At 40.3% G+C, this 60,948-nt stretch overlaps 1 protein-coding gene and 1 pseudogene across 1 annotated transcript; one reads left to right on the top strand and one right to left on the bottom strand.

Moving 5' to 3' along the window:
- Positions 1 to 11,133: 11,133 nt before the first annotated feature.
- Positions 11,134 to 32,261, top strand: LOC140822994 (dihydrolipoyllysine-residue acetyltransferase component 2 of pyruvate dehydrogenase complex, mitochondrial-like; annotated as a pseudogene).
- LOC140822992 (uncharacterized) lies at positions 19,893 to 23,843 on the bottom strand. Its single transcript, XM_073184040.1, has 4 exons — positions 21,927 to 23,843; positions 21,005 to 21,829; positions 20,805 to 20,923; positions 19,893 to 20,715 (listed from the first exon to the last, which is right to left on the bottom strand). The coding sequence occupies exons 1-4, from the start codon at positions 22,345 to 22,347 to the stop codon at positions 20,200 to 20,202; spliced, it is 1,881 nt and encodes a 626-aa protein (XP_073040141.1). The 5' UTR covers positions 22,348 to 23,843; the 3' UTR covers positions 19,893 to 20,199.
- Positions 32,262 to 60,948: the final 28,687 nt, after the last annotated feature.

Below are 60,948 nucleotides of genomic sequence, written 5' to 3'. Positions count from 1 at the left end.
TTATGTAATGGAAATTTTATCGACTTCTATTGCTTTATTCTTCTGCAAATAAATCTTGTGCGAATTTATGCGGACCGAATCAATAGACTTACAGTTATTTGTAATAACCCGATCCCCCTGAACTTAAAATATAATCCCGGGCTATCGAACCTTTTGACTGTAACAAGATACCGGGGTCTCGGATTATTCGGACTTAGAAATCTCCATCCTGGGTCTCTAGGTTCCCGAGCTATGAAACAAACTTGTCGGGTTCTCCCAAACCTCCCGGCCTATCCACACGGCATTATAACGACACGTGTTCATCTATCCCAACGGCTAGTAATGTTTCGTATTCCGAGGAGATAAGCCATCATGACATCTCAATCTGTGTAACTTTCTTTTCGTTCTGCCTGTCGCGACTTTCGAGGCACATCGAAACCGCACACGTGTTCACTCAATCGACGGTCCCGATCATTCCCCATCTCCTATATATAGCGACCCTAGGTTTTCCAAAAATCACTTTCAAATCACCATTCTCGGCGAAGCCCTTGCAAATTCTTTTCTCGCAGTTCTGGCATTCAAAGTTTCCTTGCTCCGACGATCTTCCACCGCATTTGTAAGTTCTCTCTTTCCATCATGTCTAACTCTACTTCCTCCACCTCCGGGGCCAATGCACGAGGCTCGGCGGGGTATGAATCTACTGCTCTTCGTTCTGATTCGTCTCCTTCTCCCACTTCTCGCCGCCCTTCTACCCATGCCGCCAGCAAACCTATAAGCTTGAAACCCCCATCTTCTTCGAGACCTTCTAAACCTTCTTCTTCGGGCATATCCCGGATCCCCAAAAAAGATAAGGGTAAGGGTAAAGCCCGGGTACCTGACCAACCTTCAGCCGACCTCCCAGAGATTCCCTGGTTTTCTTCTCTGCCAAGCTCCTTGCGTCCAGGAGCAGAGGAAGAACTTCGAACCCTGGGGGTCATTCCTTCTTCACACACTATTCTCATACCCAAGCCCTCTGACCGGGCTGATCAACCTCCCTCGGGTTATATTACTTTCTTCCGGGACCAGCTTCGAAATGGTCTCCGATTTCATATTCCCTCATTTTATATCGAGGTTGCCAAATTCTTTGGTGTACCTCTTAATCAATTCCATCCCAACTCTTTCCGGATTATGGCTTCGGTTTTTGTCCTCTTCTGAATGCATGACCTAGTAATAAATTCCAAAGTTCTTCATTACTTTTTTATTTGTAGATTAGGTGATAATGCTTTTTCCCTTTCCGCTCGGTTTAATGCCCGCTTCCTTGATGATATCCCCTCCTCTCAAAAGGGATGGAAAGGCAGATATTTTTTTATCAAACTCCCGGCTAGTCTCGATTGTCCGACCGGGTTCATTCCTTCTCTTCCTCGTCAGCCAGAGCTTCCCCAAGCATATAAGTTTGAGGAGTTTTATACCCGAAGCCTAGCCTTGGTGGAGGGTCAAAAGTTTTCTTCCTCCACCCTTATAACCCAAGAGCATCTGGCCACCTATCACCTAAGTAACCGGGCTGAAGATCCGATTAACCGAGTAGTCGACGAAGTTGCTGGCTCGGGCCTTCAGCCCGGTAATTCTCATTTACCTGTTATGCCATCATCTCCTTTATTGATATTTGCACTTGGATTCTAACCTCCTTTGCCTTATATGCAGATTTAATGGAGGAGGCTTTTGCTAGGAAATGGGCAGCCGAAAAGGCAGCCAAAGAAAGGAGGATGGCGGCTCGGAAGGCTGCAGCAGAAAAAAGGGCTGAGGAGGTGGCAGCTCGGACAAAGAAGGTGGCTCGGGTAGAAGTTGAACAGAAGAGAGCGGCGCCCGCCTCTCGGGAAGAAGAAGAGGGCCTCCTGCCCCTCCGCCAGAGACAGAAAAGAGTTGCGACCACCCCGGTTTTGACTCTTAGCGAAGATGAGCAAGTGGGAGACCAGGCTTTCTCCCAAGCGAATCAAGCGTTTTCTCTTCCACCTACTGATCAGGCGCCCCTCCATAAGCCCTCCCAGGAGTCCTCCCAGGAGCTTCTTCCAGAATCTTTCCAAGGGCCCTTGCCAGGGCCCCTCCTCCCTTCGCAGCCCAGCGGGTCTGTCTTCTCCACCGAAGGAGCCTCCCGGGTCGGGGCAGACTTCCTCAAGCAAATGCTCCTTCCTACTGATCAGGCCTTCTTGAAGAGCATGCCGCCAACCCCTCGTTGCCTGGATGGCTTGAACAAGCTTCTGGCTGTAAGCTTCTTTCTTCCCCTCTCTTTTTTTTTTTTTTTATTATTACCTTGCCAACCCTGCCTTGTCTTTGAAAAATAGGGTGCACATATGTTAATGTCAGCCTATGAAGAGGTGTCCTCCTTAGCCAACCACCAGGCTCCCCAACTCCGGGTCTTCCAAGAGACGCACGAGCTTATTCAAGCGGAGCTTGCTCAATTGAAGGGATTCCATTCAGAGACAGTGGCAACCCTTCAGGGTTCTGTGGAGTCTGCTCAGGCGGAGCTGGCCAAAGCCCGGGAGGAATTAAATGAAAGTCATATCAGGGAGGAAACTCTTCAAAAGCATCAATAGATTCTTGATCGCAAGAACGCCTCCCTGATGGATGCCGTAGAAGAACAAATGTCCCGGGCTGAAAGAGCAGAGAAGGCTCTAGCCGAGTCTGAGCGCCAAAAAGAGCAACTGCGGACTTCCTTCCTGGAATCCTCAGAATTCAAGGCGGCCGTTGAGGATCGAGCCTATCCTTTCTTTAAGACCGGCTTCAAAAGATGCCTTCAATAATTCCAGGAAGCCGAGCTTATCCCCAAGGATAGAGCCAACTTTCCAGATTTCGGGCTAGCCATTGCATCCCTTGCAGGAGCCGTGGTGGGAGACAATGAAGGTACATCCGAAGAGGAGGAAGGAGAGGAACCTGTAGAGGAGGAAAAGCAGGAGAAGTCTGTAGAGGGGGAGGAAGAAGAAAAACCTGGAGAGGGAGAAGCAGAGCAAATAGAGAAGCTGACAGAGGAGGAGAAAGAGCCAGAAACCAGCCCTGTTGATATAGAATAGGCTTGTAATCTTTTTATTTTTAAGTTCACTCTCTGTCTTCGGGCTTCGTAGTAATGCGATATTTTCTTTCCTTTTATCCTTCTTTGCAATATTTATAAAAATTCAGCATTCGATCCTTATATGATCAAGATATTCTTGTTCTAACAAATCTAACAATTTTCCAAGCGTTGAGAACTAACTAAGATACCAAATTACGTGAACGGGTATTAGCCTTCCGCACTTTAAATGGATATCTGTGATGTAAATGCCTGGAACGAACGGACACTTAACAGGATGTAGTGCCCTGGGTTTATGAAGAGCTAAGGTGCGGAACCTTAGGCCGGGGAGCAGGTCCCGGGACTTTGGAATGGTCGAGGTACGGAGCCCCGAGCCAGGGAGTAGTACCCTGGGCTTATGTAACACTAAGGTGCGGAACCTTAGGCCGGGGAACAGGTCCCGGGACTTTGGAATGGTCGAGGTACGGAGCCCCAAGCCAGGGAGTAGTACCCTGGGCTTATGTAACACTAAGGTACGGAACCTTAGGTCGGGGAACAGGTCCCGGGACTTTGGAATGGTCGAGGTACGGAGCCCCGAGCCAGGGAGTAGTACCCTGGGCTTATGGAATACTAAGGTGCGGAACCTTAGGCCGGGGAACAGGTCCCGGGACTTTGGAATGGTCGAGGTACGGAGCCCTGAGCCAGAGAGTAGTACCCTGGGCTTATGTAACACTAAGGTGCGGAACCTTAGGCCGGGGAACAGGTCCCGGGACTTTGAAATGGTCGAGGTACGGAGCCCCGAGCCAGGGAGTAGTACCCTGGGCTTATGTAACACTAAGGTGCGGAACCTTAGGCCGGGGAACAGGTCCCGGGACTTTGGAATGGTCGAGGTACGGAGCCCCGAGCCAGGGAGTAGTACCCTGGGCTTATGGAATACTAAGGTGCGGAACCTTAGGCCGGGGAACAGGTCCCGGGACTTTGGAATGGTCGAGGTACGGAGCCCCGAGCCAGGGAGTAGTACCCTGGGCTTATGTCTTCTCGGTTTGATGTATTGCTAAGTTTAAAGTAGACAAAAATATGAGAAAAGCGGTCCTTTATTGTTTCTTGAAAAGCGAGAATTACATCTGTGCCTCGGCTAAGTGTAATATTTCTTTAAATGAATTACATTCCAAGGTCTCTTAAGGAGTTTGCCCTGAGCATCTTCCAGATAAAAAGATCCTGAACTGACTCTCCTAATGATTTTGTAAGGCCCCTCCCACCGAACTTCAAGTTTGCCCACGTCCCCAGCTGGATTAACCTTCTTCATCACCAAGTCCCCTATCTGCAAGTCTCGAACTCGGACCCTTTTGTTGTAGGATTTCATGACCCGGTTTCGATATGCCTCCATCCGGATCATGGCTTGGTCCCTCTTTTCTTCTAATAGATCCAGTTCCAATGCACGGCTATCCTCATTGTTGCTCGGGTAAGATTATACCCGGGCAGATATTTGACCGATCTCAACAGGAAGGATGGCCTCAGATCCATATACCAGGCTGAACGGAGTTTCTTGAGTAGGTGCCCGGGGAGTAGTCCTGTATGCCCATAGTACACTAGACAATTCTTCTACCCAATCCTTTCCTTTGCCTTGTAGTCTGGTCTTTAAAGCCTGCACAATGATTCTGTTTACAACTTCTGTCTGCCCATTGGCCTGAGGGTATGCAACAGAAGTGAAGGACTGGGTGATCTTCATTTCCCGGCACCAAGACGTTATTTCTTTTCCTTGAAACTGTCTCCCATTATCCGAGATCAATCGCCGGGGTATGCCGAAGCGACATACTATATTCTTCCATAAGAATTTCAAAACCTCTTGCTCGGTGATTTTAGCCAAGGGCTCAGGCTTCCACCCATTTAGAGAAATAATCCACAGCCACCAACAAGAATTTTTTTTGAACCCGAGCAACCGGAAATGGGCCGACTATATCCATACCCCATTGATCAAAAGAACAAGATGCCCAAATAGGCTTCATAGGAGTGGCTGGGCTGTGTTGAAAGTTTGAATGATGTTGACAGCCTTCACAAGTCCGGACCACTCGAGCTGAATCATGGTGAAGAGTTGGCCACCAGAACCCGGCTAGCATCGCTTTTCGAGCTAAAGATGTTCCCCCCAAATGCTCACCACAGCATCCTTCATGAATCTCTTGAAGAACATAAATCACTTCCTTTCCGCTCAAACACTTCAATAATGGTCCCTGGAATGATCTCCTATATAAGATATTATTTAAGAGAACAAACCTGGGGGCTTGTCTTTTTATTTTCTGTGCTCGAGCTTTCTCCTCGGGCAATTCATTGTCCCGGATGAATTTGATCAGAGGGGTCATCCAAGAATCCTCGGGTATTGTCAACATTTCTTCTTCTTCAATAGTTAAAACTACTCGGGAAACAAACAAAACCTCCCGGGTGCTGTCTTCCGACAAAGAAGCAACCATTTTTGCTAGGGCATCAGCCTCTCCATTTTCTTCTCGGGGTATCTGTTCGATGCTCCAATCCATAAATACGACTGTCTGGGCTTTGACGAGATGAAAATATTTGAGCATTTTGTCGTCCTTGACCTCATACACGCCCTTGATCTGCTGAGTAATCAACTGTGAATCGGAATTTAATATAATCCTGGCCGCTCCAATTTCTCGGGCAGCTCGGATGCCGGCTAGAACGGCCTCATATTCTGCTTCATTATTTGTTACCCGGGAATCAATTTTGACTGCCAATTTAATCTTCTCTCCCGATATGGAGATGATCACGACTCCGACTCCACATCCCTCCAGGCAAGAAGCCCCATCTACAAACACCCTCCATCTCTCTTCCTCAGCAGGTTGAATCATCTCTGATAGGAAATCGGATAAAGCCTGCGCTTTTATGGCCACCCGGGGCTTATACTCAATATCGTATTCCCCTAATTCCACATTCCATTTGATCATCCTCCCGGATACTTCAGAGTGAGTCATAATTCTTCCAAGCGGGCTGTTAGTAAGAACGATAATAGGATGTGATAGAAAATAAGGCCGCAATTTCCGGGCAGTCACAACTAAAGCCAGGGCCATCTTCTCCACTTCACTATACCGCAGGTCGGGGCCTCTTAGAGCGTGACTGACATAATAGACATGCTTTTGATCCGAGCCTTCTTCCTTTATTAAGACAGAACTGACAGCATATTCAGTAGTGGATAAATAGACAAACAACTTATCCCCGGGCTCAGGCTTTACCAGAACTGGAAGCTCGGCTAGATGCTTTTTAAGATCTTGGAAAGCCTGCTCGCACTTGTCATCCCATCCGAACTTTTGGGCTTTTCTGAGAACCTGAAAGAAAGGATAACTTCTGTGGGCTGACCGAGATATAAACCGAGATAGAGAGGCAATCCTCCCGGTCAGCTTCTGCACTTCTTTGACAGATCGGGGAGAAGGCATACATAAGACGGACTTCACTTTTTCTTGGTTGACCTCGATTCCCCGCTCTGTCACTATAAAGCCCAAGAACTTACCACTCTTGACTCCGAAAATACATTTAGCAGGATTGAGCTTGACCCCATAAGATGTCAAAGTGGTAAAGGTTTCTTCCAAATCAGCAATAAAATCCATCACCCCCTTTGACTTTCCCAGAATATCATCCACATAAACTTCCAGATTCCTTCCCAGCTGCTTCTCAAAGACTTTATCCATTAAACGCTGATATGTGGCCCCTGCATTTTTTAACCCGAAAGGCATCACAACATAACAAAATGTACCTCCCGAGGTGATAAAGCTGGCCTTCTCTTGATCATTTTTTGTCAAAGGAATTTGATGATATCCCTGATAGGCATCCATGAAACTGAGCAGTTCGAAGCCTGAAGTGGAATCCACCAACTGATCAATCCGGGGCAATGGGTAATGATCTTTTGGACAGGCTTTATTGAGGTCCCGGAAATCAACACACATCCTCCATTTCCCGGCGGCTTTGGGTACCAGCACCACATTCGAGAGCCAGGTAGGAAATTGTATCTCCCGGATGTGGCCGGCTTGCAGCAACTCTTTCACCTGTTCATCAATAACTTTGTCTTTCTCGGGACCAAAGTGTCTCTTCTTCTGTTTGATCGGGTGAGCTCCCGGGAGAATGTTTAATTGATGCTCAGATATCAGGGGTGAAATCCCTGTTAGTTCCTGCTGGGACCAGGCAAACACATGAATATTAGTCTTTAAACATTTAAGTAAACTGACCCGGGTGGATATATCGAGGTCTCGGGCCACCCGGATCTGTCGGCCTAGTCCTATCTCCACAGCTTCCTGCTCTTCCTCTGCCACAAAGTGGACTTCTCCTTTCTCCACTCCGTCCTTCCAAATTTCCTCCACCCTGGGTTTCTTCCCCTCCTTTTTCGACTTGCCCTGATCTGCCCGGATACCTTCCACATAACATTTTCGGGACGAAGGTTGATCTCCACGAACTTCTCCCACCTGGCTTCCCACTGGAAATTTGATCTTTTGATGATAAGTAGATGCTACTGCCCTCAACTCATTCATGGCCGGCCTCCCCAGAATGATATTGTAAGATGATGGGGAGTCCACCACTGTGAAGGTGGTCATGACCGTTTTCTTGATGTCCCGGGAGCCTAGAGTGAGCGGCAGAACAATTTCTCCCTCCGGATAAACCACATGTCCAGCAAAACCAAAAAGGGCAGTCTCCACAGCTTCCAACTTAAACCCTTGCAAATCCATCTGCACTAAGGCATCTTTGAAAATCACATTGACTGAACTGCCGGAATCCACAAAGACTCTCAGAATGTCGTAATTGGCCACCCGGGCTTGGATAACCAAAGCGTCATTGTGGGGCATATTTATTCCCTTTAGGTCTTCCGGGCCAAAGCTGATCACGGCCTCGTTCCTCCTAGATCCTTCCACCTCCAGACACTCCCGCCTACTTCTTGATTTCCTGGCCCGATTTGAATCTCCATCGGTAGATCCTCCCGATATCATCTTAATCAGTCCAGCAGCAGGGGACGAAGGGCTCCTCTTTTCAGGTTCTGGCTCCCTCTTTCTACCCATATGGTTTCTCGGGTTGTTTCTTGAGTCTACTCGAGCATTAGGTACTGGTGGCCGGGGGGTCTAAGGTGGACCTCTCGACCTTTTGGTGTACTGGTCGTGCCCCTGATTGGTGGGTGGGACATAATTTCTTTTCAAAACTTTACAATTCTCGGTGCTATGCTGACACACACCATGCCTGGTGCAAAATCCACTTTTCTCGGGTTGGGACAGCTGATGACTGGGAACCGGATCCCTACTGCATTCCTGCACTTCTCTTTCACGGATAATTTTCAGAGGCACATGCGGGGAAAAGTGCCCTGGATTACCCCGCCGTGGTCCTCTCTCCTCGGGCTTAGGTGCCCGGTCCCCTCTTTCCTTCCTGATGGCTTCCCTCTTTTGTTTCTGGGCTTCCTCCATATTGATATACTTCTCTGCCCGAGACAGCAAATCCTCAAAATCTTCAGGCACTTTTTTCGTTAATGACTTGAAAAACTCACTCTCTTTTAAGCCTTGAGTGAAGGCAGTAGTTTTTGTCTCTGCAGCACAAGTTGGCACATCCAAAGCCACTTTGTTAAACCTCTTGATATACATCCTCAAACTTTCCTCCGGCCCCTGTCTCACATCGAACAAACTGAAAGCAGTTTTCTTATACTTCTTACTGCTGCTGAAATGGTGTAAGAAGGCTTTCTGAAAATCCTCAAATGATTTAATACTCAATGGAGCCAACCCATCAAACCATCTCTGAGCTGAGTCCACCAGCGTAGTCAAAAACACTTTACACTTGATCCTATCGGTGTAACAGTGCAGCATAGCCATATTCTCGAACCTGGCCAAGTGTTCTTCCGGGTCCTTGTTTCCATCATACGCCCTTACTTTAGCAGATTTAAAGTTTCCAGGAAGAGGTTCCCGGATGATAGCCTCAGCAAACGGGCGTCCCTTGACAGACGCTCGAGAAGTTCCACGATTTTCCAGCTGTCCTTCCAAGACTTTCATTTTATGTTTTAACTCCAACATCTCCTCGACCATCGTTGGTGACTTAGATCCAGCAGAGGATTCCTCCACTTCTCCCCTCTTCTCCTCCTCCCTCAATTCCTGCTGCTGCTCCTGCTCTTTTTCTGGTTCCTTCTCGAGTGGTATATCATGGTGGGAAGCTTCCCGCCTAGCCATAGCTTTCTCTACGGCTTCATTAATACGCTTATCCAACTCCGCTGGAGTCATAGTAATAAGATCAGGGGGAGCATCCTCTTGTCTCGAATGATTTGCGTCGGCTCCTTGAACCCGGGAATTATTCTGGTTAGTCTTCCTCGTGTGAGCCATATCAACGCCTTAGTCTCAATTTCCCACAGACGGCTCCAATGATGCGACCTCGATGAAATAGGTGAGCCGGGTCAGAAGCTCCAACGGGTCGAATCAATAATTTATAATGTTTGAGAATCTGAGTATGGGCAATGACTTCTCTTAACGCCTGCAAACAAGAAGAGAACTCGTGAATGGGCGCCGGAAGGGTGTCCGGCGTGACCACTCCGATGCTTAAGTCAGCAGGTTTGTCGAGGAAGAAACTTAAAGCAATATGTATGGATGCTTGAGAATGAAGAAATTTCAGACCTGTAAAATGTCAACGATACCTGCTATTTGAAGAGAAGCTAGGGTTACCTTGATGCGCGTGCTCACCTACTACTTGTACCCTCGGACGTTGACGGCCTGTCGGGTCCCTTTCTTCCCGATAGCTTCGTGGGTACTCCAAGAATAAGGGACGTTGACTGCATGTCCAGTCCCTTTCTTCTCAATATTTTCGGGGATACGTTCAGGCGAAAGACGTTGACTTCCCGCCCAGTCGCTTTCTTCCCTATAATCTATAAGATCCTCTAAGTAAGTTACTCGAGTACTGAGCCCTCGGCTTTAGCATGAAAGCCCGGTCCCTAGTTGCCCGGGAGGTAAGTAAATACCCGGCCATGCATGAAGTGCCCAGTCATGTAGGCAATAATCGCCTTCCTGTTTTTATACGGGCTACCCAATGAAACTTCCCGGGTCATCCATGACCCGGGCCCTTATAGGGGTATCACCAACCAGTATTTTTTATTGCCTCAAAATCTTCTAAAAACTGGTTGTGGCATAAGAGATTGAACCACCTAAATTTCAAATCTATTGCATATTTGAGTAACCACGATCTTGTTACTGGATTGCCCAAAATGGATTTTATCAAAGACAAAATTTGTTCAGCATGTCAGTTTGGTAAACAAATCAAATCCTCTTTTAAGAACAAGGGTCGTAAATCTTCTTCCCGATGCTTAGAACTGTTACATATGGATCTATTGTTAGAGTAGGTGCCCGTCGAGCCAAGTGTTGGCCGAGTGTTCACAATGAAACTCTATGTATAAACGATCTTTATTTTAATAATATTTGAAATTATTATTTTGGCACTTCTTTATCTGTATACCCATGCTAGTTGCATCGATGTTTAAGTCAGCAGGTTGAAGATCAACACAAGCAATATTTTAGCGAAAATATGTGTAATGCTTAGAGTTCAAAGATTTCAGCGTCATTAAATGACATTAATACCTGCTATTTATTGTAGAGGAATGGGTAGTTACCTCGATTTCCGTGCCATCTACTAAGTCGGTTTACCAAACTAGCTTCTGATGACTTCTCGGACACTCCAATCCCAAGTTGTCTGGCAGATTGGATTGCCTGTATCAATCACACTCGAGTATGGTTCATTGCTCGAGGTGGTGCAGTTCTCGAGGTTGCCCAAGTGGTAATGTACCCGGAAACTCTGCCTGAGAAGGTGAGAAGCGCTCGGATGGCTCCGTGAGGGCCCGAGCTGTTTGGCAGAGAGCTCGGGTAAAGCCATAATACCCGGGAAGAGAAGACTTGCCCGAGTCTTTAGGAAACTTATCATGCATATAGGTCATAATCTCGACTATCCAAGTAATAAACCAGATTAATATTAACCCGGATTCTAATAGGAGTATCTTATAATTATTTTGCAAATGATTGTGTTACTTTTGTCATTTAGCTCAATCTGAAACATCATCGTTCCCTTTTTATTTATATCTTTAAATCTTTCCTTTTGGCCTGCTTTTAATTTGAACTTCTGCAGCATAAACTGGTATTGTTGTAGTACCCAATCCTCAAGTTGTAAATTCAGGAATCGACTTTTATGTATTGGTTGCGGGAAGGGTAATACTAATACCCCTTAGCAAGTTTAGTTTATAAGATAATTTCTTGACCCCCAAATTTCTTGTTTTCTAAGCAAATTCTAATCCTGTGAACAAAATTACACAATTTTAAAAGTGGGATACTGGGATTCTACATCAACATTAGCATTCGAGATTTCTTGGTTCAACTTAGGTTCATTGTAAAAGGATTATCGATTTCTATCTAATAATAATAGTGGCTTATGTTCTCGTATCGATGTGGGTATAGTAATGTCATTAAATGGGCTCTTTAGTCATTTAAATAGTTGTAAAACGAGAGTGGCGTACATTAAATAATTTTGAATTGATTCCATTCCTTACCAAAATATTATCTTCACTCCATGGCTGTTGCTCATCACACAGACACTGGATCCGCATTTCTCCCTGTTGTTGCTTGATGATCTAATGCTTTCACTTTTTCCAATTTGTATTTTGAATTACTCCCTTGCCATTTTGGTTTGCTTTACAGTTCAGACATGCCCAAAATGTTTTGCGAAAGGATCGTGCAATCGTGATGCGCTGCTATACCAATAATGCCAAACCATCAGTCGATAACATAGATGGTAAGTGTTTGATCATTCTATTTGAAGTTTCTTTCATACAAGCGCCACCTCTCTTCTCAATTGGATGGCCGAGAGGATATGTAAGTGAGGTGGTCGATCCCACACTCCACCAATGAAGGTTATGCTTTCAATTTGAGTGAATTTATGGAGGTTATATTTCACCTAAAAATAGTTCCAAGAGATGTTTACGAGATTTGGTTCTTAGAACCTGCTAAATAGGTTCTATGTTACCCCTTCTCTGTCAGTGGACTTCTTACATTGGTTTCCTGCTGCTTGAGCATCCAAACTTTTTCGAACTTATAATGAAACACTGATCTCAGTTGATGTGCTTTTTGGCCAAAATCATTACTCTATTATCCATTTAATCAGCATCAAATGTTTGTTTCTAAAGATTGCAGGTACCTATATGACATTACTGTGTTCTTTATTATGTTTTTGCATTTGGTTTATACATTCAATGTGATGTGTGTTGTTCTACAGAAGTTTCAAGGTCCAGACAACCTGGTCTTGGACCTGGAGACAAGTGTGACTGTTGGATCTCGGTTTTCTACGCGCCCAAACGCAGCGGAAGTTTTAAAATTTTTATTTTGTTTTGACAATCAAAATATGATTTGCTTTTGGGCGCTCATATGATTTTAGATAAAAACATTCATAGGATGTCAGAAAATTATACCTTCGGTGAAATTTTCACTTGGCTCCAACTACTCCGGTATTAGCGGACGTAGCTCTTGTTGTAAATCCCTACGAATATTCTTCGATCTCCTAATCCGGTCCACGACTGGAATATTTGTTCCTCTTCTAAATTGCACTAGAAATTAGAAGAACTTTTCGTAGAGAGAGAACACGAAGAAAAATTCGACTCAATAATATAAGCCAAATTTTTCTTATTTTGGAAGAGATTTTCGAGAGACCCTTTTTGATTGCTGGAGAGCTTTTTTTTATTTTTGAGAAACCCTACCGTCATACCTTTTTCAAAGTATGATGTATATATATCATTAATATAATTAACTAATTATTGTTACCTTAATTAATCATATTAATTAAGCAACTAGATTTCAACAAATCTATTTGATTCTCAAAAATCTCACAATCCAAATTAGTGGAGGCTATGATTTTAGGTCAAAAAATTTCATGACCTAATTACCATAATTAACATTAATGGGCTTGATTAATTAATTGAGCTAGTCCAACTAGTTTAATTAATTAATCAAAGTCCATTAAACACTTTAATTATTTAGTATGTTGGACTTGTACTCCTACAAGCTCATTAAACATACTTCCCACTATATTTAATTTAATATTTAATAAACTCAACTTTTGAGCTTAATAAATTAAATACATTATAAATTCAACATTTGAATTTAATATTTAAATTATAAATTCAACTCCTTGAATTTTATCACCTCCATAATTTAATATTTAATAAACCCAACTTTTGAGTTTAATAAATTAAATTATCAAATTTTATAAATTCAACTCATTGAATTTATTCTCTCCAAATTTCATAAATTCAACTTCTTGAATTTACTATATCATAAATTCAACTCCTTGAATTTATTTTCTCAAAATTTAATTATCATAAATTCAACTCCTTGAATTTACTATATTATAATATAAATTCAACTCCTTGAATTTATTCTCTCAACGGGAACAAACAATCCAGTACTTGTGTGACCCTCAATGGTTCAGGGATACAGCTAGCCGTGGGTTCACAACTCTTTGTGATTCAGGACATAATCCTTTATTCGGGCTTACTATAGTTAGCCCCATTCTTTTCATCAACACCTTGATCAAGAATGTCAGAACTAATTTCTGATTGCACCCATCGGATCATGGTAAGAGCGTCTAGTAGCATCGCCCCATGATCCCCTAGGTATCACTGATAGTGCCTGCAAGAACCAGTCGATTATGATTAACGTACAGTACGGTCCCTTCATCTCATATATCCCGATCGAATCTGCAACCATTGGTTCATCGAGGGTTGCATATTAATTCGATAACTATGTGATAACTATAATAGTGGCATCGCGTGTACTATTTGGAGAACTCCTTCTCCAACGTACATCTCGTACTCTGGCCAGAGATTCCATGCACTATTATTTCATTAGATCACATAGGATATCCACACCCGTAGGTGAGCGGTGAATCCCCGACTACAATGCACTGGCTCCTATATGTGTCCCAACTGTACCCAACCTCGCCACCTGATGACTCTCCTGGAGCCGGTAAACGAGTCAAAGCACAGCCCTAGCATATAGAGCCTCAGTGTTATCCCGGGTCGTAAGGACTAATGGTGTACAATCATAACCACGAACTTATCCTCTCGATGAATGATAACCACTTGGAAAGTCCGAGGGAGGGTTGTTCGGTATAATCATCATATGACTACCCATCTGTATGTTTGGACATCTCTATGCCCTTACCAAGAAACGCAGTCCACAACATCACAGATGCTAGTCTCGAGCTCAAGCGACCTTTATCCATGTTTTAGGCGGCTGAATCGACTAGGAACGAATTTAGAATATGCAGTGTTTACAAATGAGTTTCAACATCGAATTACGATTCATTTGTATTAAAGCATAATCAAGGACTTTATCTATGCTGCTTGCATGGGTATACAGATAAAGTATAACGAAACCATTAAAAAGTAAATTATATTAAAATAAAGATTGTTTATTACACTTGAATCAATAAATTCCCTAGCCAACCGTTGGCTTGCAGGGCATCTACTCTAACAATCTCCCACTTGCCCTAGAGCCAACTACCCTTAATTCCATTGCTTCGCAATGCTTTTCAAACAATGGTCCTGGCAAGGGCTTTGTAAGTGGATCAACAACATTATCTGCAGAAGGGAGTCTTTCGACTAATATGTCTCCTCTTCCCACTTCTCCTGTATGATGTGGAACTTCCTCAGTACATGTTTGGATCGCTGATGAGACCTTGGTTCCTTTGCTTGCGCAATGGCACCAGTGTTGTCACAGTACGACGGGACTGGATCAACTCTATTAGGAATAACGACCAACCCTTGGACAAAATTCCCCATCCAAACTACCTCTTTGACTGCATCAGATGCAACAATATATTCAGATTCAGTGGTGGAATCCGCAACGGTGTCTTACTTGGAACTTTTCCAAGAAACAGCCGCACCATTAAGCATGAAGACAAAGCCAGAGGTCGATTTCGAATCATCTATGTCACATTGGAAGCTAGAATCCGTGTAGCCTTCCCATTTCAATTCTCCACCCCATAAACCATAAACAAGTTCTTAGTCCTTCTCAAGTACTTCAGAATATCTTTCACGGCCTAACAATGCATTGGACCAGGGTTTGCCTGATATCTGCTTGTAACACTCAAAGCGTAAGCAACATCATGACGTGTCGATATCATACCATACATGATACTACCAATAGTTGACGCATATGGAAATACGTGTCATCATCTCTATCTCTTCATCATTTTTGGGACACAAAGCTTTAGATAGAGTAATACCATGACACATTGGTAAGTATCCTCTCTTGGACTCTTCCATAGAGAATCGTTTTATAATGGTATAGATATAGGTGGATTGGGTGAGTCCGAGCATCCTCTTTGATCTATCTCTATAGATTTGTATTCCCAATACGTAGGATGCTTCACCTATGTCTTTCATGGAGAATTTACAGGCCAACCATACTTTAGTTGATTGCAATAATCCTACATCATTCCCAATGAGCATGATATCATCAACATAAAGTACTAGGAATGTCACTACACTCCCACTAACCTTCTTGTACATGCACGGTTCCTCAGGATTATTAGCAAAACCAAACTCTTTGATAGTGCTATCAAATCTGAGGTTCCAACTCCTTGACGCCTGCTTGAGACCATATATTGATCTCTGAAGTTTGCATACCTTATGCTCACTTCCTACTGATGTGTATCCCTCAGGTTGAGACATATAAGTTTCTTCTTTGATGTCTCCATTGAGGATTGCAGTCTTTACATCCATTTTCCATATCTCATAGTCATACCATGATGCTATGGCTAGTAGTAATCTAATGGACTTAAACATAGCAACTGGTGAAAAAATTTCCTCATAGTCAACTTTTGCCTTTGAGTATAATCTTTTGCAACGAGCTTTGCTTTGAAGGTCACTACCTTCTCATTCACCCCAAGCTTTCTTTTGTAGATCCATTTGCACCCTATAGGAAAGATTCCCTCAGGTTGATCCACCAATGTCCAGACTTGGTTTGAATACATAGAATCCATTTCTGAGTGCATGGATTCAAGCCATTTGGTTGAATCAGTATCAGATATTGCTTCTTTGAAATTTATTGGATCACATCCAACACAAGACTCAACATGGCCTTGTTCATGAAGAAGCGTATATCTTGCAGGTGGTCTAATAAGCCTATCAGACCTTCTAGGAGCTTGTACTTCAACTACTGGTTCTTGGGAAAAGGGTTAAACTTCTATAGTTGAGGGAGTATCTTGAATTTCTTCAAGTTCTATCATCTTGCCTTTTCTATCTAATAGAAATTCCCTTTCCAAAAAGGCGGCATTTCTTGAAACAAACACTTTTTGCTTCATTGGGATGATAGAAATAATATCCAACAGAATTCTTTGGATATCTTACAAAGTAGCACAAAGTGGATCTACTATCCAATTTGTCTCCCACTGTCTGCTTCACGTAAGCAGGACATCCCCATATTCTCATGTAAGAATATTTGGGAGTTTTTCCCATCCATATCTCATATGGTGTTTTATCCACTGCTTTAGTATGGACATTATTCAACAACATTGCCGCAGTTTCAAGCGCAAAGCCCCAAAACGATGTAGGCAATTCAGTGAATCCCATCATTGATCGAACCATGTCCAACAAGGTTTGCTTACAATGTTCAGAAACACCATTCAATTGTGGTGTTTGCTGGTGGAGTCACTGTGAGAGAATCTCATTCTCTTTTAGATAACCCAAAAATTCAGCACTTAAGTATTCTCCACATCGATCAAATCGAAGTGCCTTAATACTTCTTTCTTGCTGATTTTCTACTTCAGATATGAATTCTTTGAACTTTTCAAATGCTTCAGATTTGTGTTTTATCAAATAAACACACCTATACCTCAAATGGTCATCAGTAAAGGTAATGAAGTAGGATTGCCCATATCCTGTGCTAACACTTAGCGGGCCACAAATGTCTGTGTGGATCAAATCCAATAGACCATGCGCACGTTCCACGTTTCCGTCGAATGGAGTCTTGGTCATTTTCTTTTCAGACAGGACTCACGGGTAAGTATAGAATTTATGTCTGACAAGTCAAACATGCATTCTCCCACTAGCTTGTGCATCATTCTTTGAGAAATGTGACCTAGTCTAGCATGCCATATTTGTGCGGGATTTGGATCATCTAACTTTATTTTGTTTGTCGTGAAATCCTGTTTACTTGGACATTCATTCATCATTTCCAGAACATTTCTGGCTCATATAACTTCTTATGTCCGGACTTCTTGCAGTGAAATATGTTCTGACTTATCGGGCTTTGTAGGCCTTTTAAGTATCTTTCGGAGTTTGCCTCTTATTGGGTTTTTTCTTGTGAGGGGCATAACATTTCTTTCCCTTACATAGCGGGCCACTTTTGTTCCTGACAACAAGCCCAACTAGGAAACAACATTTTCCTATTTTATGATGACTTCATAAGTCATAAGCATGTTGAATAGCTCTTCAAGGCTATCATCAATTTTATTCAAATTGAAGTTCAACATAAACCCGTCAAATGAGAAAGAGAATGACAACGATAGCCAATTTTATTCAAATTGAAGTTCAACATAAACCCGTCAAATGAGAAAGAGAATGACAACAAATTGATTGTCATGAAGTAACTTGTTATGAATCACCTATTCCAGGCCCACCACTTTCTCGTTAAACCCAATCATATATACACCACGCTCATGGACCAAAGCCACATCTTGCATTCGTGTAGTCATGAGCTTTTAAAAGTGGTGTGCATCACTGTACGAGTTTCATGCACTATGCAACTCTTGCATGTGTCTTCGAATGTCAGCAGCATTCAACATTTTCTCAAACTGTCCCTACAGTTCATTTGACATAGAAGCGAGCACATCACACTTTAGCTTGCACAATATGGTCCCACCATCTTGCATGCATTGTCAGTTCATCAAGACTGACATTAGTGTGTATGTCATTTTCTCCGAATTCAGAACAATTTTCCCAACCAATCTTGAAAATTAGATTCGGTTAGCTTGTTAATAACAAAATTGAATTATGTGACGAAATCGAAAAATATACTGATATGGAAACAGAATAATTGTTGCCGATTATTTTAAAATAATTTTAAGATATAAAATATGAATTTTTATTTTATAAATTCCCTCCCACTATTTTGACATTTCCACCACCCTCTGATGAAAAAGGGAAATCGTATTTCCTTAGTAGGCACGTAGAGTCCAATTAGCCAATTATAATCCCGAATAATATCAGCCAATTATAATTTCTAAAAGGTAAAGTCCAATTGCATCCCTATGCAACCTCCGCGTGTTTTGCCTCACGTTTAATAAGGACCCAATAATATGACGTCGTTTATTTTCGCGTGCCAAACCAACCCATCAATATTGAATTGTAGTAGACGGTCGCCATGAGTTCCCCCAATAATATGAGCCGAAGTCATGGGAGTTCCACTCAATTCACATCATATGTCCGGTGGAAGTCACAGCTTTCCGGCGTACAGGCCTCCCCAATAATATGAGCCAGACACTGTCCGCGGGTAGCGATCAACATGCAACCACGGTTGATGGAAGGCAAGGAAAAATTAAACTCCTTTAATTTTTACTTTTTCGGTTTGATATAAATTTTGAATCTTATTCAAAATGAGGGATTTTAATTTTAAAATTGTCTCATCATTTTAATTTAAAAATCGCGTGCCACGAGTTTGTATGTTTGCCGGATTCATACAACTATATTATCTAATAATATACATACATGCATACTACTATATATCACATATATCATAATATGACATTCAACAATAAATAAGGATGATCGATCGCCAACACTATTAGATCCATGTGAGCCATACATGGATCCAGGTCCAAACCTAGGTGAATGCAGGGATGCAAATGCAACTTATTACAAAAGCTTCCAATATTTTACATGTCTTCATCTTGATCATCGGGCCCACCATCTTCCAGTCTTGATCTCCCACTATTTCTAATTAAACGGGCCATAAACCAGGCCCACTTTAATAATATCAAATATTATAAAAATGAATAAAGAACAGTAAAATATCCTAACATACACCTAACACATTGGTCAAGGCTCTCGATCATCCTTCATGCATTTAATATCAAATATTAACATCAATTTAATTAAACAATTTAATTAATTGATAAATAATATATCTAATAATTTATAACAAACCACCACAATTATTAAAGAATTTAATAAATTAAATAAACCCCTTTATTTAATTTCCAATTAAATCAATAATAATTGATTTCTTGTAAAAAACTCATTTTTACCATAAATAATTAAAATCATATTCTAATTATTTATTTCACAAGAAAATTATTAATTTTACAAAAATTAATTTCCAAAATAAAAATTGAACCAATTTTCAAAAATATCAATTTTACCCAAAAATTTGAAAAATCAGAAAAGTCGCACCCTAGGCCCAAACAATTCAAGCCCATTATTCAGCGCGCTTCCCGAGACGCTCCCGGACAGCCGCCCGCCCACTGCCCGCCCGCTGCCCGAACGTTTCGGGCAGCGGCAGTGGCCGTGTGCGCGCAGAACGCGCCGACACCGCGCGCAGGCGTCCGACGCCTGCGCTAGCGCGGGGCGCGCAGGCGTCCGACGCCTGCGCGTGAGCTGTGCGCGTTGCCGTGCGCGGCCCTGCGCGCACGGACTGCCCGGAACAGTTCCGGGCAGATTTTTAAATTTTTTTTTTTGTTTTCTGGAAAAATAAAATTTTCTTGGTGCTAAATTTTCTTGTGTGGTTAGAATTAAATTATTCTATATGATTTAAAATCATACGATATAGAGAACCTGGCTCTGATACCACTGTTGGATCTCGGTTTTCTACGCGCCCAAACGCAGCGGAAGTTTTAAAATTTTTATTTTGTTTTGACCATAGTTGTCAAGGCGCTAGGCGACGTCAAGGCGATGAGCCACTGCCTAGCGCCCGAACGCCTAGGCGACAAAAGGCGATCGCCTAGCCACGAGGCGATAATATAGAGAGAATGTATTATATATTTATGTTATACTAAAAATCAACTATTAATAATAATGAACTATATGGAAACCTAAATATATAAAGCTTCAAGTAACAAAAACCAAAAATATCTCAATATTGTCGATAAATCAACACATTCAAATCTTATGCTAGACAATTTAATTTTTCCCAAAACAATCTAGACTCAGATCAATCACTTTCTAATTCAATCATTTCATCCACATCACCATCCTCCACATTTTCATCAATGTCTGAATAATCATCTTTCAACACATCATCATCAAACTCTCCCTCGTCAGTAGACTCTTCATCTACATCCATTGGTGATTGTAGAGCACGAGTAGTTTGGCTTGTCATCCTACCTCTTCGTCCTCCCCTACCTTTGCCTCTAGAAGTTGAAGCTCCCCTATAAATAGGGTTCGAGGTCCGTTGTTGTCTAGTATATCTGGTTTCCTCTTCTACTCCAGCAGCCTCTGCTACAACGTTCCATGTCAAAGTATCATCATCATCATCAAAAACAGGTTCCTCTCCAGCTTCCATCATTCCAATCAACCACTCATTATTACAATCATCAATATTCCTCAAAACTATAGGATCTCTTTTATCCTTCTTAGCCGCACGAGCCTTGAGTGTTTGATTGTACTTCACATATACCAAATCTCTTAGTTTCTTGTGATCGAGTCTATTCCTTTTCTTTGAATGTATCTGTGACACGAAACCATCATAAACTATAAATTGAAAAAAAAAGTGAAAGAAGTCATGTAATACCGTAATAGTATTTAGTATTTACTCACATGCTCAAATATGCTCCAATTCCTTTCACAACCCGAAGCACTACATGTGAGGCTAAGAACTTTGATAGCAAATTCTTTCAAATTTGGAGTACCATTGCCAAACATTTTCCACCAATCCGCTGAAAAAAAAATGTACCTCATCATTTTCATTTGATATTTAAGTATTTAACTATTTAACTTCTTGCAAAAAAAACACATACCAGGCGCCATTGGTTGTTCTTTATTATTCCTTGCTCTGATGGCAAATTCGTTGCCGAACAATGACTCCGAGTTCTTATATACCGGCAACTCCTCCATAATAATCTTATCCCTCACGTCATGGCTTGGAATCAATCTTTGTACGCATGCAAACAACCCATTTGTGACTTCTGCATCCGTCTCAACTTTCGGATTGTGATAGTAAAAATATGGGTTTAAGTAGTATCCTACCGCGTGCAAAGGATGATGAAGCTGATTATCCCATCTAGCATCAATAAATTCTAACACTTTTTTACATTTCTCTCTGTTGTTATCAAAGGACTTGAGAATTGTTTCTTTTGCTCTGTCCATAGCTTCATAGATATAACCCATTGCTGGCCTTGTTTCATTGTCGGCAATGCGAAGAACCATCACTAGAGGACACATCACTTTAAGGGTGTATGTCACATTATTCCAAAATGAAGGCTTGAAAACAGTATCATTTGACTTCTTACCCTTTATATCATTTGACCATTTACTTTCTATCCACTGTGTTGATATGAACATTCTCTTCAAAGCCTTTTGTCGTTTGTGGAGGCTTTGCAAAGTGAGAAATGTAGTAGCAAAACGGGTGACTCCATGTCTTGCCAGCTCTTTGTTTCCATTAAATTCTCTCATCATGTGCAAAACACCTCCATGATTGTAAATGTAACCAACAAGAGCAATTGCTCTAGAAATAGTCTTCCGAACCACCTCAATTTTGCCAATATCCTCTAACATCAAATCAATGCAATGAGCAGCACATGGAGTCCAAAACAAATTCGGTCTTTTTGCTTGTAGAAGTTTACCTACAAAAAAAAGTACAAAACAAAAAAGAATCAAATTATGTTATAACTTATATGTAATATAATATCCAAGGAAATAAAATTTCAATACTTCACTTACCAGCTAAAACATAATTGCTGGCATTGTCTGTAATCACTTGCACGACATTTTTCTCTCCCACACGCTCTACAAATCTATCAAGCAACTCAAATAACAGGGTTCCAGTCTTGACATGGGCGGATGAATCCACAGATTCCAAGAACATTGTTCCTTTGGGTGAATTAACCAAAAAGTTGATCAATGTTCTATGATTCCTATCAGTCCACCCATCAGACATAATTGAGCAACCATATTTCTCACATTCATCTCTGTTTTCTTTCAACAACTCATTTGTGTAGGCAATTTCTTTCTGTAAAAATGGTACCCTCAATTCATGATAACTTGGTGGTTTTAAATTCGGCCCGTACTGACCTATGGCTTCAATCATTTCCTTGAAGCTATCTAAATGGGCAGCATTGAAAGAAATCGCAGCTTGATACATGAAACGAGCTATCTTTTGAACTGTTCGATCTCTAAGCTCTTTATCACAAGCATCGTTTATGTTTGTTTGCCTCAATTTCCCCCCTTTGGTTTTCTTCTTCGTGATAAAGAATCCATCGGCCCTTTAACACTGCCACTGCCACTTCCACTTCCAGTTCCAGTCTCGTGTATGGAAGTCAAACTTCTCTTTTTGCTTGGTTGTACATCTTCTTCATCGTCTTCATCTTCATCGATATCAAGAAAGCAAAAATCTTGCTTCATTCCACCGCAAGCTCTCAATGTTTGCTTCTTCTTTTCATTCATATAATTCAAAAGCTCATCACGGACACTTTGAGGACACACTTTGCATTTTCTTACATTTTTTGAATTCCCAGCAATATGTTGTTTGGCTCGAAAAATTCCTCCATTGGACGTGAAGCCACAAAACCTACACGTCACACTATTAGTATCATTTGGATTTTTCAAATAACAATGCTTCCAACCGGGGTCTTTCTTATTATCCCCATCTGGTTGTGTGTTTTCTGATTGAGAATGAGAAGCCATAATTAGATATCTGCTGCAGAAAAGAACAACTCCAAGTTACTTGAAAGTTGAAACATAAGAACAACTACATGTATTGAGGCTCGACTCGAAAGCAGTACATAAGAACATAAGAACAACTACAGTACATAAGTTGAAACTTGAAACATATTAACATAAGAACAACTACAGTACATGCCCCATTTCACAATGCCACTCAAATATAATCATACTTCACAATCATGATATTGTATTCCCATGTATTAAGGCTCGAAAGCCACCCAACAGTGAATCCCCATTACCACACCAAGATATTGCAATAAATAAAAACTCATAGTCTCATACTACTGCAACAAGCCAACAACCATATTACTGCAACAAGCCAACAAGCCAAAACCCATACTACTGCAACAAGCCAACAACCACCACCATATAATCGTTAATCTCCAAATAACATTGAGGCAGTACAAGCCAACAACCACCACCATATTTACTGCTGAAGTTATCTGTCATTGGTGCGCAAACAAAAAACCAGAAACTATAATGAACAAGACCTACAGCTAGAGTGGATTGACTCGATGACAAACAAAAAACCAGAGAGAAAGAGATGGTGCGCTGCGCAGAAGCTTCAATCGGCAGAAAGAGTGCGCAGCGTGAAGCTTCAATTGGCGGGCCTCCTGACGATTGTAGGAATAAGTTATCGACTTTGCAAACTAGGCTATTTTTTTAAAATAAATTGCTTATGGGCTGAAATTATTTATGGGCTTTATTCAATTGGGCTTTGGGTCTTTAAAAAATAAAAGATCACTCGCCTGCTGCAACGAGGCGGAACGCCTGGACCGCCCCTCGCCTGGAGAAAGGCGCGCCTCAGGCGCTATAGGCGCTCGCCCAGCCATGCATGTCGCCTGGTGGTCATCTGAGGCGCTGAAGCGCCGCCTAGCGCCTGAGGCGCCTAAGGCGCGCCTTTAACAACTATGGTTTTGACAATCAAAATATGATTTGCTTTTGGGCGCATATATGATTTTAGATAAAAACATTCATAGGATGTCAGAAAATTATACCTTCGGTGAAATTTTCACTTGGCTCCAACTACTCCGGTATTAGCGGACGTAGCTCTTGTTGTAAATCCCTACAAACATTCTTCGATCTCCTAATCCGGTCCACGACTGGAATATTTGTTCCTCTTCTAAATTGCACTAGAAATTTAGAAGAACTTTTCGTAGAGAGAGAACACGATTATAAGGCAAATTTTTCTTTTTTTGGAAGAGATTTTCGAGAGACCCTTTTTGATTGCTGGAGAGCTTTTTTTTATTTTTGAGAAACCCTACCGTCATACCTTTTTCAAAGTATGATGTATATATATCATTAATATAATTAACTAATTATTGTTACCTTAATTAATCATATTAATTCAGCAACTAGATTTCAACAAATCTATTTGATTCTCAAAAATCTCACAATCCAAATTAGTGGAGGCTATGATTTTAGGTCAAAAAATTTCATGACCTAATTACCATAATTAACATTAATGGGCTTGATTAATTAATTGAGCTAGTCCAACTAGTTTAATTAATTAATCAAAGTCCATTAAACACTTTAATTATTTAGTATGTTGGACTTGTACTCCTACAAGCTCATTAAACATACTTCCCACTATATTTAATTTAATATTTAATAAACTCAACTTTTGAGCTTAATAAATTAAATACATTATAAATTCAACATTTGAATTTAATATTTAAATTATAAATTCAACTCCTTGAATTTTATCACCTCCATAATTTAATATTTAATAAACCCAACTTTTGAGTTTAATAAATTAAATTATCAAATTTTATAAATTCAACTCATTGAATTTATTCTCTCCAAATTTCATAAATTCAACTTCTTGAATTTACTATATCATAAATTAAACTCCTTGAATTTACTATATTATAATATAAATTCAACTCCTTGAATTTATTCTCTCAACGGGAACAAACAATCCAGTACTTGTGTGACCCTCAATGGTTCAGGGATACAGCTAGCCGTGGGTTCACAACTCTTTGTGATTCAGGACATAATCCTTTATTCGGGATTACCCTAGTTAGCCCCATTCTTTTCATCAACACCTTGATCAAGAATGTCAGAACTAATTTCTGATTGCACCCATCGGATCATGGTAAGAGCGTCTAGTAGCATCGCCCCATGATCCCCTAGGTATCACTGATAGTGCCTGCAAGAACCAGTCGATTATGATTAACGTACAGTACGGTCCCTTCATCTCATATATCCCGATCGAATCTGCAACCATTGGTTCATCGAGGGTTGCATATTAATTCGATAACTATGTGATAACTATAATAGTGGCATCGCGTGTACTATTTGGAGAACTCCTTCTCCAACGTACATCTCGTACTCTGGCCAGAGATTCCATGCACTATTATTTCATTAGATCACATAGGATATCCACACCCGTAGGTGAGCGGTGAATCCCCGACTACAATGCACTGGCTCCTATATGTGTCGCAACTGTACCCAACCTTGCCACCTGATGACTCTCCTGGAGCCGGTAAACGAGTCAAAGCACAACCCTAGCATATAGAGCCTCAGTGTTGTCCCGGGTCGTAAGGACTAATGGTGTACAATCATAACCACGAACTTATCCTCTCGATGAATGATAACCACTTGGAAAGTCCGAGGGAGGGTTGTTCGGTATAATCATCATATGACTACCCATCTGTATGTTTGGACATCTCTATGCCCTTACCAAGAAATGCAGTCCACAACATCACAGATGCTAGTCTCGAGCTCAAGCGACCTTTATCCATGTTTTAGGCGGCTGAATCGACTAGGAACGAATTTAGAATATGCAGTGTTTACAAATGAGTTTCAACATCGAATTACGATTCATTTGTATTAAAGCATAATCAAGGACTTTATCTATGCTGCTTGCATGGGTATACAGATAAAGTATAACGAAACCATTAAAAAGTAAATTATATTAAAATAAAGATTGTTTATTACACTTGAGTCAATAAATTCCCTAGCCAACCGTTGGCTTGCAGGACATCTACTCTAACATGTGGTATTTCTAAGTTGTCCAGTGAAGGCTGTTTTTCTACCACTAGCCGAGCAGTGAATCCCACCAAGGTGATTAGATTCATTGAGAAATCATCCTCTCTTTTTGGCATGCTGTGAGGTTATTACATTGTTATTTTCTAAGTTGATGATCTAATTATGTAATTCAGGAGTTAGCTATTAAAATGTGCAAGGGAAATACTCTGTTCGCAAGGAAGATGCATGCAACAGCAATTGGCATCGAGTTCAACAGGTTTTTATGGTTGATAGTTCTTATTGCATCTTCTGTCTTCATTTTTCATGAATAAAAATAATTTACCATTGCTCCTTTTTTTTATTTTGTCCAGTAGACAGCGAAGCTCAGCCAGAAGTTTTTCAACAGATTCAGGTTAGTCTTATATTGGACTAATACTTGTAAATCACTTTGCAATTGTGAAGCTTCACCCTTGTAACTGACACAGCATATTGTTTGCTATTGGAAGGTTAGAGGTGGGTCTGGCCTCTTGTTCTCCGTCTTTGAAAGATATCTATGTTTTGAATTGCCGCATAGGTGCTAGGCCGCGGCCGATCGCATCGAAAAGGTGCTAGTTGGCCAGCCTAGGCATCTAGGCGGCCTGGGCGCCTCAGGTCAGGTCTAGGTGCTGCTGATTTTATATTTTTTTTGGGATTTTTGTTTTTTCTTTGGAAATCCGATTAAAATAAAATTGAAACGTAAACAAAGGCCTTACGTGATTATGTCCAGCAAGAATAGATTTGTTTTGCGCTTGCCCCAACGCACACTGCTCTCATCTTCGTCTTCATCAGAGCGAACAAGAAAATTGAACCAGCCCCTACATGTATTTTTTTTATTTAGATTTCTCTTCTGTGTCTGCTGCCCATCTCATTTTTCTTTCTTCTAATTCTTCTGTGTGTAATTTAGGGGAACTTTGAGTGTGGGTGCTCGATTGGTTCCAGGGTTAGAAAATAAAATACTAATGTATAAGCAATTGTGTCCCAGTTAATGGGATAAGCCCATTGACTTACAAATGGGTGTAGTCCATTGTCTTACAAATGAGCTTCTTAACTAAAATGGTTCATCTAATAACTAAATTTCAAAAATTTCTCTAATTTTTTATCACGCCTAGCAAGCGCTTGCCTAGGCGCTGGTCTAACGTCCGACTAGCGCCTATAAAATTATAGAACCTTGAAAAATATATTTCATAGTTAACTGATGAAATTCTGATGTTACTTCTTCCACAGTTTAATGTCAACGCTCTATGTAAAACTAACATCTTAATGTGTATTATGAACTCCATACATTTCGACCTTTGTTGCTACTTGCTTCGATGCTGGATTGTTTTATCTTGAGCCACACAAAAGCTTTTGTTTTGAGGTGTAACTATCTACACTAATTTTGCTACTGTCTTTCAGGTCTTCCACCACACCAAGAGATTGGGATGCCTTCTCTGTCACCTACCATGACTGAGGCACGAATAATTCCAATATTATCCAAGTCATATCGTTCTTCACATACAACTACCATACTAAATACTTCTTCTATTACTCTAATGTAGGGAAATATTTCTAGGTGGTTGAAGAAAGAGAGTGACAGTTTCTACTGGAGAAGTGCTCTGTGAAGTCGAAACCGTGCGTCCTTTCTTTTTTTCTGTGCTGTCTTCTCTTCAGTGAATTTAGTTCATAGTGTTCATCGAAATTTTTTATTCAAAATTTTACACCCCATCAAAATCTCCAGGACAAAGCTACAGTTGAAATGGAATGCATGGAGGAAGGATATCTTGCAAAAATTTTACTTGGTGATGGATCAAGTGGGATAAAAGTTGGTGAGGTGTGTATATGTAAGGTGTTAGAACTTTTACTTCAGCCTATCTCTTGCATATCATGCAGAGCATTGTGTTAAGATATTTGAAAAGAAACAGGTCACAAGAATCAAAATACACCTATATGAAATAACCTTTGACAAAATGGAAAAATTTGTGTCCATTAAGTTGGATATAGTTTCTTGTTATTTACTGAGATGCTCTTCCTTTTTGTGTCTGAAGCTATCAATTGTTTCAAATTCCTAGTAAACCGAATCTGACCGAAAACAACTAGGTCCATGGCAATAATTTCTTTTTAACCTAAATATTTACATGCTAATTATCAGATTTTCAAGCAATGATATAATTGATTCTGAAAAATGAAACAGCTACCTACGTTTGGTTGATGACGAGATTACAATATGATTGGCTCTAGATAATTGCCATAACTGTTGAAGAAGAGGAGGATGTTACAAAATTTAAAGACTGCAAACCCTCAATATCAGATGCTGCAGCAGCTCCAAAATCACAATCCGCTCCAACTACACCTAAACAAAAGACCGCAGAAGTGCCTGTTGCTTCACCAGGGCCAGAAGTTTCGAAGCCTGCTACACCTTCTTCATCTGGAGACCGCATTTTTGCCAGTCCTCTTGCAAAGAAACTAACAGAAGATAACAATGTAAATTAGATCCTATAACTACTCTTTTATTCAACTGCTTTTTGTTTGAAAAGAAACATGGTTGTTGTTGCGTCTTTCCAAAATGCTACAGTCTTGTACATTGATTATTTGTTTCATTTACAGGTATCTCTTTTGAACATCAAAGGAACTGGTCCTGACGGCCGCATTGTGAAGGCTGATATTGAGGATCATCTTGGTAGTTCTCTCTGCCTCGTGCTTCTGTGTAGTTTTTGAATTGCTGAGTGCTAACATGGTTTCTTTACTTTTTTTTTTGCATTTGAGTTGTCACTTTGTTTTTGCTGTTTCTTTTTTTCTTTTTTACTGTTCTTTTCATCGGATTCAGGTATTTTTGTACAGTTTATTGATCAGTTTTCCACCTTCTATGTTTTGCAGCTTCTCATGGCAAGGGAGTTTCAGAAGATAAGGTGGGCAAGTCAATTTCTGGTGCTCTGGACTTTTCTGACATCCCTCATACACAAATTAGGAAGGTAAAAATTTAGGCTTTGACATTACATTCCCAACATTGATGGGTTAATTTCAGCTTCATCATTGTCATCTTGCCAGCACAAACATTATCAATTAAGAAAGTTTGATCTAGTTGTTTGGGTGTGATTTACTGGTTAGGAGTTCTGAGCCATTCAAACCTTTGCCGTGACTTGTTTTTATCATGAAAATCAGATGAACTCTTGCTTCTGTCTTAGCAATGAAATTGTATATGATGTGTTTTTGGGGGTTCAACGGGTGCTTGTGTGCAATTAATTTAAATTGCGACAAAAATTGCATTAATGTATGTGGTATGCTACATTTTGATCTGAGTTTTCTTGTTACCAATTTGACAGATCACAGCATCTCGGTTGTTGCAATCAAAACAAACCATCCCGCACTATTACCTTACTGTGGATACATGTGTTGGCAAGTTGATGGAGTGAGTATTAAGCACTCATTTATGAAACTAACCCCCCAAAAATTAGTCGTGTTTGTCTTATACTCTTCTTTTTTTTTCCTGCAGATTGCGGAGCCACTTGAATTCATTGCAAGAAGCTTCAGGTGGAAAAGGGATATCTGTCAATGATCTTGTGATTAAGGTATGAGAAGTCGGACAAATATTCCGTTTCATTGAGCTTGTCTGTGTATGTGTCTCTCTGTCTGCTGTGCTCTATTTTCCTTCCCTTCTGCATTTTTTTTGACAAAATTTACCTCACCACAAGGTGCAAATCAAGAATTCACTTCGAATGAGCCTTCCTCCTTTTCCTTTCTTGTTTTGTCTTTCTCTGATTTAATTTTCTGAAGACTTCATTTGTTTCAAACAACTTCGATATGGCTCTGATTTGATGCTCACTGCTAATCAATGGAACAACAATTTGTCTGCAGGCTGCTGCCCTGGCTCTTAGAAAAGTTCCTCAATGTAATAGTTCATGGACCAAAACAGCTTTCAGCCATCACAGGCTCTTAGAAAAGTTCCTCAATGTAATAGTTCCTCAATGTAATAGTTCATTAACTTGAGCAGCTTTCAGCCATCACAGGCTACTAATCACTGAATATTTTGATCAAAACAGGTATCACAATGTGAACATAAATGTCGCAGTGCAAACAGATAATGGGTTATATGTTCCCGTAATTAGGGTGAGCTGTCTCACCAAAAGTCTAGTCATCTAGTCTAGTCCTTGTCAGTGAATTTAACTTGTAAATAATAGAAGTTTGCACAAAGTATATTTGACAGTACTCTATGCTGATATTTGCAGGACGCTGACCAGAAAGGCTTGTCAAAAATTTCTGATGAAGTCAAACATTTAGCTCAGAAAGCAAAAGAAAACAGCTTGAGACCGGAAGATTATGAGGTAAAACTAAGACTCACTTTATTACTTTTAGATGACCATTTCTAGCTTTTTTAATCGATATTTAAACTACCCTCTATGCAGGGGGCACGTTCACGGTTTCAAACTTGGGAGGGGAATTTGGTATGAAGCAATTTTGTGCCATCATCAATCCACCACAAACGGGCATTCTTGCAGTTGCTTCTGGTAAGATGAACTGCATCTCAGTGTAAGTTCTGATGTTTTTTATATGTGTATGTATGTCTCTATCCTTACTGCTTAACATCTGCAAGCAGCTGAAAAGAGGGTGGTACCTGGTACCGGTCCTGACCAGTATAAATTTTCATCATTCATGGCTGTGGCGTTGAGCTGTGATCATCGGGTTATTGACGTTAAGTTACACTTTGGTTTATTGACACACAGCACATTAAATTGTTAATTATTACTTTTCCAAACACACTGCTCACACAGGTTGTCCAACAAGAATTTTGCATCTTAACACGTGTTGATGGAGATGGTAGTATATACACTTGAAATTAATGTTAAAGGCATCCACATATATATTTGTCGGGTAAAAACCCATAAATAAGCACCCAAGACCACCTTGTAACATACAAGTAAATTACAATCATGGGGTTTTGAACATGTGATATCTGGCATTGATACAATTTTAATTAAAGCATATTTAGAAGCTTGCCCGAGCTCATAGAAAATAGACCTACCGTTTTATGTTTTATCTTAACCTACTACCAATTATACCATTGATTATATGTGGACGGTTCTAATAACATCATTTTGACGCTCGTTTCAGGCGCCATCGGTGCGGAGTGGCTGAAGGCTTTCAAAGGTTACATCGAGAATCCTGAGTCGATGTTGCTTTAAAACGGTTTTTACCTCCTAGTTTCTCCAAATTCTTCTGTTTTGACAATCACCGAGTCACGTGGTGAAATGGGAGCCGGTCACAGATGTTCTTCTGAATGCTTTGTTAGGTATATAACTGATTGTATCGATATTTTGGTTTTTTGACAGCATGATGTCTACGCTATTTTTTTGAAGAATAATGGCACCGTAGTATGCGGCCTAAACTGAATTCTTGGTCGCGAAGAGAAATGTAAAGGTCCTTTGGCCCTTTCTCATAAAATTAGTCACTTGTCGGGAGTATGGAAATGTTTGTCTTAGATTTTTAAATTTTAGTCGCATGCATGCATATGCTTTCTTTACGAAAATTTGTTATTTTTTAAAAAAATCAAATGAAATATTTTGATATTTGGAATTTAAATTAGTTGTATATATGATCAAACTTAAAATAAGTATTTTTTCCCTTACAAAAAACTTGAATAAGAAGAACGTTTGATGGAGTCAATTAATAATATCTATATTCTTTTATAGTGGAAGAGTGGTATTTGTCGAAAAATAGAAATTTATTTTCCAAGAGATTAAATCATAAGGTACTTTTGCAAAGAGGTGTGTATCTAGTTACTCTTTTTTTATACCAAGGAGAAATAACTTTTGCAAAGAGGCCTTCGCATTTTGAAAAGATTCTTCGGATAAGATGATTTTTTTTAACGGTAAATTGCTCACAAATACCTAAAATCAAACTCAAATGTGCTTCCACTCTTTGTGTCAGTATTAATATGTTTCAACTCCCTCACATATTTCATTATGTGTTTAAGGTCCCTACTTAGTAGCAAGTTACAATGACGCCCTCATTATTTTTCTGAAACCCGTAAATATCCTTATATGGGCATGCGTAAAAAATGAAAATCATTCCCCATAAACTCAAATGGATCGGCTCTCATTATCCTCAACCCTTAAACACTCCTCTTTCCCATTGCCGATGAAAATCTTAGGAAAAATTGTGGCCAAATCCTTTCCACGACTAAACAAGATTAAACTTTGCACCCAATTTTTCTTCGTTGTCTGCAATCTCTCGTCACTTTTGTCCTTTAATTTTCTGTGTAATGGAATTTGCTGGAGTTGGGTCATCGTCGAATCTTGCGTTTCTTGGTACTTGCAAGTTCAATAACCAAATCTTTGTGATTTCGATTTTCAGTGGTGTAGTTTGTTTGATATTTTTGCTAGTCTTGGGAAAAAAAACGAGGATGTTAATCCTCAAACTATTACTCTGCAATACCTAGCTCCCCAACATAATATGTACGTGACGTTGAACGATGATGATGATGTGCTTAATATGATCCATCTTCATATGTGTATGAAGCTTACAGTGATTGAACTGTCGGCAGAGAAAAAAGAACAGATTGGAGATGAAAAATCTATGGAGAGATAGTATCGTTATTTAGTTCTATTTTGTATGCTGTGTTATTTTGGTATGTTTTTTTGCACTTTTTTTTAGTGATAATCCTGAATGTTAAGAATACAGTGGTTTTGTGTTGTGTATTTGTTAGACTAATTCAAGCAATAGTCTATTTTGTGTCATTGTTTCCATTTGAGTTAGTAAACCGATGCCAAAATTTTCAGTACCTATTATAGTACTAATGTTTTCCATTAGAGAAATTAGTTTTTACCTATTTATTACTGAATATATGGTTATGATTTTGGTAAGGGTTGAGGAAGATAACACACATTCCAGTAGTGATAACGAGTTCGAAGATGCCCCCGTACAAAATTCCATTGACGCTTGGTTTCATTACATCCGAGGTGAAGGGCAAATATGAAAGCGGACCGGTTACGGTGGCCGGAAGCGCAACGGAAGCACAAAAATCTAATTTTATAGAGGAAATTTCGGCCACCCCATCTTCATGTGCAACAAATACAATAAAAACAAAATATGACATTCATAGGGTGTAAGAAAGTATACCTATCAACTTTAAAAAGTTGATTGTGGCTCCAACTTTGTTGTTAAACAACAAAGCTCTTGAATGGATGAAGATCTTCAAGCCTCCTCCTTACTCCAAAATTAAGCCCACCACCAACTAGGTAAATCCCTTCTTGTTTTGCACTAGAAAAACAAGAAGATTTTTCAATGAATAGTGTAGTGTTCCTCAACAAATTGAAGAACACACAATGGAAGAAAATTGGAGAGAAAATGTATGGAGAGTTTCGGCCATATGGAGTGTAGAATGAGGGAGGAGAATCAAGTCTTGGGGTTGCAAAAAGTTGATACAAAAAGTTGCATGCCAACCAATATTTTATTCAAAAGTATTCCCCAACTCTTCACCTCCCATGCATTCATATAATATAGTTTTCTATCAAATAAAAAACCATAGACTAAATTTAATTATCTCAAACATATTTGAGACAAATTAAATATTACTTGAATTTACTCAAGTCCCACTAGTTAAATAATTATTTTAATTGAGCTCTACTAGACTCAATATTATTTAATTAATCCAACACTTGAATTAATTTAATTATTTGGGCTCTACTAGGCCCACTAGTGTTTAATTAATTCAACACTTGAATTAATTTAATTTAGTCCATAATAATGTTTATGAAAATCACAATTTTCAAAAACATTAGTCACTTGGCCAAATTTTAATTTAGGAACACTTCCATAAATCAAAATTTACATTTCTCTCATAGAAGTCATACTTCTATTTTTCTTTACACTTATAAACACATTTATAAGCCGTTCAACACTTTGAACTATTTTCTCCTTTATAGAAGTCATACTTCTAATTTTCCTTACGCTTATAAACTCCTTTATAAGCCGTTCAACACATTGAACTATTTTTACTTCTCATCGGGATTTACAAAGCTAGTACTTGTGTGGCCCTCAATGGTTCATTGATACAACTAGCCGTGGGTTCACATCTCTATGTGATTCGGACTAAACATGTCCTTATTCGAGCATACCCCAATTGCTCCATTCTTACTTATCAACTCCTTGATAGTAAGAACGTCAGAACTCAAGTCTGATAGTACCCAACCAATCACGTTAAACGCCTAGCAGCATCGCTTACGTGATTCCCTAGGTATCACATGATAGTGCCTGCAAGAACCATTCAATTATGGTTAGCGTACAGTACGGTCCCTTCAACTCATATATCCCGATCGATTCGACAACCATTGGTTTATCGAGAGTTGTCAATGAATCGATACTATGTGTCATGTCGTAGTTGCATCGATGGTGTAATCTATGAAACACCTTTCATAATTACAACCATACTCTGGCCAGAGATTTCGATCTACATACACATGATAACACATAGGATATCCATACCCGAAGGTAAGCGGTGAATCCCCGACTACAATGCATCGACTCCTATGTGTTTCGACAGAACACCCAACCTTGCCACCTGATGACCCCATGAGAGTCGGTAAACAAGTCAAAGTGTAATTCTAGCACATAGAGTCTCAATGTTGTCCCGGGTCATAAGGACTAATTCTGTACAACCATAAACCAGGACTTTTCCACTCGATAAGTGAGAACCACTTGGAAAGTCCTTTTATGGAGGGTTGTTCAGTGCACTCTACAAGGAGCACCTATCTGCATGTTCGGACATCACAATGTCCCCTACCAATGAAACATGGTACTCACATCGCAGATACTAGTCTCTAACTCGAGCGGCCTATATCCTTCTTAGTGGCGGCTGAATCGACTAGGAACCGTTTAGAATATACAGTATTACAAATATGAGTTTCATGATACTCATCATATGAGCATCTCATATTCTTTCTACTATTTGTATATTCAAGGGCTTTATCTATGCAGCTAGCATGGGTATACAGATAAAGATTTGCCAATGTAATAATTTCAAATATTATTAAAATAAAGACTGCTTATTCATAGAGTTTCATTGTGAACACTCGGCCAACACTTGGCTCGACGGGCACCTACTCTAACAATCTCCCACTTGCACTAGAGCCAACTACCCTTATGCTTAAAACCCATTGATTCGCGATGCTTGTCGAACAATGGTCCAGGTAAAGGCTTAGCTAGTGGATCAACAACATAATCTGTGGAGCCGACTTTGTCAATAGACACTACTCTTCTTTCCACAATCTCTCCGAGGATGTGGTACTTTCTCAATACTAGTTTGGATTTCTGATGAGACCTTGGCTCCTTTGCTTGAGCTATAGCTCCCGTGTTGTCACACAACACCGGGATAGGAGCAATTCCATTAGGAATGACGTCCAACTCTTGGACGAAATTCCTTATCCAAACAGCCTCTCTTGCTGCATCTGATGCAGCAATGTATTCGGCCTCTGTGCTGGAATCCGTAATATTGTCTTGCTTGGAACTCTTCCAAGAGACAGCAGCACCGTTGAGCATGAATACGAAACTAGAGGTTGACTTCGAGTTATCGATATCGCTTTGGAAGCTAGAGTCGGTATAGCCTTCCAATTTCAGTTCTCTACCCCATAGACCAAGAACAACTTATTGGTCCTTCTCACAACTTGAGGATGTCTTTCACAGCTTTCTAGTTGTGGAAGACCGGGGTTCGATTGATATCTTTTCACTACACATAGTGAAAACGCCACGTCAGGACGTGTAGATATCATCCCATACATGATGTTACCAATTGCCGAAGCATACGGAATGCGTGTCATCATCACTATCTCTGCATCAGTCTCAGGAGACAGACTTGGATAGGGACACGCCATGACACATTGGTAGATGTCCTCTCAAGGACGCATCCATCGAGAACCGCTTCACGATGGTATCATGTATGTGGACTGGGTGAGACCAAGCCATCTTTTCGATCTATCTCAATAGATATGTATCCCAATACAAAAGATGCTTCACCCAAGTCCTGCATCGAGAACTTACTCGCTAACCATATCTCAGCTGATTGCAACATTCCTACATCATTCCCAATGAGTAGAATGTCATCAACATATAACACCAGGAATGTCACAACACTCCCACTGACCTTCTTATACACACAGGGTCCCTCATGATTCTTAGTAAATCAAACTCTTTGATTGTACTATCGAATCTAAGGTTCCAACTCCTTGATGCCTGCTTTAGATCATAAATAGATCTCTGAAGTTTACATACCATATGCTCACTTCCGATAGATGTAAACCCTTCAGGTTGAGACATGTAAATCACTTTCTTAAAATCCCCATTAAGAAAGACTGTCTTAACATCCATCTGCCATATCTCATAGTCATACCATGCAGCTATGGCTAGCAAAATCCTTATGGACTTGAACATTACGACTGGGAAAAGGTTTCCTCAAAGTCAACTCCTTGTCTTTGAGTACATCCTTTTGCCACCAATCGCGCCTTGAAAGTCAATACCTTCCCATCCGCCCCAAGTCCCTATGGGAACAGTTCCCACAGGTGGATCCACAAGATCCTACACTTGGTTCGAATGCATGGAATTCATCTCAGATTCCATTTCTTCAAGTCACTTGGATGAATTGGCATCAGATAACGCTTCCTTGAAGGTCCATGGATCACATCCATGGTTAGGCTCATCATGGCCTTCTTCAAGAAGCTGACCATACCTCATAGGTGGTCTCGAGACTTTCTCGTATCTGCTAGGAGCTTGTATCTCCTCTCTTGGCTCATCGGGTGTGGGTTCTATAATTGTGGGTTTCTCTCGAACCTCTTCGAGTTCTATCATCTGCCTTTTTCTATCCAATAGAAAATCCCTTTCCAAAAAGGTTGCATTCCTAGAAACAAACACTTTTGTTTCTTGGGGATGATAGAAATGATATCCAACTTAATTCCTTGGATATCCCACAAAGTAACATAAAATGGATCAACAATCCAATTTATCTCCCACTTACCTGCTTCACATAAGCAGGGCTCCCCATATTCTAAGATAAGAATATTTGGGAGGCTTACCCATCCATATCTCATATGGTATCTGCCTTTGAATGGACATTTAATAGAATATCTTTTACTTTTAAGTTATAGAGATCGTTTTCAAGTTCTCAAGTACCAATTAAACATTCATTCTTGTAAATGTTGCAAACACCTTTGCTAAATAAACAAGAATATCCATTTTTATCACAATAGAAATGGAAACAATGTTTTACATCAAACAGGTACAAACAAAACATCTCTTAAAATTAACTTAAAGTCATTGTTCAACAATAAGTAAACATCCTTAATAGCCTTGGCAGCAACTCTTGCTCCATTGCCCATCCTCAAGAAGGTCACACCTTCCTTAGGCTTCCTACTTCTTCCCATCACCTGTAACCCATTACAGAGATGTGAGTCACAACCGGTATCTAATACCCAAGAAGTAGAGTTAATTAAAATGTTTACTTAAATTTAGAACATACCGTTTCCAGAACACTTCTGGGCAAGATATTCTTTGCAATTACGCCTCCAATGTCCAGGCTTCTTGCAGTGATGACATACATCATTAGTCTTGTCAGCCTTAACTGGTCTGGCTGCCTCAACAGGGTTCGGAGATTGCCTCAACAAGGGCACGTTCTTCTCGGGACGTTGGAAAGAACTCTTCTTTCCCTTCCCATGTGGATCAATCTTCGTACCAGATGAAGAACCCACATAAAGAACCAACTTCTCTCTCTTGATGGTGGATTCAAACGTAACAAGCATGTTCACCAACTCCTCAAGGGTCGGTTCCATCTTGTTCATGTTGTAGTTCACCACAAAAGGATCAAATGAGCTAGGCAGCGATAACAGCAACACGTCCGTGGTCAACTCCGAAGGCAAGATCAAATCCATGCCAACGAGCTTGTCTACGAGCCCGATCACCTTTAAGCCATGCTCATGGACCGAGGCCCCATCTCGCATGCGCAAAGTGATCAGCTCCTTGACGGTAGCATGCCTTAGAGGTCGTGTTTGCTCACCAAAGAGCTCTTTGAGATGCAAATGAATGTCAGCAGCACTCTTTGCACCCTCAAAACGCCTCTGAAGCTCATCGTTCATAGAAGTCAGCATATAACACCTGGCTATCAAGTCATGGTCACACCATTCCTTGTAAGCCTGCAATTCCTCAGGATTGCAGTCAGTCGGAGCCTCAACAGGGGGCGACTGAGTTAGTGTATATGTTACCCTTTCCGAATTCAAGACGATTTTTAGGTTTCTTAGCCAAGTGAGGTAATTAGGTCCAGTTAATATGTGTTTGTCGAGTATTATAGATATCGAATTGCGCATCGAAGACATTGTCGATTTGTACTGAAAAGTAAAAACAGATAAATGTTGATGACTATTTTAAATATTTGGTAAGATATAAAGTATGGACTTTAACTTTATAAATATTTACTCCCACTGTTTTGACATCTTTCACTACCCTCTAGTGAAAACGGGAAACTCCTTTCCTCAGTAGGTACGTAAGGTCCAATTAGCGAATTGTGATCCCGAATAATATCAGCCAATCACAATTCCTAAAAGGTAGTTTCCAATTGCATCACAATGCAACCCTTAACGTAAACTTTTGTCTCACGTTTGATTAGGACCCAATAATATGACGTCGTTCATCTTCACGTGTCAAGCCTTACCCATCGATGTTGAACCTTAATGGACGGTCGCCATGAGTTCTCTCAATAATATGAGCCGAAATCATGGGAGTTCCACGTAGTTCACATCACCATGTCAATGGATGTCACAGCTTTCCGGCACCCAGGGCCCCCCCAATAATATGAGCCGAGCCCCGAGTACGGGTAGCGTTCATCATGCACCCATTGTCGATGGAAGACAAGGAAATTATAAACAAATTTATAATTCCCCTTTTCGGGCTTGATATTAATTTTGAATCTTATTCAAAATGAGGGTTTTTAATTTTGAAAGGTCTCATCATTAATTTTATTTTAAAAGCTCGCCATGTTTGATCGTATGTTTGCCGGATTCATGCAACTTTGTTATTATCATAATAATAACGCACATACTCATTATTTATAACATATCATGCATATATTATAAACAGTAAACAAACAAGGATGATCAATCGCCCCAATACTAACGGTCCGTGTGAGCTAAACACGGACCTAGGTCCAATCCTAGGGTAAATGCACGGGATGCAAATGCAACATTTACATAAGCTTCCAATATTTACATGTCTTCGATCTTCATAATCATCATGGCCACCATCTTCCAATCTTGATCATCCACTATACTAATATTTACAAATAAATATCCATGGCAAATAGGGATACATCTCATGGGGTGGGAACGGGCCATAAACCAAGCCCACTTTATAAATTGATAATTATTACAATCATTCAACACAAAATATCCTAGCATACACCTAGCAAATTGGGCTTGGGCTTTTGATCATCCTTCATGCATAATATCACATATCATACACCATCAATTAATTATCACAATAATTAATTGATCCAATATTATATATCTTGATCCAATCACTAACCGCCACGATTATAAACTAAATTAACAAAGTATACAAACACCTTTGTCTACTTTCAAATTAATTTATTTATAACCGAATTTCTTGTAAATCACCATTTACTATAAATAATTAAAGTCCAACTTAAATTATTTATTTCATGAGAAAAATTTGCAACTTTTGTAATTTTAAACTTAAGGGCCCAAAAACTTATTTTTCACCAAAAACATTTTGGCCCATTTAAAATCACAAACATGTTAGCCATCCAATGGCCCAACAATTCAAGGCCCATGACACTTTGATATTTCAAAACACATTTTGAAAACCCTAGTCGTCATCGCCGTCGCCGGAGCTCCGTCGCCGGATTCCGGCCAACTTACCAAAAAAATTTTTATTTAAAATGATGGGGCTGTTCGGGCAGCCCCTCGGGCTGCCCTAGCTGCCCGAAACGGGCAGCCCCTCGGGCAGCCCGAGCTGCCCGACACGGGCAGCAACTTGCTGCCCGAATTTTTCCCCAAAAACGGCCCTCGATTTGTTGCAAAAACACACTCATGCGGTTAGAAATCGATCTCAACATAATATATATTGTATTTGCTACACAAAAACGTAACCATAGCTCGGATACCACTTGAAAGCGGACCGGTTACGGTGGCCGGAAGCGCAACGGAAGCACAAAAATCTAATTTTATAGAGGAAATTTCGGCCACCCCATCTTCATGTGCAACAAATACAATAAAAACAAAATATGACATTCATAGTGTGTAAGAAAGTATACCTATCAACTTTAAAAAGTTGATTGTGGCTCCAACTTTGTTGTTAAACAACAAAGCTCTTGAATGGATGAAGATCTTCAAGCCTCCTCCTTACTCCAAAATTAAGCCCACCACCAACTAGGTAAATCCCTTCTTGTTTTGCACTAGAAAAACAAGAAGATTTTTCAATGAATAGTGTAGTGTTCCTCAACAAATTGAAGAACACACAATGGAAGAAAATTGGAGAGAAAATGTATGGAGAGTTTCGGCCATATGGAGTGTAGAATGAGGGAGGAGAATCAAGCCTTGGGGTTGCAAAAAGTTGATACAAAAAGTTGCATGCCAACCAATATTTTATTCAAAAGTATTCCCCAACTCTTCACCTCCCATGCATTCATATAATATAGTTTTCTATCAAATAAAAAACCATAGACTAAATTTAATTATCTCAAACATATTTGAGACAAATTAAATATTACTTGAATTTACTCAAGTCCCACTAGTTAAATAATTATTTTAATTGAGCTCTACTAGACTCAATATTATTTAATTAATCCAACACTTGAATTAATTTAATTATTTGGGCTCTACTAGGCCCACTAGTGTTTAATTAATTCAACACTTGAATTAATTTAATTTAGTCCATAATAATGTTTATGAAAATCACAATTTTCAAAAACATTAGTCACTTGGCCAAATTTTAATTTAGGAACACTTCCATAAATCAAAATTTACATTTCTCTCATAGAAGTCATACTTCTATTTTTCTTTACACTTATAAACACATTTATAAGCCGTTCAACACTTTGAACTATTTTCTCCTTTATAGAAGTCATACTTCTAATTTTCCTTACGCTTATAAACTCCTTTATAAGCCGTTCAACACATTGAACTATTTTTACTTCTCATCGGGATTTACAAAGCTAGTACTTGTGTGGCCCTCAATGGTTCATTGATACAACTAGCCGTGGGTTCACATCTCCATGTGATTCGGACTAAACATGTCCTTATTCGAGCATACCCCAATTGCTCCATTCTTACTTATCAACTCCTTGATAGTAAGAACGTCAGAACTCAAGTCTGATAGTACCCAACCAATCACGTTAAACGCCTAGCAGCATCGCTTACGTGATTCCCTAGGTATCACATGATAGTGCCTGCAAGAACCATTCAATTATGGTTAGCGTACAGTACGGTCCCTTCAACTCATATATCCCGATCGATTCGACAACCATTGGTTTATCGAGAGTTGTCAATGAATCGATACTATGTGTCATGTCGTAGTTGCATCGATGGTGTAATCTATGAAACACCTTTCATAATTACAACCATACTCTGGCCAGAGATTTCGATCTACATACACATGATAACACATAGGATATCCATACCCGAAGGTAAGCGGTGAATCCCCGACTACAATGCATCGACTCCTATGTGTTTCGACAGAACACCCAACCTTGCCACCTGATGACCCCATGAGAGTCGGTAAACAAGTCAAAGTGTAATTCTAGCACATAGAGTCTCAATGTTGTCCCGGGTCATAAGGACTAATTCTGTACAACCATAAACCAGGACTTTTCCACTCGATAAGTGAGAACCACTTGGAAAGTCCTTTTATGGAGGGTTGTTCAGTGCACTCTACAAGGAGCACCTATCTGCATGTTCGGACATCACAATGTCCCCTACCAATGAAACATGGTACTCACATCGCAGATACTAGTCTCTAACTCGAGCGGCCTATATCCTTCTTAGTGGCGGCTGAATCGACTAGGAACCGTTTAGAATATACAGTATTACAAATATGAGTTTCATGATACTCATCATATGAGCATCTCATATTCTTTCTACTATTTGTATATTCAAGGGCTTTATCTATGCAGCTAGCATGGGTATACAGATAAAGATTTGCCAATGTAATAATTTCAAATATTATTAAAATAAAGACTGCTTATTCATAGAGTTTCATTGTGAACACTCGGCCAACACTTGGCTCGACGGGCACCTACTCTAACAAAATATTCAAGGATGCTGCAGATTGTAGAACCTATATTAAAAAGTATTCGATTGCTACCAGACGTTCATATTTATATAAAAAAATGATCGAGCAAAGATTATCGCTATTTGTAGTGTAAAAAGTTGTAAATGGAGGATTTATGCTTCTCGGCATAAAGCAGACAATCTATTTGGGATTGAAAAATGCAATTTACAACACTCGTGTGGAGAGGATAATTTACATAGTAGAGGGCATCCTAGAGCTGATGCAGCTTGGGTTGGTAATGTATTGAAGGATAAATTGAGGGGAGAGCCTTTTTATCGTCCTTGTTCAATGATGAGAGATTTACATTGGGATTATGGAGTAGAGATAGGTTATCGCAAGGTGTGGAAGGGCAAGGAAATAGCGATGTATGATATTCACGGTTCAGAAAAGGGCTGCTACAATAGATTGAGATGGTATTGCCAAGCCATTTGAGAAACAAATCCTGGCAGTGTTGTTGAATGTGAAATAGATCCGGTAAATAATAAGTTCAAACGATTATTCATTTGTTTTAATGCATGTACAGTTGGTTTTGCTACTGGTTGTATATCGTTGATATTTTTGGATGGCACTCACATAAAAAATAAATACAAAGGAAGTATGCTACTTGCTGTGACAAAGGATGCCAATGACGATCTTTTCACTTTAGAATATTCTGTAGTAGATGCGGAGAATGATACTAATTGAGAATGATTTTGTTATCATTTGAGATGTGTCATACTTACGCATCATACCATGGGATTCGACAGATTCACTTTTCTCTCAGACATACATCCTGGGATTATCAAGGCTATCCAACTTTTATTTCCGGGTAGTCATAATGCGTATTGTTTGAGGCACTTGGTCAATAATTTTGTGAAGACGGTTAGTAATTAATTAATGTCTTTTGTGTGTATTAGATGATTAAATAGTTTTAATGTATGTACTGTTATTAGAAATAAATTTATTAATTGTCTTTTGGTCATTATAGGTGTTGCGAAGTTATCCTCTACAGAACAAAAAACATTGGTCGTCGGTATTCAAAAAAACTGCATATGCCCCATCACAACATGAGTTTTCACAGCACATAAATAATATCTTTGAGTCAATGCCACTTGTAATAGCATTTATTCAGAAGTCTGAGCCTGAAAGCTGGGCTAATGCTTTGTTTCGTGGAAATAGTTGGGGTGTTATAAATAATAACATCGCTGAATGTTGGAATAATTGGCTTAAACCAGCTCGTTATCTCCCTGTTGTTTCTATGGTTTCCCATCTACGTGTGCAAATAATGAATATGAAAATAATTTAGCCCAGCAAAGGAGAAGGATGTTATGAGAAAATACATTGAATCTCGCACCTTGAGGGTGAACCGTTCATGTGGTTGGACGTTTGAAGTAGTTGATGGTGATAAAACATGTGCTGTTGATTTGAATGAATGGACTTGTTCATGTAGATCCTGGAAGATCCATATGCTCCCTTGCAAACATGCTTTTGCTGCCATAGAATCGAAGTCAATGTCAGTATACACCTTCTGTGACAAATTTTTCAAAACTGATATGAATCGTCAAACATACAAGGGCATTATTAATCCCATACCGACATTTGACATGTATGGGTTTAATGGCGATGAAGGATATGTAATCAATTCTACTGATGTGCGTAGTCAGCCAGGGCGTAGACGGACTCAAAGAATACCATCCCAAATTCAATCAAGTCTATCAAAGTGTAGTCGTTGTTGTGTACGCGGACACAACCGAATAAGCTACAAAGAAGCTATAAACTAGCTTATTTTGTCTTTTTGTTTTTTTTTTTGAATGGTGCTCGTAGAAATTTGTTCACTTTTCATTGACCAATTTCAATATCATTTTCAATTGTTATTTAAATGAAGTTGATACAATTTTGATAATTTCTATAGAAAAAGGACAACAGTGGATTCAATTTTGGACGTGCGCAAGAGGAGACATACCCGTTCCAGTGGCAGCACTGGCGGTGTACCTTGAGTTGATTATTGTGTTTTTGCATACTGTTGGTTTTGAGTTGTTAGGTGTTATATGCTTTTTTGAATTTGAATTTTGTTGTAACATTTCATGTGTTGTCTTTGTAATTGTGAATTCAGTGTGACATCTCAACCTTCTTGAGTCAGCATTAGATGAGTGACGTGGAAAGATAACTACTTGGAGATGAGAAATTGAGTTAGCCTGATAAAGAAAAGGAAGACTTCGGTTGTAACAATATTATGGGGTAACTGTTTAAAGGGAGTTATTCCAGTATATATATAGAAGCCAGAAGCCTTGAAGAAGGACCGATTCATTCAATCATCTGAAAAGAAAAATGAAGCAGATCGAAGGAGAAAAAGTGCATATATTCTGAATATCCAAAGGAGAATGAATGCAGAGATGGAATTCTCTAGGATCGCTTGTTGGTTTTCTTTGTAATACATACTCATTTTGTTGATCAATAAAAGATGAGCTCCTCCAGTGGATGTAGGTCTATTCACGACCGAACCACGTAAATCGTGTCTCGATTCATATATTCTTATAGTGCTTGTTGTGTGTTGTGTTCTTGATCTTGATATAGTGTAATTCTTGTCAATTGTGATTGTTCCGCATGTTAGAGTAGGTGCCCGTCGAGCCAAGTGTTGGCCGAGTGTTCACAATGAAACTCTATGTATAAGCAATCTTTATTTTAATAATATTTGAAATTATTATTTTGGCAAATCTTTATCTGTATACCCATGCTAGTTGCATAGATAAAGCCCTTGAATATACAAATAGTAGAAAGAATATGAGATGCTCATATGATGAGTATCATGAAACTCATATTTGTAATACTGTATATTCTAAACGGTTCCTAGTCGATTCAGCCGCCATTAAGAAGGATATAGGCCGCTCGAGTTAGAGACTAGTATCTGCGATGTGAGTACCATGTTTCATTGGTAGGAGACATTGTGATGTCCGAACATGCAGATAGGTGCTCCTTGTAGAGTGCACTGAACAACCCTCCATAAAAGGACTTTCCAAGTGGTTCTCACTTATCGTGTGGAAATAGTCCTGGTTTATGGTTGTACAGAATTAGTCCTTATGACCCGGGACAACATTGAGACTCTATGTGCTAGAATTACACTTTGACTTGTTTACCGACTCTCATGGGGTCATCAGGTGGCAAGGTTGGGTGTTCTGTCGAAACACATAGGAGTCGATGCATTGTAGCCGGGGATTCACCGCTTACCTACAGGTATGGATATCCTATGTGTTTTTCATGTATGTGTGGGTTGAAATCTCTGATCAGAGTATGGTGGTAATTATGAAAGGGGTTTCATAGATTACACCATCGATGCAACCACAACATGACACATAGTATCGATTCATTGACAACTCTCGATAAACCAATAGTTGTCGAATCGGTCGGGATATATGAGTTGAAGGGACCGTACTGTACGCTAACCATAATTGAATGGTTCTTGCAGGCACTATCATGTGATACCTAGGGAATCACGTAAGCGATGCTGCTAGGCGTTTAACGTGATTGGTTGGGTACTATCAGACTTGAGTTCTGACGTTCTTACTATCAAGGAGTTGATAAGTAAGAATGGGGCAATTGGGGTATGCTCGTATAAGGACATGTTTAGTCCGAATCACATGGAGATGTGAACCCACGGTTAGTTGTATCAATGAACCATTGAGGGCCACACAAGTATTGGCTTTGTAAACCCCGATGAGAAGTAAAATAGTTCAATGTGTTGAACGGCTTATAAATGTGTTTATAAGCGTAAAGAAAAATAGAAGTATGACTTCTATGAGAGAAATATAAATTTTAATTTATGGAAGTGTTCCTAAGATTAAAATTTGCCAAGTAAATAATGTAGTTGAAAATTGTGATTTTCATAAACATTATTGAGGACTAAATTAAATTAATTCAAGTGTTGAATTAATTAAACACTAGTGGACCTAGTAGAGTCTAAATAATTAAATTAATTCAAGTGTTGAATTAATTAAATAATATTGAGTCTTGTAGAGCTCAATTAAAATAATTATTTAACTAGTGGGACTTGAATAAATTCAAGTAATATTTAATTAATCTCAAATGTGTTTGAGATAATTAAAATTTAGTCCATGGTTTTTAATGTGTTAAAAACCATATAATATATGTGAGACATGCTAGGGTTTGCATGCTTGGGAGGTGAAGAGTCTTGAATACTTTTGATTAAAAAATTGCAAAGGCATGCAACTTTTTCTCTCAACTTTTCACACACCCAAGACTAGACTTCATTCTCACACTCACTCTCTCTCACTTGGCCGAAATATTGGAGGATTTTCTCTCAAAATTTTTCTTGTTTTGTTCTTCATTTTCTTGGAGAATAAAACCCTTCTCATTGAAAAATCTTCTAGTTTTTCTAGTGCAAAACTAGAAGGGGTTTACCTAGCTAGTGGTGGGCTTTATTTTGAAGGAAAGATTCAAGGACTTGGAGGAGGAGCTTGTAGATCTTCATGCCTTGAAGAGCTTTGTTGTTTGACAACAAAGTTGGAGCCACAATCAATCTTTTAGAGTTGATAGTTATACTTTCTTACACCCTATGTATGACATTTTGTGTTTTTATTGTATTTGTTGCACAATATATAGGGTGGCCGAAATTTTGAGTAAAAAACTTGAATTTTTAAACTTCCGTTGCGCTTCCGGCCACCGTAACCGGTCCGCTTTCAAGTGGTATCCGAGCTATGGTTACGTTTTTGTGTAGCAAATACAATATATATTATGTTGAGATCGATTTCTAACCGCATGAGTGTGTTTTTGCAACAAATCGAGGGCCGTTTATGGGGGAAAAATTCGGGCAGCAAGTTGCTGCCCGTGTCGGGCAGCTCGGGCTGCCGAGGGGCTGCCCGTTTCGGGCAGCCGGGCAGCCCGAGGGGCTGCCCGAACAGCCCCATCATTTTTAATAAAAAAAAAAATTTTTTTGTGGTTGGTCGGAATCCGGCGACGGAGCTCCGGCGACGGCGATGACGACTAGGGTTTCCAAAAGTGTTTTGGATTATCAAAGTGTCATGGGCCTTGAGATGTTGGGCCATTGGATGGACAACATAATTTGTGAAATTTAAATGGGCCAAAATATTTTTGGTGAAAAATGGTTTTTGGGCCCTTAAGTTTAAATTTACAATTGTTGCACATATTTTCTCATAAAATAAATAATTGAAGTAGGACTTTAATTATTTATACTAAATTGTGATTTACAAGAAATTCGATTATAAATAAATTAATTTGAAAGTAGACAAAGGTGTTTGTATACTTTGTTAATTTAATTTATAATTGTGGCGGTTAGTGATTGGATCAAGATATATAATATTGGATCAATTAATTATAGTGATAATTAATTGATGGTGTATGATATGTGATATTATGCATGAAGGATGATCAAAAGCCCAAGCCCAATTTGCTAGGTGTATGCTAGGATATTTGTGTTGTATGATTGTAATAATTATCAATTTAAAGTGGGCTTGGTTTATGGCCCGTTCCCACCCCATGAGATGTATCCCTATGTGCCATTGATATTTATTTGTAAATATTAGAATAGGGGAAGATCAAGATTGGAAGATGGTGGCCTTGGTGATTATGAAGATCGAAGACATGTAATATTGGATGCTAATGTAATAATTCAGTTGCATTGCATCCCGTGCATTTACCCTAGGATTGGACCTAGGCCCGTGTTTGGCTCACACGGGCCATTAGTATTGGGGCAATTGATCATCCTTGTACTGTTTTCTATTTATAATATATGCATGATATGTTATAAATAATGAGTATGTGCGTTATTATTATGATAATAACAAAGTTGCATGAATCCGGCAAACATACGATCAAACATGGCGAGCTTTTAAAATAAAATTAATGATGAGACCTTTCAAAATTAAAAACCCTCATTTTGAATAAGATTCAAAATTAATATCAAGTCCGAAAAGGGGAATTATAAATTTGTTTATAATTTCCTTGTCTTCCATCGACAATGGATGCATGATGAACGCTACCCGTACTCGGGGCTCGGCTCATATTATTGAGGGGGCCCTGGGTGCCGGAAAGCTGTGACATCCATTGACATGGTGATGTGAACTACGTGGAACTCCCATGATTTCGGCTCATATTATTGAGGGAACTCATGGCGACCGTCCATTAAGGTTCAACATCGATGGGTTAGGCTTGACACGTAAAGATGAACGACGTCATATTATTGGGTCCTAATCAAACGTGAGACAAAAGTTTACGTAGAGGGTTGCATTGTGATGCAATTGGAAACTACCTTTTAGGAATTGTGATTGGCTGATATTATTCGGGATCACAATTCGCTAATTGGACCTTACGTACCTACTGAGGAAAGGAGTTTCCCGTTTTCACTAGAGGGTAGTGAAAGATGTCAAAACAGTGGGAGCAAATATTTATGAAGTAAAAGTCCAAACTTCATATCTTACTAAATATTTAAAATAGTCATCAACATTTATCTGTTTTTACTTTTCAGTACAAATCAACAATGTCTTCGATGCGCAATTCGATATCTGTAATACTCGACAAACACATATTAACTGGACCTAATTACCTCACTTGGCTAAGAAATTTGAAAATAGTCTTGAATTCGGAAAGGGTAACATATACACTGACTCAGTCGCCCCCTGTTGAGGCTCCGACTGACTGCACTCCTGAGGAATTGCAGGCTTACAAGGAATGGTGTGACCATGACTTGATAGCCAGGTGTTATATGCTAACTTCTATGAACGATGAGCTGCAGAGGCGTTTTGAGGGTGCAAAGAATGCTGCTGACATTCATTTGCACCTCAAAGAGCTCTTTGGAGAGCAAACGCGTCCTCTTAGGCATGCTACCGTCAAGGAGCTGATCACTTTGCGCATGCGAGATGGGACCTCGGTCCATGAGCATGGCCTAAAGGTGATCGGGCTCGTGGACAAGCTCGTTGGCATGGATCTGATCTTGCCTTCGGAGTTGACCACCGACGTGTTGCTGTTATCGCTGCCTAGCTCATTTGATCCTTTTGTGGTGAACTTTAACATGAACAAGATGGAACCGACCCTTGAGGAGTTGGTGAATATGCTTGTTACGTTTGAGTCCACCATCAAGAAAGAGAAGTTGGTTCTTTATGTGGGTTCTTCATCTGGTACGAAGATTGATCCACATGGGAATGGAAAGAAGCGTTCTTTCCAACATCCCAAGAAGAACGTGCCCTTGTTGAGGCAATCTCCGAATCCCGTTGTGGCAGCCACGACCAGTTAGGGCTGACAAGACTAGTGATGTTTGTCATCACTGCATGAAGCCTGGACATTGGAGGCGTAATTGCAAAGAATATCTTGCCCAGAAAAGTTCTGGAAACGGTATGTTCTAAATTGAAGTAAACATTTCAATTAACTCTACTTCTTAGGTATTAGATACCGGTTATGACTCACATCTCTGTAATGGGTTACAGGTGATGGGAAGAAGTAGGAAGCTTAAGGAAGGTGTGACCTTCTTGAGGATGGGCAATGGAGCAAGAGTTGCTGCCAAGGCTATTGAAGATGTTTACTTATTGTTGAACAATGACTTTAAGTTAATTTTAAGAGATATTTTGTTTGTACCTGTTTGGTGTAAAACATTGTTTCCATTTCTATTGTGATAAAATGGATATTATTGTTTATTTAGCAAAGGTGTTTGCAACATTTACAAGAATGAATGTTTAATTGGTACTTGAGAACTTGAAAACGATCTCTATAACTTAAAGTTAAAAGATATTCCATTAAATGTCCATTCAAAGGCAGACACCATATGAGATATGGATGGGTAAGCCTCCAAAATATTCTCATCTTAGAATATGGGGAGCCCTGCTTATGTGAAGCAGGTAGTGGGAGATAAATTGGATTGTTGATCCATTTTATGTTACTTTGTGGGATATCCAAGGAATTAAGTTGGATATTATTTCTATCATCCCCAAGAAACAAAGGTGATTGTTTCTAGGAATGCAACCTTTTTGGAAAAGGATTTTCTATTGGATAGAAAAAGGGAGATGATAGAACTCGAAGAGGTTCGAGAGAAACCCGCAATTATAGAACCCAAACCCAATGAGCCAAGAGAGGAGATACAAGCTCCTAGCAGGTACGAGAAAGTCTCGAGACCACCTATGAGGTATGGTCAGCTTCTTGAAGAGGGCCATGATGAGCCTAACCATGGATGTGATCCAAGGACCTTCAAGGAAGCGTTATCTGATGCCAATTCATCCAAGTGACTTGAAGCAATGGAATCTGAGTTGAATTCCATGCATTCGAACCAAGTGTAGGATCTTGTGGATCCACCTGTGGGAACTGTTCCCACAGGGACTTGGGGAGGATGGGAAGGTGTTGACCTTCAAGGCGTGATTGGTGGCAAAAGGATGTACTCAAAGACAAGGAGTTGACTTTGAGGAAACCTTTTCCCAATCGCAATGTTCAAGTCCATAAGGATTTTGCTAGCCATAGCTGCATGGTATGACTATGAGATATGGCAGATGGATGTTAAGACAGCCTTTCTTAATAGGGATTTTAAGAAAGTGATTTACATGTCTCAACCTGAAGGGTTTACATCTGTCGGAAGTGAGCATATGGTATGCAAACTTCAGAGATCTATTTGTGGTCTAAGAAGGCATCTAGGAGTTGGAACCTCAGATTCGAGAGTATAATCAAATAGTTTGATTTACTAAGAATCATGAGGAACCCTATGTGTATAAGAGGGTCAGTGGGAGTGTTGTGACATTCCTGGTATTGTATGTTGATGACATTCTACTCATTGGGAATGATGTAGGAATGTTGCAGTCAACTAAGATATGGTTAGCGAGTAAGTTCTCGATGAAGGACTTGGGTGAAGCATCTTTTGTATTGGGAATACAGATCTATTGAGATAGATCGAAAAGATGGCTTGATCTCACCCAGTCCACATACATTGATACCATCGTGAAGCGGTTCTCGATGGATGAGTCCATGAGAGGACATCTACCAATGTGTCATGGCGTGTCCCTATCCAAGTCTGTCTCCCAAGACTGATGCAGAGATAGTGGCGATGACACGCATTCCGTATGCTTCGGCAATTGGTAGCATCATGTATGGGATGATATCTACACGTCTTGACGTGGCTTTCGCACTAAGTGTAGTGAGTAGATATCAATTGAACCCTGGTCTTTCACACTGGAAAGCTGTGAAAGACATCCTCAAGTAGTTGAGAAGGACCAATAAATTGTTCTTGGTCTATGGGGTGGAGAACTAAAATTGGAAGGCTATACCGACTCTAGCTTCCAAAGCGATATCGATGACTCGAAGTCAACCTCTGGTTTTGTATTCATGCTCTATGGTGCTGATGTCTCTTGGAAGAGTTCCAAGCGAGACAATATTACGGATTCCAGCACAGAGGCCTGAATACATTGCTGCATCAGATGCAGCAAGGGAGGGTGTTTGGATAAGGAATTTCGTCCAAGAGTTGGGCGTCATTCCTAATGGAGTTGCTCCTGTCCCGGTGTTGTGTGACAACACGGGAGCTATAAGTCAAGCAAAGGAGCCTAGGTCTCATCAGAAATCCAAACGAGTATTGAGAAAGTACCACATCCTCGGAGAGATTGTGGAAAGAGGAGAAGTGTCTTTTGACAAAGTCGGCTCCGCCGATAATGTTGTTGATCCACTAGCTAAGCCTTTACCCGGACCATTATTCGACAAGCATCGCGAATCAATGTGTTTGATGCATATGGGTAGTTGGCTCTAGTGCAAGTGGGAGATTGTTAGAGTAGGTGCCCGTCGAGCCAAGTGTTGGCCGAGTGTTCACAATGAAACTCTATGTATAAGCAATCTTTATTTTAATAATATTTGAAATTATTATTTTGGCAAATCTTTATCTGTATACCCATGCTAGTTGCATAGATAAAGCCCTTGAATATACAAATAGTAGAAAGAATATGAGATGCTCATATGATGAGTATCATGAAACTCATATTTGTAATACTGTATATTCTAAACGGTTCCTAGTCGATTCAGCCGCCATTAAGAAGGATATAGGCCGCTCGAGTCAGAGACTAGTATCTGCGATGTGAGTACCATGTTTCATTGGTAGGGGACATTGTGATGTCCGAACATGCAGATAGGTGCTCCTTGTAGAGTGCACTGAACAACCCTCCATAAAAGGACTTTCCAAGTGGTTCTCACTTATCGAGTGGAAATAGTCCTGGTTTATGGTTGTACAGAATTAGTCCTTATGACCCGGGACAACATTGAGACTCTATGTGCTAGAATTACACTTTGACTTGTTTACCGACTCTCATGGGGTCATCAGGTGGCAAGGTTGGGTGTTCTGTCGAAACACATAGGAGTCGATGCATTGTAGCCGGGGATTCACCGCTTACCTACGGGTATGGATATCCTATGTGTTTTTCATGCATGTGTGGGTTGAAATCTCTGATCAGAGTATGGTGGTAATTATGAAAGGGGTTTCATAGATTACACCATCGATGCAACCACAACATGACACATAGTATCGATTCATTGACAACTCTCGATAAACCAATAGTTGTCGAATCGGTCGGGATATATGAGTTGAAGGGACCGTACTGTACGCTAACCATAATTGAATGGTTCTTGCAGGCACTATCATTTGATACCTAGGGAATCATGTAAGCGATGCTGCTAGGCGTTTAACATGATTGGTTGGGTACTATCAGACTTGAGTTCTGACGTTCTTGTTATCAAGATGTTGATAATTAAGAATGGAGCAATTGGGGTATGCTCGCATAAGGACATGTTTAGTCCGAATCACATGGAGATGTGAACCCACGGCTAGTCGTATCAATGAACCATTGAGGGCCACACAAGTACTAGCTTTCTAGATCCCGTTGAGAAGGATAATAGTTCAATGTGTTGAACGGCTTATAAAGGGGTTTATAAGCGTAAAGAAAATTAGAAGTATGACTTCTATAATGGAGAAAATAGTTCAAAGTGTTGAACGACTTATAAATGAGTTTATAAGTGTAAGGAAAAATAGAAGTATGACTTCTATGAGAGAAATGTAAATTTTGATTTATGGAAGTGTTCCTAAATTAAAATTTGGCCAAGTGAATAATGTAATTGAAAATTGTGATTTTCATAAACATTATTATGGACTAAATAAATTAATTCAAGTGTTGAATTAATTAAACACTAGTGGACCTAGTAGAGTCCAAATAATTAAATTAATTCAAGTGTTGAATTAATTAAATTATATTGAGTCTTGTAGAGCTCAATTAAAATAATTATTTAACTAGTGGGACTTGAGTAAATTCAAGTAATGTTTAATTAGTCTCAAATGTGTTTGAGATTATTAAATTTAGTCCAAAGTTTTTAATTTGATTAAAAACTATATTATATGCATGCATGGGAGGTGAAGGGTTGGAGATTACTTTTTATTAAAATAATGCAAGGCATGCACCTTTTGCTTTTAACTTTTCTCAACCCCAAGGCAAGTCATCCTCCCTCATTCTCAACATGTGATGGCCGAATCTTCCTCTAACATTCTCTCCCAAAAATTTTCTCCCTTTTGTTCTTCAAATTGTTGAAGAATAAAATACTTCTCTTTGAAAAATCCTCATATTTTTCTAGTGCAAAATATGAGGGGATCTTCCTAGTTAGTGGTGGGCCTAATTTTGAAGGAAAGGAAGGAAAGCTTGTAGATCTTCTTCCATTCAAGAGCTAAGGTTTTTAAATCTTAGTTGGAGCCATACATCAACCTCAAGAGGTTGATAGGTATACTTTCTTACACCCTATGTATGACATTTTGTGTTTTTATTGTATTTGTTGCACAATGTATAGGGTGGCCGAAATTTTGAGTAAAAAACTTGAATTTTTAAACTTCCGTTGCGCTTCCGGCCACCGTAACCGGTCCGCTTTCACGGATAACTCCGGTGAGAACATATCCCAGTATAAAACATGGATGCATGCAATGTCATAAATCTTTTACAAATGCATAGCATAAATCAAGTAACATGAATTAAAATCTAAAACATGCCAAGGAATACAAATCTGTATTCACATAAATTCTTGACTCGACTCAGTTCTTATCTAGGGATCCCGGTGTGAATAAGACGGTCTGTCACCTACCCAACCACTCGGGGCAACGGTACGTCTTATTCCTAGACTTCGGTCAACTCTGTATCGAGGGTCTACACATATAGCAAATCTGCTCCTATGCGACGATACACCGAAACGTCTGGTTTTGGCAAATCTGCCAATATCTCCTATCTCAAGACTCGAATATAAATCAATAAACAAAACATTACATAATCAATGTAATAACAATCTAGTATGTGATTTAGGAAAACTCGTATCAAATCTGAATCGAGTTGTGCAATCCCGTGACCACATGAATTATACCTTTCTTGTCGCACTGTCTGTCGAGATCTCGAATCAAATGTCAAACCTGTCACCTCAAATCTGAAACGGCAATGTGTAGACACCCAATATCAATCTCTAACTCAAAGCAACATATATGCCAATCAATAATAAATCTCGATACAAATCGACGGCATAACAGCGTATTCTCGCAATACCGATCAACTCAATCTCAACAAACAATATATACCATAGCCACAACTCATAATCTTCATAATATACTCATCAAAACACAATATAACATGCTCAATTCTTCCAATCAATATCGATATACATGCTGGAAATTCGCAAGGCTCGTATACGGTGTCCGAAAATCGATCTGATAACAAATATACGATGCTCTATATATCAAGAACATATATTCGCAACAAAATCATAAGTTTCCCCAACATCCACAATCTGAATCATGCTGGAATTATATCAAACTTACGTCACTTTGTAGCCGTCAATGCAAGGAACACAAATCTTACCTCGGAATTAAAATCGGATAGCTAGTTGTTGCATAATCTCAATTCTATCAGGAAGAAACTTAGAAGAAAGTAAAAGGAACTCTCGGTGCTCTTAGCAGCTGAAATGAAGGATGAAGATTCAGCCATTTCGTATATATATACATGCCATGTGTCAAGCTAAGAAAAGGAGGTGGATCTCTCGCATGCAGCACCGCGGGTGCGCTCCTCTTGCACCGCGGGTGCGCTGTGCTCACGGCGAGTCCATCCAAAAATGTTGCACCTAGACCGCGGGTGCGGTCCTTACATGACCGCGGGTGCGGTCGTGCTAGCACCGCGGGTGCGGTGTCTGTTCGCACAAATTCACCAATTTCTGTCACCTACACCGCGGGTGCGGTAGTCTTAGCACCGCTGGTGCAGTTTAACTTCGGCCATTCCTTCAAAAATCTCATTTAAACGTCATGCATTCTTACCTCTACGAGTCTAGCACCAATGCCAGTTGATAATTCTCGAGCCTTACATTTCCCCCCCTCTCAGATAAGAGTTCGTCCTCGAACTCATAAGCAAGTAATCATGCAATTATATACAAAACTGTAAAGTCACAATGGGAAGAAAGACTCACATCATAAGAATAACTCGGGATGCCTCTGTCTCATCTCAGACTCTGTCTCCCAAGTTGCTTCCTCGATGCCATGACGACTCCATTGGACCTTCACAAGCGGAATGGTCTTGGTTCTAAGCTTCTTTTCCTTCTGATCCAAAATCTGTATCGGTTGCTCGACGTAGCTCAAAGTCTGATCTAACTCGGCTTCGTCAGGGTGAATGACATGAGACTCATCTGGCATATATCTGCGCAACATCGATACATGAAAAACGTCATGTATACTGGACAATGAAGGAGGAAGAGCAAGTCTGTAAGCTCGATCGCCAATCTTTTCAAGGATCTCATACGGACCGACGTATCTAGGAGACAACTTTCCACGCTTGCCAAATCTGACAACGCCTCTGAAAGGTGAAATCTTCAAAAATACTCTGTCTCCCTGATCAAACACTAACGGTCTGCGTCTGATATTGGCGTATTTCGCTTGCCTATCCTGTGCCGTCTTCATTCGTTTCTGAATGATCTTGACTTTCTCGGTCATCTCACGAATCATATCAGGCCCTAACTCAGGTACCTCAGAAATATCATCCCAGTACAGCGGAGATCTGCACTTCTTTCCGTATAAAGCTTCGAATGGTGCCATCTCTATGCTCGTCTGATAGCTGTTGTTGTAGGAAAACTCACACAACGGCAATGAATCTTGCCAACTAGTACCAAAGTCTAGTACTACAGCTCTCAACATGTCCTCTAAAGTCTGGATAGTCCGTTCTGACTGTCCGTCTGTTTGAGGATGATAAGCAGTGCTCAGGTGTAAAGTCGTACCTAAAGCCTGCTGCAGGCTGTGCCAAAAATGAGAAGTGAATCGTGGATCACGGTCTGATACGATCGACTTCGGCACACCGTGTAATCTGACGACCTCTCTGACATATAGCTCTGCCATCTGATCGTGTCGATATGTCATTCTGTACGGAATAAAGCACGCCGATTCAGTCAATCTGTCAATGATGACCCAAATCGAATCACAGCCCCGGGATGATCGAGGTAACTTCGTCACGAAATCCATGGCAATGTGGTCCCATTTCCATTCAGGAATAGACAAACTCTGAAGTAAACCTCCGGGTTTCTTCCTTTCTGCCTTCACCTGTTGGCAATTCAGGCATTTAGACACAAATTCTGCAATATCTGTCTTCATCTGCTTCCACCAGAATTGTGTCTTCAAGTCGTTGTACATCTTCCTGCCACCAGGATGAATGCTAAACCGACTACAGTGTGCCTCTGACATGATTTGTCGTCTCAAATCTGAAACATCTGGCACTACTAAACGGTTATTCACATACAGAATGGAATCTCTAACCTGATATTCTGAGATATGACCAGCTCTGATCATATCAATCGACCTCTGGATGTTCGGATCAGTTTTCTGTGCTTCTTTGATCCTCAAAATCAGATCTGGCTCAATCTGTATCGCAGCAAGTCGCAACGGTCTACTCTCTGTATCAAATGACAATCCGGACAAACAACAATCTTCTACTAAATTCGATACACCTACAGTCGACAAGGAAAGAGCACATACCTTTCGACTCAAGGCGTCTGCCGCTGCATTCGACTTCCGTGGATGGTACTTGATCTCGCAATCAAAATCTTTCAGCAGATCAAGCCATCGTCGCTGCCTCATATTCAACTCTGACTGAGAAAAGAGATATTTCAGGCTCTTATGATCGGAATAGATCTCAAATTTCTCGCCATATAGATAATGACGCCAGATCTTGAGTGCAAAGACAATCGCTGCCAATTCAAGATCATGAATCGGATAGCGGGTCTCGTGTGGCTTCAGCTGTCTAGAGGCGTACGCTATCACGTGTCCACGCTGCATAAGAACACATCCCAGCCCTCTGTGAGATGCATCACAATATACAACGAACTCACCTGTACCGGTAGGAATCGTCAAGATAGGCGCACTAGTCAGCCTCTTCTTCAGCTCAATAAAACTGGCTTCACAATCTTCGGACCACACAAATGGCATATTCTTCTGGGTCAACTGAGTGATAGGCTTCGCTATACTGGAGAAATCTTGGATGAAACGTCGATAATACCCGGCTAGACCCATGAAACTGCGTATCTCTGGCACAGAAGTCGGTCTCGGCCAACTGATAACAGCCTCAACTTTACTCGGATCTACCGCAATACCATCTCCAGATATAATATGCCCCAAGAAAACAACCTGTCGCAACCAGAATTCGCACTTGGACAGTTTAGCATATAACTGCTCTTTTCTCAAAGTCTTCAGCACGATTCTCAGATGATCTGCATGCTCAGTCAAACTCTTCGAATACACCAAAATATCGTCAATAAACACAATCACAAAATCATCTAAATATCTCTGAAAAATGCGGTTCATCAAACTCATAAACACCGCAGGTGCATTCGTCAAACCAAAAGGCATAACAACAAACTCGTAGTGTCCATACCTGGTTCGGAATGCAGTCTTCGGAATATCAACGTCTCGAACTCTGAGCTGATGATATCCTGATCTCAAATCAATCTTCGAATATACCGAAGATCCCTGTAGCTGATCAAACAAGTCGTCGATGCGAGGCAAAGGATACTTGTTCTTCACGGTCGCCTTGTTCAACTGCCTATAATCAATGCACAGTCGCATCGAACCATCTTTCTTTCTGAAAAAAAGCACCGGAGCACCCCAAGGTGATACACTGGGTCTGATATATCCCTTGGACAGAAGATCCTCCAATTGTGCTTTCAACTCTTTCAGCTCTATCGGTGCCATCCTATACGGAGCTCTCGAAATAGGAACAGAACCGGGCATAAGATCAATGCTGAAATCAACCTCTCGAACCGGAGGCAACCCTGGAATCTCATCAGGAAAAATATCTGCAAACTCGCAAACCACTGGCAGATCTGCCAATGCTGGGCTCGTCTTCAGTAGATCTACTGAATATACGAGAAAGCCCTCTGCTCCTCTCTGAAGTAATCTACTCATAGTCAGAGCAGATACTAAGGGAATCCGAGATCTGGAACCCTTGCCGTAGAATTTCCACTCATCTGTCATTTCAGGTCTGAATCTGACAATCTTGTGGAAACAATCTACCGTGGCCCTGTACCTGGTTAACATGTCTATGCCAACTATACAATCAAAATCAGCCAAACCAAGTACTACACAATCAAGATCGATCTCATGCCCCTCAAACTGAAGCATACAGTGTCTAACAGTAGTCACAGATATCAAGCCACTTCCCAACGGAGAAGCTATAGACACTACTGTCGACATCGACTCAACAGGCAATGAATGTCTCAATGCAAAATGTTCAGATATGAATGTATGAGATGCCCCTGTGTCTATCAACACATATGCAGGATAACCGCAAAGAAAACAGTTACCTGCAATGACGTCATCTGGCGCCTCCTGCGCCTGCTCCTCTGTCAGGGCAAAAACACGTGCCTGCTGTCGGGGAGGCTGACTCACCATCTGACTACCTCCTGATCTCTGCTGGGTCTGTGTGGAGGGTGGCTGGAAGGAGTGTACAGAAGATGCCTGTCTCTCCATCTGTGGCGCTGGTGCTGATGATCCTATGCTCTGGAATCGTGGTGCACCTCTCTGGAGACAAACTCTGGCGAAGTGTCCCTGTTGCCTACAGATGTTGCAACGTCCCAAAACTCCTTGACACTGCTCCGTGGCATGTCGCCCTCCGCATGAACCACAGTATGCGCCACTATAATCTGACCCCTGACCTCTCTGTCGAGATCCACTCGAACTCGATGAACTACTCCCAGATTTGTTAAATTGTTTGCCCTTAGCCTTCAGGAATTCCTTCTTGCCACTACCACTAGCTCCACTGTCAAAAAGAGGAGGAGGTGGTGGAAACTGTACAGTCGTAGGCTGTGGTGGTCTCTGCCCCTGAACACCGTAGGAAGCTCCTCGCTGCCTGATCAACCCAGCCTCGGCTCCCTTTGCTCGGTTCAGTGCCTCTGAAAAAGTGTTAGGCCGTCCCGTATTCACCAAAGTGAAAACATTCAGATACAATCCGTTGATGAACTGATCGGCCACTGCCTCGTCGTTCCCGGCCACATGCGGTGCAAATCGTAGCAATGCAGAGAATTTAGCAACATACTCCTCGATGTTCCACTGTCCCTACTTCAAATTCGCAAATTCAGCTCCTTTATCTTTCCGGTAGGAGACGGGGAAAAAGCGCTGATAGAACTCATCTTTGAAAACTTTCCACGTGATGTCAATGCCTCGGTGCTCCAAGGCTCTCTTCGTAGTCAGCCACCAGCTCTTTGCAACCTCTTGCATCTGATGCCCTATCAATTTCACACGTCGCTCATCAGTATAGGCCAACGACTCAAACAACATCTCGATATCATCAAGCCAGCTCTCGCACTCTACTGCACTCTCTGTGCCCTTCAGGGTAGGCGGATGGAAAGACTGGAATCTTTTCAATAAAGTCTCCATCGGCGTAGCAGTAACATCCATCTATGCACCTGATGTGCTACCCTGCTCTGGCTGTGGCACTCGTCTAGGCGGCATAAATCTGATTATCAAACTGATTAGTACATAATCAATATCATCTGTCTCAGCCCTCCTCTGATCATATACCTCTGATCGAGAATCAGTTCTGATTCAGGCTTGAAATGCTGTAAATCAATTCAGATAATACAACAACATATAATAAAGAAAGCAATAAATCATGCTAGCATCTCAAAAGCAAGGAAGATGACTCGATCTACCCCGCTCATTCTATTCTATCTTAGTCTACAGAACCTACTGCTCTGATACCACCTGTTGTGGGGACCCGGGCTCTAAATCAATTCTATCTGGGAATAACTGGAGCTTTATTAAAAATGGCGGGTCAAATTTTCGCTTTCTAACATTAAATCGAATGTTAACATAAAGCGTCTCATTTTTATTTAAAACAAACATCAGTCAACAACCATTACATGTCGTGATCTAGTAGCGTTACTTGTTATACATGTTATAAGAACAACATAACATCTCTAGTATCAACATAAAACTACTAGTACAACATAAGAAGTCTTCTGTTACGCCCGGCATCACCACGCTATCAACTCTCTCATCCTCGTCGTGACCCAGATCCTGCCCCACCTGTTTCCATGCACACATACAGACACGACAACAGCCGGATAACTCCGGTGAGAACATATCCCAGTATAAAACATGGATGCATGCAATGTCATAAATCATGTACAAATGCATAGCATAAATCAAGTAACATGAATTAAAATCTAAAACATGCCAAGGAATACAAATCTG

Source organism: Primulina eburnea, chromosome 2, assembly GCF_022965805.1.
Source record: "Primulina eburnea isolate SZY01 chromosome 2, ASM2296580v1, whole genome shotgun sequence".
NCBI lineage: Eukaryota > Viridiplantae > Streptophyta > Magnoliopsida > Lamiales > Gesneriaceae > Primulina > Primulina eburnea.
The sequence above is the reverse complement of the archived record's forward strand: the minus strand, read 5'-3'. Positions and strand labels throughout refer to the sequence as shown.

Excerpts from the sequence above, each read along its gene's own strand:
- LOC140822992 (XM_073184040.1), bottom strand. The coding sequence starts at position 22,347 with ATGTATCAAGCTGCGATTTCTTTCAATGCTGCCCATTTAGATAGCTTC. Across the intron at positions 20,924-21,004 it reads AGAACAACCAATGGCGCCTG|CGGATTGGTGGAAAATGTTT; the intron begins GTATGTGTTTTT and ends TTTTTTTTTCAG. Across the intron at positions 20,716-20,804 it reads ATTGGAGCATATTTGAGCAT|ATACATTCAAAGAAAAGGAA; the intron begins GTGAGTAAATAC and ends TTCGTGTCACAG.